Raw genomic sequence first — 72,089 nt, 5'->3', positions numbered from 1 at the left:
GTTCTGAAGCCACTCCTTTGTTATTTTAGCTTTGTGCTTAGGGTCATTGTCTTGTTGGAAGGTGAACCTTCAACCAAGTCTGAGGTCAAGAGCACTCTGGAAGAGGTTTTCTTCCAGGATATCTCTGTACTTGGCCACATTCATCTTTCCTTCAATTACAACCAGTCGTCCTGTCCCTGCAGCTGAAAAACATATAGCATGATGCTGCTACTACCATGTTTAACTGTTGGGATTGTATTGGGCATGAGCAGTGCCTGGTTTTCTCCACACATACCGCTTAGAATTATCACCAAAAAGATCTATTTTCGTATCCTCAGACCAGAGAATCTTATTTCTCATAGTCTGGGAGTCCTTCATGTGTTTTTTTTGCAAACTCTATTTGGCTTTCATATTTCTTGCACAGAGGAGAGGTTTCTGTTGGGCCACTCTTCCATAAAGGCCCAAGGTGGAGGTGGAGCGCTGCAGTGATAGTTGACTTTGGGGAACTTTCTCCCATCTCCCTACTGCATCTCTGGAACTCAGCCATGGTGATCTTGGGGTTCTTCTTTACCTCTCTCACCAAGGCTGGCCTTGCTCCCACGATTGCTCAGTTTGGCTGGACGGCCAGGTCTAGGAAGAGTTCTGTTGGTCCCAAACTTCTTCCCTTTAAGGATTATGGAGGCCACTGTGCTCAAAGGAACCTTGAGTACTGCAGAAATTCTTTTGTAACCTTGGCCAGATCTGTGTCTTGCCACAATTCTGTCTCTTGAGCTCCTGGGGCAGTTTTTTTTATTCTCATTTTGTCTGACATGCACTGTGAGCTGTGGGGTCTTATATAGACAGGTGTGTTCCTTTCGAAATCAAGTCCTATTAGTTTAATTAAACACAGCTGGACTCCAATGAAGGAGTAGAACCATCTGAAGGAGGATCACAAGGAAATGGACAGCCTGTGACTTAAATATGAGTGTCTGAGCAAAGGGTCTGAATACTTATGACCATGTGATATTTCAGGTTTTTTTGTTTAAAAAATTTGCAAACATTTCTGGGGGGGGGGTTCTGTCAAGATGAGGTGCAGAGTGTACATTAATGAGAAAAAAATATGAACTTTTTTTGAATGTACCAAATGTTTGAAATGAAACAGAGTGAAAAATGTAAAGGGGTGTGAATACTTTCCGTACGCGCACTGTATGTACAGACCTAATACCTTCTAACAAGTGTAGACTGTACAATTGTATCCAGCTTAATTATCCTCTGTAAGGTCCTACGTCTGACGGATATATTTTACCTGTTCACATTGTAACAAACCATCAGGACAAGAGAGGTTTGTGCTGCTACCCACACAGTTCTGTAACTACAAGTCCCAGCAGGCCTTTATTTCCTCTTATGATACAGTTTAATTAAGTTATGAAACTGAGCAGAATAGCATTCCCCATCGTAACAGCCGCCAATCCTGATACTTGGCCAACCCTGCACAGCCCTGAGCTCAGTATATGGAGCCAGAAGAGCAGTACATGGACAGACGATGACTACCCGGCCGGCTGTGGAGTGACCTGCAGCTGGCTCTATTCACCAGTCATAATACATTAATACGGGTGCGTCATTAGTTTTCTTAGATGGTGAAAGGGTCATTTGGATGAGATCCCTCATCTATAAAGTACAACCACCCAATCCTGGAAGTAGTCAGACCAAGTCTTCATTCATCTAATAAGACGCCAATTATTTGAGCGCTTCAGGCTGTAGTACCGGGGTAATGTACTTTACACACCTTATAAATACCGTACTGTAATATAACAACGTGAACACTGGAGTTCATTCCTCAGCTCAGTCTGAGGAGCCAACGAATATGTGTATTAAAATCATGGACGTGGTGAGGATGGATATGAGTTATGCTAACTGCACTTGGTGACACATATGTGACATCTCCAGGCACTGGACTTATAACTCCCCAAATGGTCCAATATGGCACGCCATGAGTAAAATGTATTCATATATACAAGCGGTGTATATGTGCAATGGTCATGAGAAGATATTAGGAGGAATGTCTAATATTGCGAAATAGCAACAGAAAGAGGAGATAAAAACTCCTCCAAAAATTTAATATACTCACAGCAAAAAAGAGGGCAACCAGTCCAGTTAGCCCAGGCCAACACATCTAATGCACCAACAGGATGCAGACAAACCTCTCAACATGATGGACACTTCACAGGTGCAAGGTAAATTGCACACTAGTGGCGCGCACAGGGCACTGTTCACACTCGTATGCGCATGGTATCCAGCCAGCAACCTATTATCACGCCCTTACTATTAGGTTAGGCGGGTTACCCGGACACTACTCACTGCAGCACACAAGGGACAGAGACTCCACTATGCACGGCCGTATTAAGAGTCTAATATTGCGCCTAATATTTTGCTGCGTGAGTCATTCTGGTGCAACTTTAGCTAAGACGAACATTATCAGGCAAGCCAGATATGAGCGCCAAGGTCACCATCAGAAAGCATAGACTGCCTGCTGATGACATAACCTGTATCTTAGTGATGTCATTAACTCATTTCAGCTCAGACATCAGAAATGCTATGGACATTTGCTCTGTACAACTTTTAAATGGACCCAAATAGAAGGTGGGTCATTATGCGTAAGTGCCATTTATAAGGCCACCAGAAGTCAGAGCTTGATGACACTTAAACCCCCTGCCAATCACATTACCAGAATCTTAAGGTGGTGTCACACACAGCGACGACGACAACGACGTCGCTGCTACGTCACCATTTTCTGTGACGTTGCAGCAACGTCCCGTCGCTGTGTGTGACATCCAGCAACGAGCTGGCCCCTGCTGTGAGGTCGTTGCTCGTTGCTGAATGTCCTGCTTCATTTTTTTGGTCGTCGCTCTCCCGCTGTGACGCACACATCGTTGTGTGTGACAGCAAGAGAGCGACGAAATGAAGCGAGCAGGGAGCAGGAGCCGGCATCTGACAGCTGCGGAAAGCTGTAACCACTGTAAACATCGGGTAACCAAGGGAAGACCTTTCCCTGGTTACCCGATATTTACCTTCGTTACCAGCCTCCGCCGCTCTAGCTGCCAGCGCCGGCTCCTGCTCTCTGCACATGTAGCTGCAGTACACATCAGGTAATTAACCCTATGTGTACTGTAGCTAGGAGAGCAAGGAGCCAGCGCTAAGCAGTGTGCGCGGCTCCCTGCTCTCTGCACTGTGACATGTAGCTGCAGTACACATCAGGTAATTAACCCGATGTGTACTGTAGCTAGGAGAGCAAGGAGCCAGCGCTAAGCAGTGTGCGCGGCTCCCTGCTCTCTGCACATGTAGCGACGTTATGATCGCTGCTGCGTCGCTGTGTTTGACAGCTAAGCAGCGATCATAACAGCGACTTACAAGGTCGCTGTTACGTCACAGAAAATGGTGACGTAACAGCGATGTCGTTGTCGCTGTCGCTATGTGTGAACCCAGCTTTAGAGATGTCATTACCTCCTTAATCAGCTTAGATATCAGATGTAGACATTTGTCCTTGACCATACATTTAGAAACATGAAGAGTCAAAGAGAAGATAGGTGGTGATCTTGAAGCACCAGTTATATTCCCACCATTAGTCAGGGCGGACTTTATGACACACTCCCTGCTGATAACATCACCTGCATCTTAAGGTGGTGTCACACACAGCGACGACAGCGACATCGCTGCTAAGTCGTCATTTTCTGTGACGTAGCAACGACCTCAACAGAGACGTCGCTGTGTGTGACACATAACAACGATCAGACCCCTGCTGCGAAATCGCTGCTCGCTCCTGAATATTCCAAGTCATTTTTTGATCGCTGCTATCCCGCTGCGCCATGATGATAAGCTCAGCATCCTTGTGTTTGACACCGCAGCAGCGACGGTCGCGACGACGCTGAAGGCAGTGACGTAGGACTGAAGGCAGGACAAGGGTGTGTTTTTACGGTGTATTTTGCAACGCCCCTACGACTCCGATTGGTGGTTACAACAGTATTCCGATTGGGTACCTTGCCGAAGGCGTTACAGTGATTTCATTCTTTAAGTTCCATTCTTTATTCCACGTAGTAGATTCTCTGTCTGGTGTCGCTAGTGTGACGTTCTTTGTGGATCTGAATGAAATGAAATAGAATGAATGAAAGCACTACTGCGTCTTCCTTTGTTTGGCACGGTCACCCAATCAGGCGCCACTGTAGTGATCAATCGGAATAGAGGGGCGTGAAAAAAAGGAACACACAGGCGCTGTAGCAATCACCAATCGGAACAGAGGGGCGTGAAAAGAGGCAACGCAAAACATGTCTAGGGGTAAACACCACGCCTCTATCAAGGTCTGAGTCGTCGCATAGCGGCGCGTGTGACACCGCACAACGACCGTCGAGGTTGCTATGATCGCTGCTCCGTCGCTGCTTAAAATTACATGTTTGACAGCTTACTAGCGATCATCTAAGGTCGCTGTTACGTCACAGGAAATGGTGACGTAACAGCGACATCATAGTCTTTGTGTGTGAACCCAGCTTTAGGCTAGCGCCACACATCCGTGCCTCCGGTACGTGTTTGGCATTTTTTACACGTACCGGCGGCACGGAGACACGTACAGCAATGCTACCCTATGGTAGCAGGCACACACACGTAAAACCACACGGAACGTGTGTCCGTGTGCGTTTGTACGTGTGTGCGTTTTTCAAAGCGCTGACATGTCCGTTTTTTCACCGGCAGCACGGGTGTCACACGGCCCGCACCCGTACCACACGGGTGTAGTGTGGATGCGGTCCCGTGTGACACGCGCCGGAGAAAACACACATGTCAGTGAAAAAAAACCAAAACATTAACTCACCTTCTCCAGCCCTCCTGTCTCTGCCGCTGCTGCCTCTTGCTGCCGACCGCCGCTCATTATTCTCATTGAATATTCCCTTCACTGCCTGGCAGCAGCGGGGAGACGGGAGGGCTGGAGACCGAGGATCAGCACCACGGACAGCAGCGCGGACAGCAGGAAGGACCAGGTGAGTATAATAATTACCGGTTCTACGTGTGCTATCGCGGATAGCACACGTAGAACACACGTGTCACGCACGTACCAGAGACACGTACTTATCTGCACGCAACACGCAGGGAAAATACGTGTCTCTCGGCACGTGCGTGAATTTCACGTGAGTGTGGCAGAAGCCTTAGTGATGTCTTCGACTTTTCTTCCAGATCAGATATGGCGTAAACATTTGTTCTTGACCTGAAATTCAAAAACCTGGAGACCCAAACAGAAGATAGTTTGTCTACTAGGAGCACCATTAATATGGTCACCTGGATTAAGAGAAGACTTGATCACACTTCAAAACAACCTCCACTTCAAAAATATTATGTATTGCAAAGTGTGCACAGTACCAACATTCCAAGCTGTACTATTGAAAAAATGAGATTTTTGGCAAAAAATTGCAATTTTTCGAGCCACCCCGCCAACGTCACGGCAAATCTCCTGGGGCAGTCCTAACACTAAAATATTTTTTATTTAAAGTGTGCCATGTGGCCTCACATATGCAAAATTAGGACTGCACAGCACGTACCTTGTGCTTTTCAGTCACCGTCTCCATGACTGATTCATGGTTGTGGGCGGGACAGGCCCGAGCACATGCTGCTTGGAATAAATAGCCAGTGGACGGGGTTGGATGGCCAGTGTGAACAGCCACCAACCGCCAAAAATCAGGACAGATGGAAAAATAAACATGAGGTGCACTGTAAGATGAGAATCAACTGGGACCCTATATAACAAGAAAAAACAGCATAAAAACAACCTCCACTTCAAAAATATTATGTATTGCAAAGTGTGCACAGTACCAACATTCCAAGCTGTACTATTGAAAAAATGAGATTTTTGGCAAAAAAATTGCAATTTTTCGAGCCACCCCGCCAACGTCACGGCAAATCTCCTGGGGCAGTCCTAACACTAAAATATTTTTATTTAAAGTGTGCCATGTGGCCTCACATATGCAAAATTAGGACTGCACAGCACGTACCTTGTGCTTTTCAGTCACCGTCTCCATGACTGATTCATGGTTGTGGGCGGGACAGGCCCGAGCACATGCTGCTTGGAATAAATAGCCAGTGGACGGGGTTGGATGGCCAGTGTGAACAGCCACCAACCGCCAAAAATCAGGACAGATGGAAAAATAAACATGAGGTGCACTGCAAGATGAGAATCAACTGGGACCCTATATAACAAGAAAAAACAGCATAAAAACAACCTCCACTTCAAAAATATTATGTATTGCAAAGTGTGCACAGTACCAACATTCCAAGCTGTACTATTGAAAAAATGAGATTTTTGGCAAAAAATTGCAATTTTTCGAGCCACCCCGCCAACGTCACGGCAAATCTCCTGGGGCAGTCCTAACACTAAAATATTTTTATTTAAAGTGTGCCATGTGGCCTCACATATGCAAAATTAGGACTGCACAGCACGTTTTTGCCAAAAATCTCATTTTTTCAATAGTACAGCTTGGAATGTTGGTACTGTGCACACTTTGCAATACATAATATTTTTGAAGTGGAGGTTGTTTTTATGCTGTTTTTTGATCACACTTCAACCTGTCTTCCAATAACATCTGTATCCTAGTAATTTCATTGACTCCTATTCCAACTCAGTTAGTAGATGTGGTGTGCACTTTTATCCTTAACCTCATAACGACGGCCGTACGACTTAAAGAGGCGGCAAAACAGGGTACTTATTCTGTTCCGCCGCTTTAAAGCGGCGGCCCGAAAAAACCCTGTAGCGCCCCCCAGCGACCGAAAATCTCGGGGGTTTCAGCTACCGGGGGTAGCTGAGACCCCCCAGATTATGAATCGGGGTGTTTTTTTTGGACCCCGATCATGTGATCGGCGGTATACACTGTATACCGACGAACACATGAAAAAAAATGAAATGGCCGGTAAAACTGATTTCTTTTTCATCTGACATGATCAAACATGTCAGATGAGAAAGAAATCTAAACCCCTAGTGCCCCCAAAGCCCCCGGTACCGGAGAGTCCCCCCACCACCCCTACCCCCCCTCCGGAACACTCAAAATGGCGCTGAAGCGCACAGAAAACTGCCGCCGGCGCCGGCTCTGCATTCATTTCCCTCCGATCTGAAATGATCAAACATTTCAGATCGGAGGGAAATGTCCTCCCCCTGACCCCTCCTCCGGTCCACCGGAGCCCTCTGGTCACCGGAGCCCCCTCCGGTTCTCCAGAGCCACCCCCCCTCCCCCCTCCGGAGCGTGGAAGATGGCGGCGCGCGGCCGCATTCATTCTGCTCTTTCTGCCGCATGTGACACGTCACATGCGACAGAAAGGTGTCCCCAGGTCCCGATAAGTCACCCCCCGTCACCCCCCCAGCCCCCGGTCATACGTTACCTGTCTGGTGATCCGTCCCGCGATCACGCCGCCTCCTTCTTGAATGCTGGCGGCGCATGCGCAGACAGCGGCTGTCAGCTGGATCCCTGGGACGCTGACGTCGCTGCTGCACAGGCTGCTCCACTGTGGACCGGGGGAGAGTGAGTGCAGTAATCAGCAGTCTCTCCATGTGAGGAGTGTGGTCCTCACATGGAGAGACTGCTGTTCCAGAAAATGGGGGGTACGTTCTGTGAGCGTGCCCCTCATATTCTGGAATGAGGTTACTGCAGGTCACTCTGCCCTAAGTTGGACCGGGGCAGTGTGAGTGCAGTAATTCTCAGATTACTGCACCCACACTGCTCATGGAGAGCTTGCTCTTCCAGAAAATGGGGGATACGTTCCCTGAACGTGCCCTCCATATTCTAGAAGATCCAGAGTCGGCGTGGGACCTCCAAAATGGATTACAGCGACCGGAATTTCTTTATTTTCAATAAATTGGGGAAAGAGGAATGTTTCGGGGAGTTTTTTTTCAAATAAATTTTTTTTTTGTCTTTATTTTTTTCTATTACTTACTGGGTTAGTGATGTCGGGTATCTGTTCAGATGCCGTGACATCACTAACCCCAGGGCTTGATGCCAGGTGACATTACAGCTGGTATCAACCCCATATATTACCCCGTCTGCCACCGCACCAGGGCGCGGGATGAGCTGGGGCGAAGCGCCAGGATTGGCGCATCTAATGGATGCGCCACTTCTGGGGCGGCTGCGGCCTGCTATTTTTAGGCTGGGAAGAGTCCAATAACCATGGCTCTTCCCACCCTGAGAATACCAGACCCCAGCTGTCCGCTTCACCTTGGCTGGTGATCTAATTTGGGGGGGACCCCACGTTTTTTTTTTTTTTAAAAAAAACGCCTGGGGAGCCCTCCAAATTGATCACCAGACAAGGTGAAGCTGTCAGCTGTGGTTTGCAGGCTACAGCTGTCTGCTTTACCCTAGCTGGCTATCAAAAATAGGGGGGACCCCACGTCGTTTATTTTAATTATTAATTTTTTGGGGGGCTAAATACAAGGCTAGGCACCCTTTAGTGCCACATGAAAGGCACTAAAGGGCGCCAGCTTAGAATATGCAGGGGGTGGGACGTTATATATGTTTGACATCTATCCATTCATCCATTGTAGCATTTTAGGCTGTGCGCCCATAATCGGGATTTGCAGCGTTTTGGGCGCAGAATGTGTCCATAGTGTGTCCCTGTGTCCATAGTGCTGCGTTGTGCAGTAGAAGCACAGTGGAAGGATTTTTAGAAATCCCATGCCCAATGTGCTTGCCCAATGTGCTTCTTTTCTCCACAGCATAAACTGACCTGTGGCGCAGCTTCCAGGAGCCTCAGCATGTCAATTTATGCTGCGGAGATGAGTGTTCTCTGCAGGTAGCATAGAGCTCCACAGCGGCCTGAACCCAAATCGTGGGCATGGGCAGCTGCGTTCTCCCGTGGACAACACTCACATCTCTGCAGGAGGCTGACACTGTGTACTAGACGCCGTGTCGCTGGATCATGGCCACATAGCCTAAAAGTGAGACATTTGTTGCTACAGCAACATTTTTGTGAAGTACCTGTGGATTCAAAATGCTTACTATATTCCTGAATAAAATCCAGTTTCCAAAATGGGGTCACTTGTGGGGGGTTTCTAATGTATAGGTACCCAAGGGGCCCTGCAAATGTGACATGGTGCCCGCAATTTATTTCAACTTTTCCAGAATTCAAATGGTGCTCCTTCCATTCCAAGCCCTCCCATTTATCCAAACAGAGGTTTTTGGCCACATGTGGGGTATCCCTGTGCTCATAAGACATTGGATAACAACCTGTTGGGTCCACGGTTTGTTGTTGTCTCTTGAAAAAGTGAGAAATTTGATGCTGAAGCAACATTTTTGTGAAAAAAATGAAAATTTTCAATATGGCAACCTAAGCTTATCAAATTCTGTGAAGTATTCGTGGATTCAAACTGCTCACTATACACCTAGATCAGGGGTCAGGAACCTTTTTGGCTAAGAGAGCCGTAAACGCCACATATTTTGAAATATAATTCCGCGAGAGCCGTACAATATGTTTAAAGGGCCATTGACAGATCAATCGCTCCAATGTTCACTTAGTACAGCAAGGAATGCTCCTCCCTGCTGTATAAAGCCACAACTGGACTGAAACAATGGTACTACACTCTGCTACAAACAGACACACACAACTCTGCTACAAACAGACAAACACACACAACTCTGCTACAAACAGACAAACACACACAACTCTGCTACAAACAGACAAACACACACAACTCTGCTACAAACAGACAAACACACACAACTCTGCTACATACAGACAAACACACACAACTCTGCTACATACAAACACACACAACTCTGCTACATACAGACAAACACACACAACTCTGCTACATACAGACAAACACACACAACTCTGCTACATACAAACACACACAACTCTGCTACATACAGACAAACACACACAACTCTGCTACATACAGACAAACACACACAACTCTGCTACATACAGACAAACACACACAACTCTGCTACAAACAGACAAACACACACAACTCTGCTACATACAGACAAACACACACAACTCTGCTACAAACAGACACACACAACTCTGCTACAATCAGACAAACACACACAACTCTGCTACAAACAGACAAACACACACAACTCTGCTACATACAGACAAACACACACAACTCTGCTACATACAAACACACACAACTCTGCTACATACAGACAAACACACACAACTCTGCTACATACAGACAAACACACACAACTCTGCTACATACAGACAAACACACACAACTCTGCTACAAACAGACAAACACACACAACTCTGCTACATACAGACAAACACACACAACTCTGCTACAAACAGACACACACAACTCTGCTACAATCAGACAAACACACACAACTCTGCTACAAACAGACAAACACACACAACTCTGCTACATACAGACAAACGCACACAACTCTGCTACATACAAACACACACAACTCTGCTACATACAGACAAACACACACAACTCTGCTACATACAGACAAACACACACAACTCTGCTACATACAGACAAACACATACAACTCTGCTACATACAGACAAACACATACAACTCTGCTACAATCAGACAAACACACACAACTCTGCTACAAACAGACAAACACACACAACTCTGCTACATACAGACAAACACACACAACTCTGCTACATACAAACACACACAACTCTGCTACATACAGACAAACACACACAACTCTGCTACATACAGACAAACACACACAACTCTGCTACATACAGACAAACACATACAACTCTGCTACATACAGACAAACACATACAACTCTGCTACATACAGACAAACACATACAACTCTGCTACATACAGACAAACACACACAACTCTGCTACATACAGACAAACACATACAACTCTGCTACATACAGACAAACACACACAACTCTGCTACATACAGACAAACACACACAACTCTGCTACATACAGACAAACACATACAACGCTGCTACATACAGACAAACACATACAACTCTGCTACATACAGACAAACACATACAACTCTGCTACATACAGACAAACACATACAACTCTGCTACATACAGACAAACACATACAACTCTGCTACATACAGACAAATACACACAACTCTGCTACATACAAACACACACAACTCTGCTACAAACAGTCAAACACACACAACTCTGCTACATACAGACAAACACACACAACTCTGCTATATACAGACAAACACACACAACTCTGCTACAAACAGACACACACAACTCTGCTACAAACAGACAAACACACACAACTCTGCTACAAACAGACAAACACACACAACTCTGCTAAATACAGACAAACACACACAACTCTGCTACAAACAGACACACACAACTCTGCTACAAACAGACAAACACACACAACTCTGCTACATACAGACAAACACACACAACTCTGCTACATACAGACAAACACAACTCTGCTACATACAGACAAACACATACAACTCTGCTACATACAGACAAACACATACAACTCTGCTACATACAGACAAACACAACTCTGCTACATACAGACAAATACACACAACTCTGCTGCTCTGTGGGGCCTGCACCCGCGGCTCGGTGGGTACAGCACCCGCGGCATCGGCGGGGCCAGCACCCGCGGCATCGGCGGGGCCAGCACCCGCGGCATCGGCGGGGCCAGCACCCACGGAATTGGTGGGGCCAGCACCCGCGGAATCGGCGGGGGGGGGATTGGCAGGGCATACATCTGGGGGGTTAGAAGCAGCTCACCGGGGCCCATAATGGGGAGGCGGGGAGGGCATTTACCCGATTAGGTCACGGTGGAGAGGGGGCCCACACAGCGCCGGACAGAAGCTCACCTCCTTCATCTGTGGGACTGAGAAGGCGGTAGCTCCGCCCACAGATGAAATTCAAAACAGGATGTCTGCGCGCCTTAAAGTGACGGCGCCGCAGATTGCTGCCGAGGACTGCGGTCCCCGGAACTCGGCCGGGGGCAGCAGAACTATAAAGGCGAGTGGGCCCCGGCCAAGGGACAGGAGAACTGACGAGGCCGAGTGGGCCCCCCCGGCTCTCCAGGGCCCCGGCATTTGGCAGGTGCTGACGCCGGCCCTGGACGCAGGTGCGTGCTTGCAGACGGCGCGGCTATGCAGGGAGTTATGGGAAATGTAGTCCATGCTCCCTGCCGCTCACCACTGCCGCCAATGCTTATCAGGCCATCAAAGAACTACCAATATCAGCGTGCACCGCGGCCTGATGGAGCGCGGTGCATGCATCCTTCCCATAGACAGGTAGGAGCCCTGTCTGCGAGCCAGATACGGCCATCAAAAGAGCCATATCTGGCTCGCGAGCCATAGGTTCCCGACCCCTGACCTAGATAAAAGCCTTGAGGTGTCTTGTTTCCAGAATGGAGTCACTTGTGGGGGACCGCCACTGTTTAGGCACCTCAGGGGCTCTCCAAATGCAACCTGGCGTCCGCTATTGATTCCAGCCAATTTTGCAGTCAAATGGCACTCCTTCCCTTCCGAGCCCTGCCATGCACCCAAACAGTTGATTTCCACCACATATAAGGTATCGCCAAACTCAGGAGAAATTGCACAATAAATGTTATGCTGAATTTTTTCCTTTTACTCTTGTAAAAAAAAAAGCTACCTGGTTGAAATAACAATTTTGTGGTAAAATTTTATTTTTTTTTTTTCATGGCTCAACGTTATAAAATTCTGTGAAGCACCTGGGGGTTCAGGGTACTCACCAAACATCTAGATAAATTCCTTGAGGGGCCTAGTTTCCAAAATGGGGTCACTTGTGCGGGGTTTCTGCTGTTTAGGTACCTTAGGGGTACTCCAAATGTGACATGGTGCCCGCAATCTTTTTCAGCCAAATTTCCTTTCCAAAATTCAAATATTGCTCCTTTTGTTCCAAGCCCTCCCATTTGTCCAAACAAAGGTTTCAGACCACATGTGAGGTATCACCGCGCTCATAAAAAAGTGGTTAACAAACTTTGAGGTCAAATTTTTGGAATTACCTCTTGAAAAAGTGAGAAAATTGATGCTAAAGCAACATTTTTGAGAAAATTATTAAAATTTTCAATATGACAACGTAACGTTAACAAAATCTGTGAAGTACCTGTGGATCTAAAATGCTCACTATACCCCTAGATAGAAGCCTTGAGGGGTCTAGTTTCCAAAATGGTGCCACTTGTGAGGGGTTTCTTCTGTTTAGGTACCTTAGCGGATCTGTAAATGCAACATGGTGCCCGCAATCCATTTCAGCCAAATTTGCTTTCCAAAATTCAAATATTGCTCCTTCTGTTCCGAGCCCTCCCATTTGTCCAAACAGAGGTTTCTGACCACATGTGGGGTATCGGCGCACTCATAAGAAAGTGGGGAACAAGTTTTGGGGTCCATTTTGTTGTGCTATTTCTTCTAAAAGTGAATAAATTTGGGTTAGAGCAACATTTTTAGGTAAAATTTAATTTTTGCTTTTTTTCATTCCACATTGCTTTTGTTCATGTGAAGCACCTGAAGGGTTAATAAACCTCTTGGATGTGGTTTTGAGTACTTTGGGGGGTTCAGTTTTTAGAATGGTGTCACTTTTGGGTATTTTCTGTCATCTAGGCCTATTGAAGTCAAAATGTGATGTGGTCCCTAAAAAAATGATTTTGTAAATTTTGATGTAAAAATGAGAAATCGCTGATAAACTTTGAACCCCTCTAACTTCCTAACAAAAAAAAATTTTGTTTCCAAAATTGTGCTGATGTAAAGTAGACATGTGGGAAATGTTATTTATTAACTATTTTGTGTCACAGAAATCTCTGGTTTAACGATATAAAAATTCATATGTTGAAAATTGCTACATTTTCAAAATTTTTGCCAATATTCAATTTTTTTCATAAATAAATGCAAAAAATATTGTCCTAAATTTGGTACTAACATGAAGTCCAATATGTGACGAAAAAACAATCTCAGAATCACCGGGATCCGTTGAAGCGTTCCAGAGTTATAACCTCATGAAGTGACACTGGTCAGAATTGCAAAATTTGGTCTGGTCATTAAGGTGAAAATTAGCTCCGTCACTAAAGGGTTAAACAAACCTTTACAGGTTGTCCTCTACAAACACCATTTATACCATCTCCAGGAGTTCAGAAAGCTTGATGACATTTCACGGCCTGCCAATGACACCACCTTTATGCTAGTGATGTCATCGACTCCTAATCCTTGCTTAAGATGGCAGACGTGGTGTGGACTTTTGTTATGGTTTATGGCTTTTGATCAGTAATTTACAACCCAGGAGACCAAAAAAGAAGATAGATCGACCTCTGGCAGCATCTTTTATATGACCACCAGGAGTCAGAGTGGACTTGCATCTTAGTGATGTCTTTGACTTTTCTTCTAGATCAGATATAGTGTGAATATTTGTTCCTCACCTGAAATTTAGAAATCTGAAGACCCAAACAGAGGATGGTTTGTCTACCTCGAGCGCCATTTATATGGTCACCAGGATTCAGAGAGGACTTGATGACACTTTAATCTGTCTTCCACTAACATCAATATCTTGGTCTTGGACTTTTGTTGTAGTTTACGGCTTTTGACTAGTCATTTAGAAACCAGGAGACCAAAAAAGAAGATATATCGTCCTCTGGAAGCATCATTTATATGGCCACCAGGAGTTGACACATACTTGATGACACTTCATTGTAATAATCAGGCTTCCTTTGATATTACACCAGATGATTGTTGCTCTCTACATAGATGAACTTGGATTTTTTTGCCATGTTGGATGGTTAAACGCTTACCATAATCTGGAAATACACCATCCTCTTTAGATACTTCACATCACGTACATAAACTATGTTCCTGTACACATACTATGGATCTCCACTAGTCCTAGAATGCAGGTTGGCTTGACCCTATTGTCCCATCTATTACACATTAGCGCGTCCCGCCTCTCGTTTATAGAGCTCTCATCACGGGTTATGTTAACACATCTGCTGACACCAAGCTGAACTCGGTCAGTTCAACTGCCAGGTCGCCCCTCGTCCTCCTTGACCTGCCATATAAGACACAAAGGACTGTCCATTGTAATGTTAATGGCTTGGTGTGGAGACAAGACTCAAACAGATGTGACATGGCTGCTGACGGATGGAGTTCATGTGTTCAGCATACGCCAGGCTCAGCTTGGGGAGGGGTATATAGAGTATCACATCTGTATTATATCCGCGCCCTATGGGTCAGTAATCAAAGAATAACACATCATTAGCTGCATCATTACAGGTGATTAGTGTATTTCACCACTGGGAGAACACGGGTCTTCTAGAAACCAACAGCATGCATATGATATTTGGGCTTGTGCCTTGCAGCCAATGAAAAGTACAAAAAAGTTATTGCAATGTTAATTTAAAAAAAAAGAGCCCATGAGCCATAAAGGAAAGGTCCGGCAGCTGCTGCGGCAATAAGAAACAATGAAGGGGGTGGACTAACTCAATGGTCATGCTTCCCTATGCATCTACCCGAAATTGGAAAGCCCTAGGACAGGGTGTTTGATTATAAGCTGTTCAGCATCTTTTTTTTTCTTGCTGGACCACCAGAGATTGATGTGGCACCTGTGGCTCATCAAATAAAAATGGTGAAGACTGGAACTCAGAATAGAGATCAGAAATGTCCAGATTGTGATATATGAATTTTCTTTGTCCCATTACTGATATAAGAGATGAATTTTTAAAAAAATCTGAACAGGAAAAGTTCTGATTCCAGTCAAGAATTGGTGGCGTAGAGGAAGAACTTGGAGAAAATTATGGAAAACAAGAAAATTTAAAAAGGATTTTCGGGATTTCCTAGAGAAATGCTGGAGTTCCCCATTGACTTTTCAATATATTTGGGTACTCAAGTTGCGTCCATTCGAGTGTCCAACTGGCTCTCTAAGGGTACCAAATACGTGAGCATGGTAGTCCTCGCTCATCACTACTCGTTTCGAGTACCGAGCATGGTACTGATTGGTCATCATTGCTCGTTATGAGTACTGAGCACCCAAGCATGGTAATGCTCTCTCATCACTAGTCAGAACCCCACGAATCTGATAGTAAGGGCCATCAATATCAAAGCCCTGGAAAATGCCTTTACAACAGAAATTATTGCAAAGTGAGAGAAAACCATGATTAAGTGCTAAAACGCGTAGGTACAGCCGAGGTTCAGTGGTATACCTGTGCTATCATCTTTCTAATAAACAGTTTTTTATTCACAATCTTCCTTGCTGGAGATTCCTTCTTTTGCTTCATAGTGGAGCATTGCATTAGACAATCTTCAGGACCTCCATCCAACTTAGATTAATGTCGGCTAAGCCCATCGATATCAACGGGCTTGGTCAAAAGTTTAATGTGTATGAGTATGTATCCCCCTTCGACAGATGAGGAGATAAGGAACTACCATGTCCTCAGTTAGATAAGTCACCACCTGAGGAGTCTGGCGGCAGTTCTGTCATAGAGAATACAGGAGCACTCAGAAAAAAAGAGTTCTGTGTATGGAGGAATTGGAAGAGATGGATGCCAGCCAAACTATCGTTCAGCTGACAGCTATTTCCTACGTATGAGGTCCATAGAGGTCCCCTGATGATAATGGGGTGACCTAATTCATCTGTACTATACTAGATTGTCTAGGAACTTATACCACAAAGTCTCCAGAGGTCAGACCCAACTTGATTCCACTTATATCTTTAGATTTCTCTGGATGTATTATGGATGAAAAAGTTGATGAACTGCAAAGAAATTGCTACAGGAATCATGAACAAATCAAGAAGTAGGAAGACCTACAGGAGATATTGAAGAGAAATGTAGACTCCAAGGTATCCAGGAGTCAGACTCGACTTGGCGCCACTTTTATGATATCTTAAGATCCTTCTGGTTTTGTGGAAAGTATCACTTAATCTTCAGAAGACGTTCCCCTCCATCGTAAGGTGATTTCAATTATAATCTTTGTCCGGATGAAGTTCAGCCGAGGTTAGAAATTCTGCAGCGGGTACAGACGTCTGGGTGGCCTCAGTGATTGTTATCGAATATCGACGCACAGACTCGGTATTTCTATCGTATTTGCTCCTTGTACCCTCCGTGGTGCATTTTTACCTTTCATTGAACTCTACAGGTAGAGGATAACGGTCCACCAGGTGCTTCCAAGTAGATGTTTATAAAATCTCTGCAAAAAATTCTACTTATCCTCATTTGGCTGGCAGGAGAGAGGTTAATAGGAGCCTGCCGTGTCTGTAATTTCTGGAATAGTCCATTATATACAGCACCTTTTTCCAACAGCTGTTTCAAGTGTAGAACTTGGCAGATTGGTGAATGCGTAAATTAAAAACAGAGATTTCCTTCTGGAACGACGGGACGGAAAGTCGCAAGAAAAAAGGAACATACGGAAAGAGAAGAATGTGGGATGGCAAATGCATCTGATGATCAAGAAACTTGATCCTGAGTAGAGAAATCATCTCAATCAGTAGATTATTGTGGAATCTATGGATGGACGAGAATGAGAGCGTCTTAGAGACTGAGTCATCTACATCTTATTTTACTCGCTTATACAGCGCTATTAATTCCTCAGTGCTTTACAAACCTCATCATCACTGTCCCCATTGGGGCTCACAAGCTAAGTTCCCTATCATTATGTCTTTGGTGTGTGGGAAGAAAGCAAAGATAACACTGGGAGAACGTACAAACTCCTTGCAGATGTAGTCCTTGGTGGGACTTGAACCCAGGACCTCAGGGATCCAAAGCTACAATGCTAACCACAGATCTTCTAACATATTTATCAACAGGTTTGTCCGCCGGTTTAATGTGTATGACAGCGCCATCCAACTGATGGTCAGCAAAGATGTTGATGGCATTGTGCTCCCTGAGTTGTGACCAGCCAATATACCGGTCATAGAGAACACAGGAGCGCTCGGGTCAAGCGAGCAGCCCTGTGTATAGTTTGGACTGAGCGAGTGCTACTTCATACAGTTAGGTCCAGAAATATTTGGACAGTGACACAAGTTTTGTTATTTTAGCTGTTTACAAAAACATGTTCAGAAATACAACTATATATATAATATGGGCTGAAAGTGCACACTCCCAGCTGCAATATGAGAGTTTTCACATCCAAATCGGAGAAAGGGTTTAGGAATCATAGCTCTGTAATGCATAGCCTCCTCTTTTTCAAGGGACCAAAAGTATTTGGACAAGGGACTCTAAGGGCTGCAATTAACTCTGAAGGCGTCTCCCTCGTTAACCTGTAATCAATGAAGTAGTTAAAAGGTCTGGGGTTGATTACAGGTGTGTGGTTTTGCATTTGGAAGCTGTTGCTGTGACCAGACAACATGCGGTCTTAGGAACTCTCAATTGAGGTGAAGCAGAACATCCTGAGGCTGAAAAAAAAGAAAAAATCCATCAGAGAGATAGCAGACATGCTTGGAGTAGCAAAATCAACAGTCGCGTACATTCTGAGAAAAAAGGAATTGACTGGTGAGCTTGGGAACTCAAAAAGGCCTGGGCGTCCACGGATGACAACAGTGGTGGATGATCGCCGCATACTTTCTTTGGTGAAGAAGAACTCGTTCACAACATCAACTGAAGTCCAGAACACTCTCAGTGAAGTAGGTGTATCTGTCTCTAAGTCAACAGTAAAGAGAAGACTCCATGAAAGTAAATACAAAGGGTTCACATCTAGATGCAAACCATTCATCAATTCCAAAAATAGACAGGCCAGAGTTAAATTTGCTGAAAAACACCTCATGAAGCCAGCTCAGTTCTGGAAAAGTATTCTATGGACAGATGAGACAAAGATCAACCTGTACCAGAATGATGGGAAGAAAAAAATTTGGAGAAGAAAGGGAACGGCACATGATCCAAGGCACACCACATCCTCTGTAAAACATGGTGGAGGCAACGTGATGGCATGGGCATGCATGGCTTTCAATGGCACTGGGTCACTTGTGTTTATTGATGACATAACAGCAGACAAGAGTAGCCGGATGAATTCTGCAGTGTACCGGGATATACTTTCAGCCCAGATTCAGCAAAATGCCGCAAAGTTGATCGGACGGCGCTTCATAGTACAGATGGACAATGACCCCAAGCATACAGCCAAAGCTACCCAGGAGTTCATGAGTGCAAAAAAGTGGAACATTCTGCAATGGCCAAGTCAATCACCAGATCTTAACCCAATTGAGCATGCATTTCACTTGCTCAAATCCAGACTTAAGACGGAAAGACCCACAAACAAGCAAGACCTGAAGGCTGCGGCTGTAAAGGCCTGGCAAAGCATTAAGAAGGAGGAAACCCAGCGTTTGGTGATGTCCATGGGTTCCAGACTTAAGGCAGTGATTGCCTCCAAAGGATTCGCAACAAAATATTGAAAATAAAAATATTTTGTTTGGGTTTGGTTTATTTGTCCAATTACTTTTGACCTCCTAAAATGTGGAGTGTTTGTAAAGAAATGTGTACAATTCCTACAATTTCTATCAGATATTTTTGTTCAAACCTTCAAATTAAACGTTACAATCTGCACTTGAATTCTGTTGTAGAGGTTTCATTTCAAATCCAATGTGGTGGCATGCAGAACCCAACTCGCGAAAATTGTGTCATTGTCCAAATATTTCTGGACCTAACTGTATAATTCGAATGGGGCGAGCACTCCTGTGTATAGTTTGGCCCGAGCAAACTCTCCTGTATATAACTCGGACCGAGCAAGTGCTCCTGTGTATAGCTCCTGCCGAGCGAGCGTCCCTGCATATAGCTTAGATGCTCCTATGTATGACTCGGGCCGAGCGAGCGCCTTTGTATAGCTTAAATGCTCCTGTGTATAGCATGGCCTGACCGAGCACTCCTGTGTATAGCTCAGGTGCTCCTGTGTATATCTCGGGCCAAGGGAGCGCACCAATGTAAAGCTGGGGCCAAGTGAGTGCTAATGTGTATAGCTCTGTCCAAGCGAGCTCTCCTGTGTGTAGTTCAGGCTGAGCAAGCTCTCCTGTGTAGTTTGGGCTGATCAAGCGCTCCTTTATGTAGTTCGGACCGAGCAAGCGATCTTGTGTATAGCTGAGGCCGAGAAAGCGCTCCTGTACATAGCTCGGGCTGAGCAAGTGCTCCTGTGAGTAGCTCGGGCTGAGCAAGTGCTCCTGTGAGTAGCTCGGGCTGAGCAAGTGCTCTTGTGTATAGCTCGGGTTTAGCGAGCGATCCTGTACATAGCTGAGGCCGAGCAAGCGCTCCTGTGTATAGTTTGGGCTGATCAAGCGCTCCTTTATGTAGTTCGGACCGAGCGAGTGATCCTGTGTATAGCTGAGGCCGAGAAAGAGCTCCGGTACATAGCTCGGGCCGAGCGAGCACTCCTGTGTGAAGCTTGAGCTGAGCAAGTGCTCTTGTGTATAGCTTGGGCTTAGCGAGCGATCCTGTATATAGCTGAGGCCGAGAGAGCATATCTCTACATAGCTTGGGCCAAGCGAGCGCTCTTGTGTGTAGCCCAGGCTGAGCAAGCAATCCTGTGTATAGCTGAAGCCAAGAGAGCGCTCTTGTACATACCAGTAGCTTGGGCTGAGCCAGTGCTCTTGTGTATAGCTCAGGCCGAGCGAGCGATCCTGTATATAGCCGAGGCCGAGAAAGTGCTCCTGTACATAGCTTGGGCCGAACAAGCAATCCTGTGTATAGCTGAGGCCGAGAGAGCGCTCCTGTGTGTAGCTCTGACTGAGCGAGTGCTCTTGTGTATAGTTTGGGTCGAGCGAGCACTCCTGTATATGTGAGCCATGGCTGTCGGACGATCAGCCAAATCATTGTTTGCCTGTCACCATCTAATGTGTATGGCCGGTTTTACACACACCTCACCAGGGAGTGGCCATGTGTTTGTGTAATCCCAGTAACAATCTGTGTACATAACACTTCACAAACAGCAACAAACAGCATGGAAGCCTAGAAGTGTTGGGGCCTAAAAACAAACAGAAGACAAGGAAGCAACAATAGGAAACAAGAGGATAAAGAAAATAAAGAGGATTGTTGTAAGGAGGTGAGAAAACCAAAAAGGACTTCACAGGCAGTACAATATAAAAACCCACTGACAGTGTAAAGTTCCTGTGGCCAGGCAGACCCTCGCCCAATGGTGGCCAAACACATTAGATAAAAGTAATGGTCAACTGACTGATGAATTCAGATGAAGGTCTTCCTTGGTCTCATCTGACTGACATCTATGTCGGCCTAAATCAGTGGGTGTCTATGTTGGTCTTATCTAGTGGACATCTACATTTATCTGATTTGATTGACATCTAGTGTATATTGGTGAGATCTGCTGGACGTCTACAATTATCCAATCCACTCTGTATTGGTCCGATCTCCTGGACATCCACCATGATTTGACCTGGTCTACATTTAGCTATGGCCGATTGGAGTGAAGGACTGACAGAGCTCTGCCTACTGCCCCCAATCTATGTATAAAAGTAAGAGTGGCTGTATTGTTTGCTGGGGCTGGGGGAAGCAGTGGACAATTCAGCCCCTTGAAGTCCAGAGAGCATCATGTGGAGAGCAGCCTGAGGATGTGACAATTAGTGACATAATATGGCCTTTTAATTGTCCTAATGGCTCTTTGTGTAGGGTTTACAGCTGCCATAACCCCTCCTATATTGAAGAAGCCCTCCCGTTTTACTGCTGTATTGTCCCTGGAATTGATGTGTGAAAGGTATATAAGTGTGTATGTGTGAGGGGTTTATGGGCTGGATTGTATCAATACCAAGTCCCTTGAGGTGGATAGCGGTAGCTATTGACATTGGGGTTCCATAGGATTTCTTGGCCGATTCCCGAACATATGTGGATTTTAATTAAAAGTAAAGAAGGTTTGGCAGGCTCCTCTGACTTTGCTTATCTATGGGAGTATAAAGTCCATCTTATTGAATTCTTGGTTCTCTTCCTGGCGGTCGACCTCATCCAAGGGTCAGCCTGCCCCATACACAGGTGATCGTGGATGGATGCTACTGATAAAAGTCATCTCATCCGCCAGTATGAGCATCAACCCTCCATATGTATTCACCTTCGGACTCTGTGTCTCTGCCTACCAGTTCAGGGTCGCTCCTCGATGTCTTCTCCCTACCAGCTCCCATAGACCGACAGGTGTCTGTGGGTTTGGGCCTCCTCGGACTATTCATTTGAGATACATAGACCCCAGACGGCTTCTCAAAGTAGGTTTTCTCTGTAATGCCGCAGCGATTCATAGTGAAACATTCAGCATGAAGCGGCTAACGGGTTCCCATTACACGACTGCATGATGGAAAATATCAAAGTCACAGAAACCAACCGCACTCTGAGCTTAAGAGAAAAGCGAAAAACAGCATAGAAAAATAAAAAGATTGGAAAGAAGGAAAGTTACATATCCACAGACTTTTCATTTATTTGTGATGAACTTTAGGACTCCAAGAAAAAGTTAGATGTAAAGATATAAAATAGATAGAAATAAGGTAGATAAATAGATGGATAGATAGAGAGATAGAGGGATAGATAGATAGATAGATAGATAGAGGGATAGATAGATGGATAGAGAGATAGATGGACAGATGGATGGATAGATTGATAATAGATAGATGAAAGATCGCTAGAGGGATAGATAGATAGATAGAGGGATAGATAGATGATATATCTATAGATAAATACTGTAGATGGATAGATAGAGGGATAGACAAATAGATAGATAACAGATACATGATAGCTAGAGGGATAGATATGAAGATAGATAAATATATGTAAAAGGATAGCTAGATAGATAGATAGATAGATAGATAGACGGATAGAGAGAGATAAATAGATAGGGATATAGAGAGATAGACAGAGGGATAGAGAGATGGATAGATAGATAGATAGATAGATAGAGGGATAGATAGATAGATAGCTAGAGGGATAGATAGATAGATAGCTAGAGGGATAGATAGATAGATAGATAGATAGATAGATAGATAGATAGATAGATAGATAGATAGAGGGATAGATAGATAGATAGATAGATAGATAGAGGGATAGATAGATAGATAGCTAGAGGGATAGATAGATAGATAGAGGGATAGATAGAGGGATAGATAGATAGATAGATAGATAGATAGATAGAGGGATAGATAGATAGATAGATAGATAGATAGATAGATAGATAGATAGATAGATAGAGGGATAGATAGAGGGATAGATAGATAGATAGATAGAGGGATAGATGGATAGATAGATAGATAGATAGATAGATAGATAGATAGATAGATAGATAGATAGAGGGATAGATAGAGGGATAGATAGATAGAGGGATAGATAGAGGGATAGATAGATAGATAGATAGATAGATAGATAGATAGATAGATAGATAGAGGGATAGATAGAGGGATAGATAGATAGAGGGATAGATAGAGGGATAGATAGATAGATAGATAGATAGATAGATAGATAGATAGATAGATAGATAGATAGATAGATAGATAGATAGATAGATAGATAGATAATTTGATAGATAGACAGATATAGACTATAGAGGGCTAGATACATAATAGATAAATAAGATAATAGATAAATATGTGATAGATAATAAATAGATGTATAATAGATATATTATAGATATGAGATGATAGTTGATATATAGCTACCTTGCTTGAAATGGTGGGGTCCAGAGACCCATTTTTCAGGATCAGTTGGGACCCAATGATAGGAAATCCCTTTTACAGTATTTGTACTTTTGCATGTGTCTAATTATTTACAAAGCCATCCAAGTAATACAGAAGTCCAAAAAAGTTGCCTCATGTGCATCATCACCTGCATCTTTTCCTTCTCCGATCGCTGATCCCTGATTTACCCTGACATCAGATTCATCATTAGCAGCATTAATGAGTGTGGGGAGATGTAATGATGGGATGTCAGTGTGGATGGAGCGGCAGTGTGGAGGCTTTCGCTTCACGTTCACATTCTGGATATTACCTGTGTGTTCTAGTGCAGACGCGTTTCGCGGCAGACTGCGCCCGTGTAGAAATGCTTAGGAAAACAGCGGCTTTGTGGTTATTTTATGTGTATTTTCCTTCTGTCTACAAAGTGGTGTCAGGTTTAAAATACTATAAAATGTGCTGAAGTTTATGGACTGGAATAAAAAAGGAAGTCACTTCCTCCAGTGAAACACTAGAAGTTTCCGCGCTCGGAGGACATGTTTATATTTTCACGGGATTGTGTGAACATTTCATTTGCGGTTTCCAGTGAGGTGAATTATACAGGATTAATATGCTGTGGAAAACAATATTGTTCTTTACAAAATGTATGGAAAATGTGGAATAGAGAAATAGATCGGTGGATGGATAATTTACCCCCCGAAAGAAAGAAGAGGAGCAGCTTCCAAATAATTCTTCCGGGACAGAAAAAGTGGATTATTTATTCACCAACTGTACAACAATGAGAAAGAATGGATCAGACACTAAGGGGTACTTTGCACGTTGCGACATCGCTACTGCGATATCGTCGGGGTCAAATCGAAAGTGACGCACACCCGGCGCCGGTAACAACGTCGCAACATGTAAAGCCTAGATGCAACGATAAACGATCGCAAAAGCGTCGTAAATCGGGGATCTGTGTAGCGTCGGACATTTTCATAATGTCGCACCAATAGGAGATACGATGTTGTTCCTCGTTCCTGCGGTAGCACACATCGCTGTGTGTGAAGCCACAAGAGCGAGGAACATCTCCTTACCTGCCTCCACTGGCTATGCGGAAGAAAGGAGGTGGGCAGGATGTTTACGTCCCGCTCATCTCTGCCCCTCCGCTTCTATTGGCCGCCTGCTGTGTGACGTCGCTGTGACACCGCACGACCCGCTCCCTTAGGAAGGAGGCGGGTCGCTGGCCAGAGCGACATCGCAGGGCAGGTAAGTCCGTGTGAAGCTGCCGTAGCGATAATGTTCGCTACGGCAGCTATCACAAGATATCGCATCTGCGAAGGGGGCGGGTACTATCGCGCTTGGCATCGCTAGCATCGGCTAGCGATGTCGCAGCGTGCAAAGTACCCCTAACATCACCGCCCAAACTGAGAGAAGCAGAAGATCAGTATATACAGATAGCTGGAAAAGTGGAAATTATTTTGAGGAAACCCCCCAAAATCCCTCACCCTATGAGCTGGTGCTGCTTTCATGATAGATAGATAGATGGATGGATAGATGGATAGATGGATAGATGGATAGATGGATGGATAGATGGATAGATGGATAGATGGATGGATAGATGGATAGATGGATAGATGGATGGATAGATGGATAGATGGATAGATGGATGGATAGATGGATAGATGGATGGATAGATGGATAGATAGATAGAGGGATAGATAGAGGGATAGATAGATAGAGGGAGAGATAGATAGATAGAGGGAGAGATAGATAGATAGATAGATTAGATTAGATTACATTAGATAGATACAGTTATGCAGATTTTTTCTTTCTTGGCCTTTTTTCAGAGAATATCAATGATAACACACAATCTTTTTTCCGCTCATGGCTAGTGGTTGGGTGAAGCCATTTATTGTCTACTACTGTGTTTTCTCTTTTTAAATCATAATGATAACCAAAAACATCCAAATGACCCTGATCAAAAGTTCACACACCCCAGCTCCTAATACAGTGTATTGCCCCCTCTAACATCAATGACAGCTTGAAGTCTTTTGTGGTAGTTGTGGATGAAGCTTTTTATTTTCTCTCTATGGTAAAGCTGCCCATTCTTCTTGGCAAAAAGCCTCCAGTTCCTTTAAATTCCTGGGCTTTCTTGTGTGGCGCCCTGTGCCTTGTCACCACAGATAATAATTACATCTATATTTCCATCTGTATAACATGTACTGTTTACCTTAATGAGAATTTGGTTTTCACTGCTGCTCACTACAAAACACACAATTTTATACACTCCTTTACTGGGGTTATTCTCTTGAGCAAAACCCAATGCTTGAGAGAGAGCCCTAAAAGGAGAAGGAGAGGAGCTTAGCTGTGAGGTAAATTTCAGTTGGTGGTAGTTGGTTGGTGTGTGAGGTGAAGTGAGGAGCATACTGAGGAGAGGTCCTGTCCTGAGGTGATTTCTGAAAAACCTCTGGAGGGGCCAGCTACACTTGTCAGGGTATCAGTCCCTAAGTCATCGGTGCCTTCAAGGTGCATGACAAAACTGAGAGACTGCAGCTTTTTTACAAGGGGCAGTGAAATTTCTAGGAGCACAGTGGCACGTGTAAGTCTGGAAGCTTCTAGAAGAAGTAGAGAGTCTTCCTTCAGGACTCCAGTCACCTGCTCGCCAGAAGGGATAATCAGCCCAGATTGTTCTTGTCTTGGGACTCCCAGGTTACCATGATAACTATTTCCAGGTAGGGAAATAGTGGCAGAGGAAGAGTACACCATCACTATACAGCAGAGGAACCAACTCTCATCAGGGCAGGAAGTACTCCCATCATTGTATGCTGCGATAACACCCTGCAGAGCTTCAGTAAAAGGTAAAAGCTCCCTGTCCTGTCTCTGGCTGAATTATTCCCTGCTGCGCCATCCCTACCTCAACACATTCCCCATGAACCATCCCTAGTTGAGGGGGGCAAGAGTACAACCCTCTGGCACTGCGCATCACCACCTAACTCCTGGGGCCCACCAGCAGTGCCCGGCCATACCACAGCCGAACATCCCAGCTGGTGTCACAAACTATTTATTTTATTTTCTTTCTCCCATTTTTAAATATATTTTTTTCTCCGGTATGGCCACCTCGCCCCTCAAGCCACCACTGTGACATCAGAGGCCTCTGGGGGCGGCACACTTGCATGAACTGCACGCTTGAGTTCTCCTCAGAGTGGCTCAATGATATCGAGGTCAGGAGACTGAGATGGCCACTCCAAAATCTTCACTTTGTTCTGCTGTAACCAATGACAGGTCATTTGGCCTTGTGTTTTGGATCGTCATGTTGGAACGTCCAAGTACATCCCATGCGCAGCTTGCGGGCTGATGAGTGCAAATTTTCCTCAAGTGTTTGCTGATAACGTGCTGCGTTCATCTTTCCTTCAACTTTGACCAAGGTTCCTATGCTTTTGTAGCTCACATATCCCCACATCATCAGCGATCCACCTCTGTGCTTTACAGTAGGAATGGTGTTCCTTTCATCATAGGCCTTATTGACATATCTCCAAATGTAACGTTTATAGTTGTAGCCAAAATTTTTCATTTTGGACTTATCACTCCAGATTACCTTGTTCCAGATGTTTGGAGGCTTGTCTATGTGCTGTTGTGGCAATTGTGCAGTAATGGCTTTCTTCTGGCGACTTGACCATGCAGCCCATTTTTCTTCAAGTGCCACCTTATTGTGCATCTTGAAACAGCCACACCACTAGTTTTCATTGAGTCCTGTATTTCAGCTGATGTTATTTGTGGGGTTTTCTTTGCATCCCAAACAATTTTCCTGGAAGTTGTGGGCGAAATTTTTATTAGTCTACCTTATTTATGGTTTGGTTTTTACAGAGCTCCTGATTTTCAATTTGCTAATCACAGTTTGAAACCTGCTGACTGGCATTATCAATTCCTTAGATATCTTTTTGTATCCCTTTCCTGTTTAATACAGTTCAACTATCTTTTCCCATAGATCCGTTGACAATTCTTTTGCTTTCCCCATGACTCACAATCCAGAATAGTGGCTGGATGAAAGATGCAAGAGTCTGTCTGGATCCCAGAAACTCACTCAGCTTTTATGCACACACTGATTACAAGCAAACAGGTCACAGGTGAGGATGTTACCTTTATTAGCCATTCAAACCCATTCGTGTCAACTTTTGTGCATGTTATTAGGCCAAAATCACCATGGTATATGAACTTTTGATCATGGTCATTTAGATGTTTTTGGTTGTCATTATGATTTACAAAGAGAAAACACAGTAGTTTGACAATAAATGCCTTCACCCGACCACTAACCATGAGTGGAAAAAAAGATTTTGTGCTATCTAGATAGGTAGATCGATAGATCGACAGATAGGGAAACTATACCATTACACCTACCGGTCCTGGAAATTCACGAGTCAGGGAGCTTCAAACAAGCCATAGAGACCCTGAAAAACCTTCTCTGCCAACTGAACGAAACTCTATCATCTGAAGATACCAGTAAGGGTCTGGTTATAAATTTACTATGCCATCATCGCCCCAATCCTCCTGTACGGCAGCGACGTCTGGGGCCCTCACACATACCCAGATTGGTCAGGGTGGGATTCTAGCCCAACAGAAATATTCCACCTGGACTTCTGTAAGAACATTCTCTAGGTCCATCAGACACCCCCAATGGTGCCTGTCAGGCTGAACTGGGCATATTTCCTCCACACCTAGCAGTTCTGAAGAGGACACTGTCATTTCAGGCTCACCTACAGAGTAGCAATCCTAGCTCTCATCACCATAAAGCAATGATACATGTAGAGGGTCCACACAAACCAGGACCCCCACCCCCCAGAACAGCCCACCCAAACGCAACCGGAGCAAAGCAACCACAGCAGCCTGACAAGAACGAGAATCAGGATTATGGTAGACGAGGCCAGGCGAGGCACATCAGTGAATGGAGGACCGACATCAACAACTCACAGAAACTGACCACATACCAGAGTTTACAGAAAGACTACAGCCGGCCCCATATCTGGAGAAACTCCCAGACCCCTGAGATCGCAGGACCCCGAGCCGATATAGACTCAGTGCCCACAGTCTAGCCATCGAATCTGACCGACACAGGCACAGCTACAAGCCCAGGGAGGACAGACTGTGCCAACACTGTGACCTGGAGGCCCTGGAGGATGAAACACACTTCCTGCTACACTGCACCAAGTACTCAGCAGTGAGGGACACTCACTTCAGGAGACTCTCCCATCTCTTCCCGGATTTCAGCTCCATGAAGGAGGAAGAGAAAATATATATCCTGCTGGGGGAAGAAGAGAGCGCAGTGGAGATAGATGGATAGATATGAGGATAGATAGATAGATAGATAGATAGATAGATAGATAGATAGAGGGATAGATAGATAGATAGATAGATAGATAGATAGATAGATAGAGGGATACATAGATAGATAGATAGATAGATAGATAGATAGATAGATAGATAGATAGATAGATAGATAGAGGGATAGATAGATAGATAGATAGAGAGAGAGAGATAGCAAGATAGATAGCAGGATAGATAGATGGATAGATAGATAGATAGATAGAGGGATAGATAGATAGATAGATAGATAGATAGATAGATAGATAGATAGATAGAGGGATAGATAGATAGATAGATACAGTTAGGTCCAGAAATATTTGGACAGTGACACAATTTTCGCGAGTTGGGCTCTGCATGCCACCACATTGGATTTGAAATGAAACCTCTACAACAGAATTCAAGTGCAGATTGTAACGTTTAATTTGAAGGTTTGAACAAAAATATCTGATAGAAATTGTAGGAATTGTACACATTTCTTTACAAACACTCCACATTTTAGGAGGTCAAAAGTAATTGGACAAATAAACCAAACCCAAACAAAATATTTTTATTTTCAATATTTTGTTGCGAATCCTTTGGAGGCAATCACTGCCTTAAGTCTGGAACCCATGGACATCACCAAACGCTGGGTTTCCTGCTTCTTAATGCTTTGCCAGGCATTTACAGCCGCAGCCTTCAGGTCTTGCTTGTTTGTGGGTCTTTCCGTCTTAAGTCTGGATTTGAGCAAGTGAAATGCATGCTCAATTGGGTTAAGATCTGGTGATTGACTTGGCCATTGCAGAATGTTCCACTTTTTTGCACTCATGAACTCCTGGGTAGCTTTGGCTGTATGCTTGGGGTCATTGTCCATCTGTACTATGAAGCGCCGTCCAATCAACTTTGCTTCATTTGGCTGAATCTGGGCTGAAAGTATATCCCGGTACACTTCAGAATTCATCCGGCTACTCTTGTCTGCTGTTATGTCATCAATAAACACAAGTGACCCAGTGCCATTGAAAGCCATGCATGCCCATGCCATCACGTTGCCTCCACCATGTTTTACAGAGGATGTGGTGTGCCTTGGATCATGTGCCGTTCCCTTTCTTCTCCAAACTTTTTTCTTCCCATCATTCTGGTACAGGTTGATCTTTGTCTCATCTGTCCATAGAATACTTTTCCAGAACTGAGCTGGCTTCATGAGGTGTTTTTCAGCAAATTTAACTCTGGCCTGTCTATTTTTGGAATTGATGAATGGTTTGCATCTAGATGTGAACCCTTTGTATTTACTTTCATGGAGTCTTCTCTTTACTGTTGACTTAGAGACAGATACACCTACTTCACTGAGAGTGTTCTGGACTTCAGTTGATGTTGTGAATGGGTTCTTCTTCACCAAAGAAAGTATGCGGCGATCATCCACCACCGTTGTCATCCGTGGATGCCCAGGCCTTTTTGAGTTCCCAAGCTCACCAGTCAATTCCTTTTTTCTCAGAATGTACCCGACTGTTGATTTTGCTACTCCAAGCATGTCTGCTATCTGTCTGATGGATTTTTTCTTTTTTTTCAGCCTCAGGATGTTCTGCTTCACCTCAATTGAGAGTTCCTTAGACCGTATGTTGTCTGGTCACAAAAACAGCTTCCAAATGCAAAACCACACACCTGTAATCAACCCCAGACCTTTTAACTACTTCATTGATTACAGGTTAACGAGGGAGACGCCTTCAGAGTTAATTGCAGCCCTTAGAGTCCCTTGTCCAATTACTTTTGGTCCCTTGAAAAAGAGGAGGCTATGCATTACAGAGCTATGATTCCTAAACCTTTTCTCCGATTTGGATGTGAAAACTCTCATATTGCAGCTGGGAGTGTGCACTTTCAGCCCATATTATATATATAATTGTATTTCTGAACATGTTTTTCTAAACAGCTAAAATAACAAAACTTGTGTCACTGTCCAAATATTTCTGGACCTAACTGTAGATAGATAGATAGATAGATAGATAGATAGATAGAGGGATAGATAGATAGATAGAGAGAGATAGCAAGATAGATAGCGGGATAGATAGATGGATGGATAGATAGATAGAGGGATGGATAGATAGATAGATATAGATAGAGAGAGATAGCGAGATAGATAGCAAGATAGGTAGAGAGATAGATAGATAGATAGATAGATAATGGATAGATAGATACATCATTTTTCTCTGCTGTATTGTTCACACAGGAAGCTATAAAGAACACAACCTCTTTGAATCCCCCTTTGCTAATTCTTCTTTTCTTCCGTCTCTTGCCTGCAGACCCCCCCTTCCCTCTTTGTATTTAATCATCCGTCTCCTGTTCCCAAAGATGAAACAAATCATTATAACTCAAGGAACTCGTAATATTGAACAAACAAGGAGCAGCCCAGGACCCAGGCCACCCCCACCCGACTGCGGCCCCCTGGATGCCCAATATCATGGCTAACACTAGAGCTATGAGCTCCGGTCAGGAGCACTACACGGTGCAGCATGTGCTGTGCACATGGGGCAGGGAGGACGTGATAGCGGAGCGCAATGTCTCTGTGCAGTGATATCTGGGCGGGAGGTGTTGGGGCAGACACTTGTGATGATATTATTGCCCTCCCTGTATCGCCCCCTCCTGACACTGAGCGCTCACTGTTTGCCCCGGCCTTTTCCATGCAGCATATTGAACTTGTCACAACTGAATGGACATTTAGGATAAATAATTCCACATTTGTAAAGTGATCGATCTTCAGTGCCGGCAGCTGCTCTCCGCCAGCCCCTGAGCCCTTCAAAGAGACAAGAACAACAAGGCCCCGGCATATTGATCCCGGCCTGAGCCCCCTCTACACACAAGACCCTGCAGTCAATTATTACACTGAGTCCTTCATCCCCACTGTACATACAAATGGCCAAGATATAAAGGAGAACAGACCGTGGCACTGTACACATGGGGGGCTCCACAGCAACTAACCGCACAGACCCTGCACTGTACACATGGGGGGCTCCACAGCAACTAACCGCACAGACCGTGCACTGTACACATGGGGGGCTCCACAGCAACTAACCGCACAGACCATGCACTGTACACATGGGGGGCTCCACTGCAACTAACCGCACAGACCGTGCACTGTACACATGGGGGGCTCCACAGCAACTAACCGCACAGACCGTGCACTGTACACATGGGGTGCTCCACAGCAACTAACCGCACAGACTGTGCACTGTACACATGGGGGGCTCCACTGCAACTAACTGCACAGACCGTGCACTGTACACATGGGGGGCTCCACAGCAACTAACCGCACAGACCCTGCACTGTACACATGGGGGGCTCCACTGCAACTAACCACACAAACCGTGCACTGTACACATGGGGGGCTCCACTGCAACTAACCATACAAACCATGCACTGTACACATGGGGGGCTCCACAGCAACTAACCGGACAGACCGTGCACTGTACACATGGGGGGCTCCACTGCAACTAACCACACAAACCGTGCACTGTACACATGGGGGGCTCCACTGCAACTAACCATACAAACCATGCACTGTACACATGGGGGGCTCCACTGCAACTAACCACACAAACCGTGCACTGTACACATGGGGGGCTCCACTGCAACTAACCACACAAACCATGCACTGTACACATGGGGGGCTCCACAGCAGCTAACCGCACAGACCATGCACTGTACACATGGGGGGCTCCACAGCAGCTAACCGCACAGACCATGCACTGTACACATGGGGGGCTCCACAGCAACTAACCGCACAGACCATGCACTGTACACATGGGGGGCTCCACAGCAACTAACTGGACAGACCGTGGCACTGTACACATGGGGGGCTCCACAGCAGCTAACCACACAAACCGTGCACTGTACACATGGGGTGCTCCACAGCAACTAACCGCACAAACCGTGCACTGTACACATGGGGGGCTCCACAGCAACTAACTGGACAGACCGGGCACTGTACACATGGGGGGCTCCACAGCAACTAACCACACAAACCGTGCACTGTACACATGGGGGGCTCCACAGCAACTAACTGGACAGACCGTGGCACTGTACACATGGGCGGCTCCACTGCAACTAACCAGACAAACCGTGCACTGTACACATGGGGGGCTCCACAGCAACTAACCGCACAGACCGTGCACTGTACACATGGGGGGCTCCACAGCAGCTAACCGTACAGACCACATATGGGGGGCTCCACATGGGGGGGCTACAGACTACACATGAGGGGCTCCACAGCAACTAACCGGACAGACCGTGCACTGTACACATGGGGGGCTCCACAGCAACTAACCGGACAGACCATGCACTGTACACATGGGGGGCTCCACTGCATCATCTAGCCAGCATTAGGCTTCTTTGATTTCCCAGCCCCATGTGTTTTCAAATTAAAAAATAAAACTTTATAATGGAAAAAAAAAATAATTCAAATTTAATTACCACCTTTTCTGTTTTGGAACAATTAGGCTATAATTATACAGCCAAGTTTATATCATTTCTGTGTCTTGAAACAACACAAAAAAATGAGAAAAAAAGCCAAAATGGACATAATTTTCCACAAAAATCCAAAACTAGACCTTATAAAATTCTTGGCTCCTTTCCAAAATTGTGGGTAAACAACTTTATTTCAAGCATGTGAGGCTCGTTCAAACTCACCTGAGGCAAGTAACAGATGTGGGCAATATGAAAATCACATATGAAACCAGATAGAAAGGGGAGAAGTTGTCAATCTGCATTGTTTGTTTGTGTGTGCCACACTAAGCATGGAGAAAAGAGAAAAGAACTGTCTGAGGACATGAGAACCAAAATTGTTGAAATATATCAACAATCTCAAGGTGACAACTTCATCCCCAGAGATCTTGATGTTCCTTTGTCCACAGTGCACAACATAATCAAGAAGTTTAGAACTCATGGCCTGTGGCAGGATAGTCCGAGTTGAGTTTGTGTGCTAGGTCATGGAACTTCCAGCAGGACAATGACCCCAACCAAATATCTAGAAGCCCCCAGAAATGGATGGAAACAAAGCGCTGGAGAGTTCTGAAGAGGCAGCAATGAGTCCGGATCTAAACCGCATTGACCACATGTGGAGAGATCTTAAAATTGCTCTTGAGAGAAGATACCTCCACATATGAGAGACCTGGAGGAGTTTACAAAAGAAGAGTCCAAAATTCCAGGTGAGAGGAGTAAGAAGCTTGTATATGGTTATAGGAAGAGATTGATTGCTGTTATTTATTAGATGGGGGTGCAACCAAATATTAAGTTGAGGGGGACAACAATTCTGTCTGGACCATGTTTGGAGTTTTGTGTGAAATTCTGTCCAATTTGCCTTTTTTTCCTCAGTTTTTTTGTATTCCAATACACGCAAAGGAAATAATCATGTAATTGTAATAACTTTCTGGGGGAAATGCTTCATTTTCTGGAACAATTTCAAGGTGCCAACACTTTCAGCCATGACTGTATATAGTGATTACGCTATCCAAAAGTCTGATAATATGATGTCAGTGTACTAAGAGCACAGTGAGAAATTAGTGATGACCAGTAGAAATAAATTACATATATATTGATATTGTGCATCTATGTATAATGCAGCACACGTGCTGCTCTATTGCACAGCCCCTCAGCCCCTTCCCTCTATCTTTCCCCCCTCCACCCTGCCCTCCATCCTTCTCTGCATCTACCACCCTTACATCCCTTCCTCTAACCCTTTTCGCCATCTTTCCTCCATTCTTACCTTTCCTCCATCCTTTTATTCCTCCATCCCTTTTCTCCATCTTTCTTCCCTTTCCTCCATCCTTCTATTTTTTCATCCCTTTCCTCCATTTTTTCCCTCCATCCCTTTCCTCTGTCCTTCCATCCCCCTCTTCCATCCATCCCTCCCTCCCTTTCCTTCATCCCTTCCATTTTTTCCCTCCATCCCTTTCCTCTGTCCTTCCATCCATCCATCCATCCCTTTCCTCCATCCCTTCCATTCCTTCCCTTCCCTCCATCCCTTTCCTCTATCCTGCCATTCCTCCATCCCATCCCTTTCCTCCATCCTTCTATTTTTCCATCCCTTTCCTCCATTCTTTCCCTCCTTCCCTTTCCGCTGTCCTTCCATCCCTCCATCCCTCTTTTCCATCCATCCCTTCCTCCCTCCCTTTCCTTCATCCCTTCCATTATTTCCCGCCATCCCTTTCCTCTGTCCTTCCATCCCTCTCTTCCATCCATCCCTTCCTCCTTCCTTCCCTTTCCCCCTTTCCTTCATCCCTCCATCCTCCTCTGCCGTGACTGATCGCGGGAACCCTCCTCAGGCTCTATATACATTCGGCCGCCAAGCCCCCTGCTGACAGTCGCCTCCTATTGGCTGTCCTTTATCAACAAATGGCTAATTAGCATAGCATGCCGGCGTGTGATTGGTCGGGCCGCCTGCCTATCCGGGCGGCGCCCTCCTCCCCGGCCATGGAGCGCAGGCAGCGGGCTGGTGCTGGCAGTCGGGAGCAGTCGCTGCCGGGAGGAGGTGGCGGAGCGGACGCGCTGTATCGGGTGGTTCGGGTCTATGGGGCTCGGCTGATCTGCTGGACGCCGCCGGCCCCGCGGGGCAGGGGATGCGCGGCCGCTGGACTGTGCCGGGAGCAGAGGGCAGGATGCCACCGAGGATGGAGTGAGCCGCCCGCCCGGGGCTGCTGAATGATGTCCCCATGGACGCCGGCCCCGCGCCCCAGCTGAGAAGACGCCTCCTGCTGCCCGTGTGCACCATGCTCTTCCTCTGCCTCTACATGTTCTACTCCTGCGCCGGCTCCTGCGCCTCCAGCGCCCCGGCCCCCGGAGTCCTGAGCCAGCTGCTCCTCCGCCCGGAGCCCCGGCCAGCCGACACCGGCTCCATCAGCAGCTTCTACAGCGGCTCCGGGGGCAAGAAGCTGCCCCAAGCCATCATCATCGGGGTGAAGAAGGGGGGCACCCGGGCCCTGCTGGAGTTCCTGAGGGTCCACCCTGACATCAGGGCTGTGGGGGCTGAGCCCCACTTCTTCGATAGGAACTATGAGAAGGGACTGGACTGGTACAGGTGAGCCCCCAACACTCCGGGGAGACCCCCCAACACACCGGGGAGACCCCCAACACTCTAGGGAGACCCCCCCCACCCTAGGAAGTGTAGCGCTGACGCGTTTTAATCCAATACATATATATGCTGCTCAAAAAATTAAAGGGAACACTAAATTACCAATTTGTTGTTTAAGTGCTCCCCCTATTTGTTTATTTGTTTGAGCAATATATATATATATATATATATATATAAAGATTTCCGTATGGATATATATATGTAACGCGTTTGTGTGTATATATATATATATATCTCTATCCATACGTAAATCTTATTTATTTATATATATATATATATATATATATATATATATATACATACACACACACACCTATGGACAGCCCCTTGAAGCCATACACTGGGCAATGTCCCTTTACAAAGAAATAATTAGAAGATGTCCCTATAGACCTTGATTATTTGACCTTTTTTTAAAAAATCCCCAAATTTTAATAGAATTTCTATTGGGAATAATGACGCTTCTGTTAATGAATCAGCACCTTGGAGGAGCCCCCATGTAAAGCTCTGATCCATCCCGGTGAGACCCTCTTCTCCAGGACCTTTTCTAGGGGTCTGATTCCTAATGTCTCCGGTCTCCGCCGTGCGGCTCATATAGGGGGGTGACCTATTGATTTGGGCTTCACTTGCGGTTATAACGTCTGTAGCTGATCCCAAAAAATCACCGAGTGCCTCCATTATCCTGGAGATGAAACGCGTGTGTAACCCCAATTACAAGCATTACATATCGGATCTATAGAGGTGGGTGGGGGATATTCTGGAGGGTCCGGCATGAAGCCACAATAAACTATTGATTTTTCTTTCCTCCTCTTCTCTGTGGCCTCGCTCCTCCATTTGTTCGTTTCTACATACATTATATATGTAGAATATCGAGCCAACCCCATCTAAGAGATAGCCCAGCTCAAAAATTGACTAATATTTACACAAAAAAATCAGATCTGTAAAATATATATTTGTAAATAGAAGATATTCTTGTATTATGTTACTTTTGTATTCTGTTTTATTGATGGTTTACATGACGTTACTGATGGTTTTGGCCATTTTTTGGTCGGTTATCCGGTGGGGCAAGGTCTATATAACTGTCTTTTTGGGTTCACCTGACTGAGCGGCACATTGGTCTGCAGCGCAGAACGGTGGGATGAGCGGAGCTGTACTGATCCCTGCTGAGGGCTGGAGGGTATTACACGTCCCCGGGGCTGGCGGATGGTTAGTCTCAGGATGCACAGCCTTTGTGGCTCCTTAGAACACCAGTGAAGCCGAATAAGCACTGGCCCCTGCCCCAAAACAGAAAGAGATGGAGGTGTGTGTGTGTATATATTAATCCTAATATATCATTTTATGCATATAAATTATATTCATTTTTTACTTCTTATTCCAGATACTTTGCCTATCTTCCTTTACGATTACTTCTATTGATCCTGATACTTTGCCTATCTTCTTTTTCGATTGCTACTATTGATCCTGATACTTTGCCTATCTTCCTTAACGATTATTTCCATTGATCCTGATACTTTGCCTATCTTCCTTAACGATTACTTCTGTTGATCCTGATACTTTGCCTATCTTCCTTTACGATTACTATTATTGATCCTGATACTTTGCCTATCTTCCTTTAGGATTACTATTATTGATCCTGATACTTTGCCTATCTTCCTTAACGATTACTTCTGTTGATCCTGATACTTTGCCTATCTTCCTTAACGATTACTTCTGTTGATCCTGATACTTTGCCTATCTTCCTTAACGATTACTTCTGTTGATCCTGATACTTTGCCTATCTTCCTTAACGATTACTTCTGTTGATCCTGATACTTTGCCTATCTTCCTTTTCAATTATTTCCATTGATCCTGATACTTTGTCTATCTTCCTTCTCTATTGATCCTGATACTTTGTCTATCTTCCTTCTCTATTGATCCTGATACTTTGCCTATCTTCCTTTTTAACTCTTCCTTTTAATGTTCACCCATATGAAGCTTTTTTTTTTATCATATAGACAAAAGGCTTTTTTCACAAGAAAAATGTCCCCCCAACCCCTTCCCAATAATGAGCCTTCACGATGTGCAAACATCCTAATATTCCCCACAACAGACGCTTTTGAACTTCTCCTCCTGACAGAGATCGAGTTGATACGATGAAGTATCTTCTCTAATATGTAAAGTAGGACATAAATATTTATCTGTTTTTTGTTTCTTTTTTTTTTATTTTTTTTTTTTTATTAGAGTGAATACTATTGCGGTAAGGGTTTTTTATTTTTTTTCCTACCAGTTTCTCTTCTTTAATCTGTCTTCAAAAGAAAGAGGAAGAAAAAAAGATACAGACTTGTTACGACACGGATGTGAACATTCATTACCACACACAAAAAAAATGCCTTGGGAAGATTCTTTGTCATAATAATGTTTTTGTTCTGCCCTTTGCACTCGAAATCTTTGTACTCAATTCATTGAAAAACTTTTTTGCCTACTCCCTTTATGGGAAAAAAAGACAATCTGAAACTCTAAACCCTTTCATGTAAATGACAAAACACTGCTCGGACGGAGCGATCGTTAGGAGTCAAAATTGACATAATAAAATATAAATAAATTTAAAAAAATTGACATAAAATATAAATAAATTAAAAAAAAAATAAAAAAAAAAATAAATATATATATATATATATATATGTTATTTTCTGTTTCCGCGGAATTCTGCCCTATATAGAGAACACTAAAGTCCTAGATAAAAATATTTCATAATTCCCTGGGGTCAGTGCCGGTATGTAAGGATGTTCTCCGGTGCGTTACAAGCCGAACTGTCTCCACTTTCTCACGGCAGTATATCACTCGGTGGAGGAACCTAAAATAAAGAAAAGTGTATAAAACAAAGATTTGCGCCTCTCCTGTGTATTTTGGCTGATACAAAAATCAACCAGAATACAGCCGCATAAAAGCGTCCTTGGGCTGAAATCACACACAGTTTTTAGTTCTCTTTTATGCCAGGAGTGGTGCACAAGTAAAGGGCGAACAGTCTGCTCTTTACTGTTCTTTCTGTGTATCTATGCTTGACTTTGGCTGATAAAAAGGCATCAAAAACTCATATGTCAATAGCAAAAAATAAAGTAATAATAATAAAAAAATAATTAAACACCACCCCCCATCTAGACAGACTTGTACACTTTAATGGTAATAAAATAAGAATATTGATATTTATTGTATTCATTTTCTGTATTCCATCTCTTAGAATAAAGTAAAAATAAAAAAAAGATGAACATTTTATATATATTATATATATATATATATATATATATATATTATATATATATATATAATTTTTTATTTTTATTTTATTGTTTTAGTCTAAGAGATGGAGTACAGAAAAAAAGAAGAAAATCAATAAAATAATATTTATAATTTAATTTTTTTTCTATTCTATCCTTTAGAAGTAAACATTACATATATATATATATATATATATATATATATATATATATATATATATATATATATATATATATATATATATATATATATATATATATATATATATATATATCTATATTTACTTCAAAGAGATGGTATACAAACAGAAGATTAAAAAAATAATACAAATATTACTATTTATTTTCTTTTTTTTTTCTTTTTATTTATTTTTTGTATTCCATCTCTTAGAATGGAGTAAAAAAATCATATATGCTCTATTCTAAGAGATGGAATAGAAAAAAAATAATATTTTTATTTTCTTCATCTATTTTTGTGTTCCATCTCTTAGAATAGAGTAAAAATAAATACAATTAAAAATATATATATTTTATTTATTTTTTAACTAATTCTAAGAGATGGAATACAAAAAAGATGAAGAAAATAAATAAAAATAATTTTATTTTATTTTAATATTTTTTTTTGTATTCCACCTAGAATTGAATGCACAAGTTTGTCTAGGTGAGTGGTGTCTATTTTTATTTATTTTAATTTTATACTTTATTTTTTTTTCTATTCATATAACAGTTTTTGATGCCTTTTATCAGCCAAAGTTTCTATTTATTTATTATATTATGTATTCCATGTCTTAAAATAGGTGCACGTCTGTTTAGATAGGTAGGGTTGTGGATGAGTTGCTTTTTCGTATATAGCCTCTTTAGATTGATTGATTGACTTTGTATTGATAGATCTTGACACTTTTGTAATGTGAAATGTGTATTTTATGCTTTTATTGTGTTTGTGTATATGCATGTATGTATGTACAGGAGAGATTATGAAAGTATTGCGTTGTAAAGGGATTCTTGCACTTTTCCCATGGCTGGGGGTCTTGATAAATCATGCAGGCAGGGAATACAGCATATTAACCCCTGTGCTGCCAGCGGCGGCCGAGCAGTCATCCGTAACATTAAAGGAACTGTGTAAGGAGCTGTATAATCTCCAGGCTCAGGTGACGGGGGCTGACAGCTGCTCGTCCTCCTATCACAGCACAGCAGGGAGATCATTAATGACGGATCCTGTTCTAGGTGTTTGTCACACGGATCCATATGGATGGGGAGGGTTGTGCTCTTGTCTGCAGTGGATACAGTAACGGAGCGGTTTCCTCCTGCTTTAGGGCACAGAGGAATCCCTGCTGGCTTTAGACACCACGATTTTGGAAAATATGAAATGTATTGTTACGTGGGGACAAAAGCATGGAAATTTGTCATGTTCGATAGCAGGAGCGAAGGGATGACAAGGAACCATGACATACTCTGGCTGTGTTGTTGTTGTTGTTGCTGTGTTTTGTTTTTCCTTTTGGATGGATATGTAATTCATTGTCTACAATTCCAAAGTCTGCTTGCCGAAAGTCCTGGGTCCATTATTAGTTCTAGCAGATCCGTTTGGGCATTGGGAAGTGTGGATGTTCTCCCCGATGTTAGTGTTCTGCCCTTGTTTGCGTAGGTTTCCTCCAGGTTCTCCACTTTCCTCCCACACTCCAAAGACTGAAGAAGAATATAGATTGGGAGACCCAATGGGGACATTGGTGATCACGCCTGTAAAGCGCTGTGGAATTAATAGTGCCATAAAAGTGAGCAAAATAAATAAAATGTTGAGTAGCGAGTCGAATGATGTAAGCTATTCAGTTTTGGGAACCTACAGTATAGTATATGGATATTGAAAGGTCACGGTGAAATACCACCCAGAAAAGTTCAAGAAGTTCCATTAATGGGCAAATTATTTCATATTATTGACTGTGTAGTAAATTCTGGTATAAAGTTACTAAGTCATCCGCTCTCGTCACTAAGAAAACTTAGGAAAAGTATCGTATGTGCAGCGTTAAACCGTTAACTCAGGTTTAAGGTTACGGGATAAGTATCATGGTGTTACCAATCCTTAACAGAAAAAAAATATTCTTGGAATAAATTTTATCCAAGCCAGACTCTTCTGAGAGCGGCCTCCCCATAATTGCCCCATTACACCGTGTGAGTGTAGATTTAGATCAAGAACAAGGCTGTAAAACGAATTGATCAAATTTTCATAGGTCAGAACCAATTACTTGTACGTGTTGGAGGAAAGCTAAAGCCAGGCAAATAATTTGGCCGAAATGATTGTTAAGAATGACCAGTTTCCAAAAAAAAGTTAACATGTCTTTGGAGACTAAGAAAAGCTGTTCCAATGGTAGAAAAATGTACAAAACGAGCTTAAAAAAATATTCTTGGCCATCGGTCACTGGCAGAAGTAGGAGAATTAGAGGTCAACCAGTGTTTGAGGACATCATCTGTGGAGAAGGCGAATGTCCAACCTGAGGTCCTGCGGGACGGGGATTCAGATATCTGTATGTTGGGAAGATGTGGTAAAAGTTTTTGTGCAATGTGATCATTTTCTCGTGAATTTTTGGGTTGTTACTGCCTCTGATTGGGGACAGCACCCAGAATGACAGATAAAGGACTATAAATATACCCAGAGGACATGTTTAGCACTTATAACTACCATGCTTGGGTGCTCGGTACTACTGATGAGCGAGCACTACCATTTTCGGGTGCTCAGTAGTTGTAACGAGCAGTTGGATGTTCAGATGAGCGCGACTTGAGTATAGAAGTATGAAGGAAGTCAATGGGGAACTCAATCATTTTCTCTGACAATTCTTCTGGAAAAATGCTTGAGTACCCCATTAGTCACACCCATCCTAGCATCCAACTGCTCTTAAGAAGTACTGAGCATGTTAGTGTTCGCTCATCACTACTCGTTACGAGTACCGAGCAGCCAAGCATGGTAGTGCACACTCATCATTACCCGTTTCATATACCGAGCATGGTTGTGCTCGCTCATCACTACTGGCTATGAGTACAGAGTACTAGAGTATAGTAGTGCTCGCTCATCATTACTCGTTTCGCATTCCGAGCATGGTAGTGCTCGCTCATGAGTAATCGTTACAAGTGCCATGCACGGTAGTGCTCACTTATCACTACTCATTACGAGTACTGAGCACCCGAAGATGGTAGTGCTCACTCATCATTACTCATTTCACGTACCAAGCATGGTAGTGCTCGCTCATCATTACTCGTTTTGCGTGACGAGCATGGTAGTGCTCGCTCATTACTAATTATTACGCTATGCAATCCATCCGAAGTCTTTCAGCACTCTTGTGCCGTAAATCCACATGACTGCTGCAGACAATCATTGGTTTCAGCTTTGATGCCTGTGGGAGCAGCATGACTCCACTAAGGCTGATGATTAGCTGCAGCAGATATACAGTACATCAAATGATCACTGCAAAAACTGGTGGGGTCTAGTTAGTATATTGAGGTTCAACAGGGTTTTTTTTTATTTTTCATATTTTATCATATTACAGGCTCTTATACGTTTCTCTTGTGACACCCTGAAAAAAAATCAGAATGAGCCCCTCTCTGCCCGTTTTATTTACTTGCTCGTAATGGGATAGACCATAGATGTTAAAGCCAAAAGATTTTTAGGCCAATGGCTTTTGTCATGCATGTGTATCTTGGCTATATGTAGATGTCCCTGCTAGTGATGAGCGAGCACTACCATACTCAGGTGCTCGGTACTCGTAACGACTAGTGTTGAGTGAGCCCTACCATGCTTGGTTCTCGTAACGAGCAGTTGGATGCTCGGATGGGTGTGACTCGAGTACCAAGTATAATGGAAGTCAATGGGGAACTTGAGCATTTTTCTGTAAAATCTGCTAGAAATATGCTCAAGTTCTCCATTGATTTCCATTATACTCGGTACTCGAGTCACGCCTATCCGAGTATCCGACTGCTCGTTACAAGTACAGAGCACCCGAGCATGGTAGTGCTCACTCATCACTAGTTCCTTATGGAGAGCAGGTGAGTGGTTGCTCGATACCTCTCGTGCCAATGAGATTCCATCAAATACAGCGAAACGTCTTCGAGATGACTGTCCAAAATTAAGTTTTCATTTTGTCTTCTCATAGTTGATGGCCTTTGTGTATAGTATGTGATGGAAACGGAAATGTGGCTCAGAAGATCTGTTCTCGATAAGGATTTGGCCTTGTCAAAGAGGTGATCGTTTGGATAAATGTATGGTATGTAATGCCTATGGGCAGTTTGGATAACGAAGAGAACCTCCTTTTCGTAGGTGTGATCTTGGTGGAGTCATCAATTTAGGAATTGGGTTCATATTTTTATTTTTTTTTTCTCACTGGGTCGCCCTACAATCTGGCTGTCCTTCAAGTTTTGTTCATAATTGAACCCTTGATTTTTCGCTCCCTACTTTACTTTTTCTTAATGTCGGGAAACTTCTAACTCCTTAAAGTACATCCATTCATGATACAAAGTGGATGAGGCCAGACTCTAAGCACTTATATAGGAAAACATGGCTGCCATCTTCACTAACTATCAACCCACCCACCCTCCACATACTACCTGTATATGAAATTACAATTCTGCCTAATTCGCAGAGTTAACTTATGGCGCGGTGTTGGAAGAAAGCGGTCAGGTTTTTCTAATCTTAGGTGGCTCCTTGAAGTAATCAGTACAGGTCATTAGTTACCAATACCTTTAAGGCAACAGTAACACAATCAATTGAGACTTAAGGTACCGTCACACATAACGAGATCGCTAGCGAGATCGCTGCTGAGTCACGGTTTCCCGTTAGCGATCTCGTTATGTGTGACACCTACCAGCGATCGGGCCCCTGCTATGAGGTCGCTAGTCGTTGCCGAATGGTCCAGGCCATTTTCTTCAAAGGCGATGTCCTGCTGGGCAGGACACATCGCTGTGTTTGACACTGTGTGACAGGGTCACAGTGACTGCTGAGGTCGTTATACAGGTCGCTACTGCGACCTGTATCGTTGGTAAGGTCTGACTGTGTGACATCTCACCAGCGACCTCCCAGCGACTTACCAGCGATCCCTATCAGGTCGCATCGTTTTTGGGATCGCTGGTAAGTCGTTGTGTGTGAGTGGGCCTTTACATTTCCACCTCGTTGGGCAACAGGATCTATTATATATTGGTAAAATGAATGGATACCGTATATATATATATATATATTATATTATATTATATTATATTATATTTTTTGCTCTTTCAACGTCTCTACTATTTATTTTGGATGTAGTCTTTCTTCGGTTGCCAAAAAATTCTTGATTCTCATTAAACAAATGACCAAAATTGAGGTTTACCAAAAGAAAAACAGACAAAAAAAAGAATCCACTGCTAGATTTCCATCAATTTAAATAAATTCCACATTTTAATCTTTAGAGTTTTTTGGGGGTTTTTTTACTAAGAATTTTTTATTTTCTTAAAACCAATTTTCCCCAAAAAGTTTTACAAACTTTATCTTATTAATCTTTCCCCGCTACACCAGAAAAAAAATCAACATTGTCTTAAAATAATAATAGAAAGGAGTCTTTAGGGGAGAGAAAGGGAAATACTAAATCCACGAGGATTTTATGCTCCATTTTTCATTACGTGTCAACTTGCCAAAATAATTATTTTTACATCCCGGTAGCGCTAGCTGGTTAAATGTATAAAGAATATGACAGATTGCTCTTCTCAGAATATATCAGTCTGTTTGTGACACCGCGGATCGCAGTCACTAAATACATTAATATTTCATTTTTGTTTCTGTAACTCTTTATAATTTAATATTTGTCCTAAATTTCTCTATTTCTAAACTGTTTTTTTTTTGTTTGTTTTTTTCTGAAATAGAAATGATATATATATTTATACTGTGTGTGTGTGTGTGTGTGTGTGTGTGTGTGTGTGTATATATATACTATTGTGTGTGTGTATATATGTGTATATGTGTGTGTGCTCCTCTGTTTCTCTGTCGGTCTCTGTTTCTCTGTCGGTCGGTCTCTGTCGGTCGGTCTCTGTCGGTCGGTCTCTGTCGGTCGGTCTCTGTCGGTCGGTCTCTGTCGGTCGGTCTCTGTCGGTCGGTCTCTGTCGGTCGGTCTCTGTCGGTCGGTCTCTGTCGGTCGGTCTCTGTCGGTCGGTCTCTGTCGGTCGGTCTCTGTCGGTCGGTCTCTGTCGGTCGGTCTCTGTCGGTCGGTCTCTGTCTGTCGCTATCTGTCTGTCGCTATCTGTCTGTCGCGGTCTCTGTCTCTGTCTGTCGCGGTCTCTGTCTCTGTCTGTCGCGGTCTCTGTCTCTGTCTGTCGCGGTCTCTGTCTCTGTCTGTCGCGGTCTCTGTCTCTGTCTGTCGCGGTCTCTGTCTGTCGCGGTCTCTGTCTGTCGCGGTCTCTGTCTGTCGCGGTCTCTGTCTGTCGCGGTCTCTGTCTGTCGCGGTCTCTGTCTGTCGCGGTCTCTGTCTGTCGCGGTCTCTGTCTGTCGCGGTCTCTGTCTGTCGCGGTCTCTGTCTGTCGCGGTCTCTGTCTGTCGCGGTCTCTGTCTGTCGCGGTCTCTGTCTGTCGCGGTCTCTGTCTGTCGCGGTCTCTGTCTCTGTCTGTCGCGGTCTCTTTGTATTTATCTGTCTGTCGCGGTCTCTATACCTCTAACCATTGATAACTTTTTGTCCCGTTTAACACTATTGACCCAAGTAGGGCCATATTCACACGTTGCATTAATTCTGTAACTTTTTCTGCAGCCAAAACCTGTCTTCTATACAGATAGTAAGGTGCGTCTTTTGCTGCTTTTTTTGGTGCAGATTATGTAACTTGTCTACAGCATATGGCTTTTGCTGTGTGTGTGTGTGTATGCATGTATGTGTATATGTGTGTGTGTGTATATGTATGTATATATGTGTGTATATATATATATATATATATATATATATATATATATATATATATATATATATATATATATATAATATATATAATATATTATATTTAATTTGCAGAAAAAACTGTAACGTTACGTGTGAACATAGCCTTATAAAATGTGTACGTATGAATGTAAAAATCTCCTTTCTCGGAGTCCATCAACCTTTTTTCTTCTAACAGCTCTAACTTTTTCAGATGAAATTTGCCATGACGGAACAAAAGCAGACATATAGTAAGACTTGAGCTATAATACTGCAAGACTCGGCAAACTTTTCAGAAAGTTTGCATACTTTTTTTTTTTCTTCAGATGTTCTGGTTTTATTTTTAGTTATTAGTTATTTCGTTTTTTTTTATTACTTGGTCAAAATATGTATTACCTTTTATATTTAAAATATTATATATTATTAGTTGTTATTAGATTCTTTTTTGTTAGTAAAAAATAAAATATATATTTATTACTACAATATAATTATTTTTTGTTAGTAAAAGTAAAAAATACATAAAACACATTAATATAATACTTATTTTAGTAAAATAAATAAATATTGCTATAATAAATTTTATTGTTAGTAAAATATATATATATATATATATATATATATATATATATATATATATATATATATATATATATATATATATATATATATAATATGAATGATGATATTTTTTTGTAAGTAAAATATATTAATATATTTTTTTTAAATAAAATAAATAAATCACATATATTTATTATAATTATTTTTTTGGTTAGTAAAAAAGTAAATCAAATTAAAAAAACATTAGAATTCTTTTTTGTTAGTAAAAAGTAAAAAAAAATATAGTGTTATAATACTTTTTTATTAACAAAAAAATAGAATATATATTCTAATATAAATATATTATATAAAATTATTATAGAACTATTTATATATTTTTTTTACTTTTTTTAAAAAATATATAATATTTTTTTGTGACTATAAAAGTAAAATATAATGTGTAGTTTTTTTTATTTTACTTTTATGTTAACCAAAAATTATATAGAGAATATATAAATAATATATTTTCATATAAAAGGTAAAATATATTTTGACCAAGTAATGATAAAATAAATTGCAACTATCTAAAATTATCAATGGTAATCATATGGGCAGATACCTCCATTTTTTAATATAATCTTATTTATTTTTTCCCACTACATCTATGTTAGCAATGTCTTCATAGAAATAGAGAAATCCTCTATGGCCTTTTCGTACTGATTTACCAGTTGAGATCCATTATATCGATGACCTCACAGGCAATGACGGCTTTTGCTTATACGACTCTTTGGTTACACAGTGGCTTTAAATAATATGAAAGTATTTTTTCCCCCTTTTAAATACTTAAGAAGACAGCTAAATTAAAACAAATGTCAAACTGTCAGGCGGCTGCCACTTTAATTACCAGTCACTTGTTTGCCTTTCAAATAATCTAATCTGATAATCTCCAGAGAATAGAACTTTTTTTTTTAGGTAATAACACTAACAGATTCCAGTTTCGTGGGTAGTTTTGTAGAAGGAGCTATTTGTAAGATGTCGTGGACATTTCCAAACAAAGTCTTTTAAGCTGTTAACTAGTTGTGTATTTTTTTTTTTAAATTTTATGAATATATTTTTTATTTATTTGCGTCAACACTAGAAATTAAAATTCTCAAATTTTCTTAATTTTAATTTTCTTTTTCTTGAGGTGGTGTAAGTTTGATAGCAAACATAAGCTCAGTCCACAGAGGGGGCTGAGATTTCCGCACAGATGGCGTATATAATCCATGTTTCATAGGATAGTGGGGAGGGAATTTGGTTGGGGGGGCTTCTAAGAAAAGGCCTTTTGCCCCATTGACTACTATATAAAAAGAGGGAGCATATTGTCTGCCCAGCTCAGATTTCTGGACACCGCCTTCCTCGTCCCCTCACCTGTTGTGTCGTTGAACTGTCCATAACGGCTGGAACATTTTTGTGACTGGTGCTCGGAAGGTGGCTTTGATATTTCAACGCTCGTGACCAAGATTCCCACATTGGGATCAGGCGAAGATCATGCCCATCGTAAAAATGTTTCATTCATTCAGTCATCGAATAATGTCCCACAGTCCAAGCTGGGGAGGCCAATCGTTGCTCGGAAACATTTGCTGTGGGAGTCATGCTCACCATGAGGTCTTCATATGACACTCAATCCTAGGCTTCTACTGTTTATACTTCTGTATCATAACATACCCTTCCGTATATTTTACTTTTCTGGAGGGCTGCTACAATTGTCGGGCTCTTCTCTCAAATGCACAACAGGTTGGTTCTCTTCTATTTTGGTTCTTTCCTAATGACTTCCATTACAACTCCCACGGGGGCTGTCACCTAGCTTTCCTACACTTCTGACTGGACTTTCCATCCATCCTTAGTACCGGTAACCCTAGGAGGAGTTGTTTTTTAGCTTTGTTCTATTTGTACAACCTAATCATTACAACTCCCACAAGAGCCATCGCCTTGCTTTCCTTCACTTCTTCTGAATGGACTCTCCATCCTTAGGAGGAGTTGTTTTTTAGCTTTGTTCTATTTGTACAACCTAATCATTACAACTCCCACAAGAGCCATCGTCTTGCTTTCCTTCACTTCTTCTGAATGGACTCTCCATCCTTAGTACCGGTATCCCCACTTGTAGGTTTGTTACTTATGGGACATCTTGACAACACTCAATATGGGACCTGTAATGGCAGCCTGGTGGGTTGTCGCCAATCAGTCCTAGGAGGAGGAGTTGGTTTTTAGCTTTGCTCTATATGTACAATCTAACCATTACAACTCCCATGGTAACTGTTGCCTAGCTTTCCTACAGTTTTGAATGGAATTTCCATCCTTTGTACGGGTATCCCTACCTATAGGTTTATCACTTTTGGGACGTCTTTGCAACACTCGATGTGGGAACTGTAATGGCAACCTAGTGGGTTGTCGCCAACCAGTCCTAGGAAGAGTTGGTTTTTAGCTTTGCTCTATTTGTACAATCTAACCATTACAACTCCAACGGGGCCTATTTCCTAGCTTTCCTACACTTCTGAATGGACTTTCCATCAATCCTTAGTACCGTTATCTCTACTTTACAGGTTTATCACTTATGGGACATCTTTGCAACGCTCAATGTTGAAACTGTAATAGCAACCTGGTGGGTTATCGCAAACCAATCCTAGGAGGAGTTGTTTTTTAGCTTTGCTCTATGTACAACCTAACCTTTGCTATCATTAGGCTTGCACTACCCGGGTTTGGGTTAATATATCATTGGTTGTTGGCTGCTGTTTAGGTTGGCGTCTATACAGTTTAATCATAGAAACCCGAATGCGTTAGCCAGTGATGCAGTGGAGGTTAATGGAAATGGTGACCTGTATGCGTCTATATTTTCCTTACAGTGACCACTGTTGGTCCAACCTAACCTCCTGAGCCAAGCGAATGTTAAACAAATTACAGGTCCTATTATTTCAGACCTTTATAATTAAAGGGTTGTGCCTGGTACCCGGAGCAGGAGCGGATAACAATCTGTACCGTGATTAGAGGGCAAAGGCTACACCAGAGGACATAATTACATGGACTTTGAAGGATTACTCCAAAAGGTGTATAGTGGCATTATCCTAATGGAGTACAGATCACTTTGCAGTGCAAACCAAATAGCTTCAGGCCATTACTACTGGCTGATCTGATATTTTAAGCTTTTGGTCACTCTTGAGAATTTGAAGAATTCCCCATTGACGCTGTAGAACGGATACTGGGGATACATTGATGATCATCGTATCACTATCTAGTCCATATCGCATATTAAAATGTTACGAGTACTGGTTTGCGATTTACCAGTTGTTAAATTGGGGTGGGGGGGGGTTGATTTGAACGATTCTTCACGAATATAACAATATGTTTTTGCCGTAAGAACTTTTGAAGTCTGTTTCCTAAAATTGTAAAATTTGCATTGATATCGTTTCACGTGACTAAATCGAAAAACTACCAAAATCCAACTCTATAAACTTTAGATTATTTCCTCCATGATTCGGTAAAAGAAGAAACTTATCACAATAGTTCTGTGACCGGATGTGCATTCCTTTCCTATACCTTTTTTAAGTGTTTCCTCCCTCTTTCAAAAAAACAATTGTAGTTTATAGTCCTGAGAAAAAAAATGTGTTTTTTTGAGAACTTTTTTTTTCCATTTTTTTTTTTCAGGGCCTTGTTGATTACATTTACAGTATGTGCATCCCCCTTGTGTCCGTAAAACAGCTGGTTAGCAATGATATAACATGTCTGCGAAAGCCAACTACGTATCAAATGCTTGGTCTTGTCATAAATCGGGGGGTGGGAGGGTTAGAAATTCTCTTGTCACCCAGTGCGGATCATAAGATCCGGCAATAATGTCTACTTGCCAAATTAAAAAAAAAAATAACGTGAACGAAAGTGCTTGCGCTCCCTAACGGCCATCGTAGAGCCTGCGTGCAGCGAGTTGCTGACACGTACACACAGAAAATAAAAATAAACAAAATGATTAGCTAAACTGCCTGTGATTCAGGGACGCCCGCCCCATCCAAACAAAATCAGAGGGGAGTTGCTTGACAAGTCAGTATTTTGTGTCTGAAGCTTGTTCTCTATAAGAAAGTGGGAAACGCACACAGAGCCTCTTATTATATACCAGACTTGTAATTAGCCAGGATCGTTACCCATGGAGCCTGGCACCAGCCCCCTTCCCTCTAACTAAAAAACATGTATGAGCATTTCGGGAAGCACGGACATTGTTGCCTATTTTCAAAAAGTTTCTTAAAATCCATACAAAAAGTTTGGATTTCAAGTTTGAACATTTTTGGCTGTTCACTTTTGCATTCATTTTCTTGTGCTCTCATCTGTATGTCGTTTTTACTCGCTTAGGGACTAATTAGTTATTGATTATTGTATCCTTAGGCTTTTTAGTCTTTCCATGTTCTTGCAAATTGCTACTTAAGAGAGGAAGCGGACTTGAACTTTAGTACCACCTACTTTAAGTAGCAACCCTAAAAGTCAGTATCGACCCTTTAACAAGCCTTGCAACATGACTTAGAGATTCTGGTTTGGCTTTTAATCTGTTTGCAGACACGGGTTTCGGGGTGTCGACTCTCCTCAGTGCAAAGCATCAGATCTGATTTGGCTGTGAGAGGCCTGTTTGGGATCTAAAGGGTAACCTCTCTCCTTGTGGAGATTGACATGTCTGGCTGAGATCTCTCATATAGCCAAATCACATCTCTTGCTTTCCACTGCATTGAAGAGGGGCAGCTATAAAGTTTCTGGTTTGGCAATCCTATAAGTGAATATCGACCCTTTAACGAGCCTTGCAACATGACTTATGATAAACGCCAACTAGAATCTCTGTTTGCAGACACTTGTTTCGGGGTGTTGCCACGTCTCAGTGCAAAGTATGAAAATCTGATCTGGCTGAGTGAGGCCTCTGACTGAGGTTTAAGAGAACAGTTCTCTTTGTGAAGATTGGTGTGGCTGACAGTCTTCTCATAGAGCCAAATCAGATGTCTTGCTTTGCACTGCACTGAAGAGGGGCAACACCATGAAACACGTGTCTTCAAATTAAAATTCTAGTTTGGCTTTTATCCTAAGTGATGTGCTCTTAAAGAGGAGGTCTGATACGGTCTGGTCTGATGGGCGTCACTGCTCTCGGGTCTGTCGCCGTTTTGGGCCCTGTGATCGTCATTTAATGCTCCTCTTGGAAATTAAATATGCAAATAGAGTCGTCAGAGAGGAGGAGGACTTGAACTCCTTGGATTGTTACTTTGAATAGGTAGCACCAAAGTCAATATTAACTCTTTTAAAAGGAAACCTGTCACCGACTCACCTGCAGGGAGGTCCCATACTGTCCGGTTGGCGTTGCTGCTCTTGGGTCCGGTGCCTCCTCTATCCCTGCAATCGCCAACCTCCTTGCTTTGTGTGGATGATGCGTCCTACATCATCCACACAGTAAGAGGACAGAGCAAAGTACTGAAATGCACAGGTGCGGGTGTTCTTTGACCTTTTCCCACCCATTACAGTACTTTGCTCTGCCCTTAGCAGGGAAGAGCAAAGTGTATGTGTGCAGGAGCACAATGGAGGACTGTGTTGATGACGTAGGATGCGTCATCCACACGAAGCAAGGAGGATGGCGATTGCACGGATAGAGGAGGCACCGGACCCAAGAGCAGCAACGCCAACTGGACTGTATGAGACCTCCCTGCAGGTGAGTCGGTGACAGGTTCCCTTTCAAAAGGGTCGATATTGACTTTAGTGCTACCTATTCAAAGTAGCAATCCAAGGAGTTCAAGTCCTCCTCCTCTCTGACTCAGTTTGCATATTTAATTTCCCAGAGGAGCATTGTATGGCCTATAAGTCTCCACAAGGAGATAGACTCCATGTTCTTGGTCATGTATGTTTTTACTTCACATTTTCTAAGTGCAAAGATCTTGTCTCTTGCATAGAAGAATTTGTCCACAATGTAATTCTTTTCTCAAAAACTACTAAAACCCAGAACACAGTACCCAATACTTCACCGCAATTCCCCAATTTTTCTTTACATCTGTGATCAAACCAGCTTGAACTTGAAGACTATGTAATGATGGACAGCTGGAACCGCTCCGAGACCACACATTTTGCAATATTGTTTTGATGGCTTTATTTCTGTTTGAGTATCGTTAGTGAATTAACGTCCAGAAGATTTTATGAGCATGATGAATGTGCAATCAATTTCTCTAATGGTTTAACATTTGTATCTAATTGGGCAGTTATTGTTCTGACTGCTCGTTATGGTTTGATGGTAGTCGCTCTACGTGGTTGTTGGAAAGAACACAGCTCTTCTCCAGTCTGAAGAGCAGAAATCCCTTCTCCGGGAAACTAAAAGATGCATTTGTCAGCATGTAGTGTCCGCAGAAAACTGAAATGAACAGTAGGGGGTGACTGCATGGTTTGGGATTATCCAATCCTGTTCTGGCTCCTTGGAAGGACACAATGGCTCCAAGAGTCATCAGATGGGGGGTAGAGGCAGTGACTGCCATAGTAAAAAGGAAAAGAATGGAAGGACGAATGGTTTTCAATGAAAGTTGCAAAGGTTAATTGTGTATGGGAGCAAGCAGCGTAGAAAACTGAAGGCAAATGGGGGGCCGCCTCCTAACACAGTCTGGATAAGTAGTAGAGGTGAATAGGGAGGTGGGGAACGATTGGTTATACCCTGTGTGAATACAACTAGCAACAGTTGGAAAAACATATCTGTGGGGGACAGGAATCTCCCGCTGCCCTGCAGAATAAAACGTGCTTCGTGCCCACTGGATCTGACATGTCGGCCTTTTATGTCTTCTAAAAGCCTCTGCGTAGATGGACGGTTGGGCTTTATTGTTCCGTGCTGCTCATGCTGCTTTCCCCGAGGATTGCACATTTCTGTAAAAGCCAAGGACTGACCCATATATATCAATGAAGAGAAGCCAGCAAATTACAGTTTACCCAAACAGAATGGTTAAATACTGGAGCGCTCTGTTGGGCTCTTGCTAATGCAGCCGTAACGTCCCTGCATATGATGGCACCTTTCAAGTTGTCGATGATGTATTCGGACTCACTCATGGAAAGAGTGGACATATAAAACAGTACTTAGAGCGTTTCACTGTAAAATCAAAATATCTTTAACTCAAAGGTCTTGGGTAGAGATGAGCAACCTAAGGTTCAGTGTTCGTACCAAACACGGGCATTACAAAAAACAGAGGTCGGGTGCTTTACGTATGCAAACCACTCGCGCGAGCATCGGTATGCTTGGGTACACTCAGTGCTTAGCCCAGTGCAAGCCGCTTGCAGTGTATGAACGGCTTGCACTGGGGGTAATAACAGTGATCGGATGTAATGTGCACCCCCCCCAAAAAATGAAATAAACTCCTGCCCACCTGCAATGGAAGTGTTCTGTTTATGGCTAGCTACATGTGGATGGAGACCCAAACTGCTCAGTTAGTGACTTCCCTTGGGGTTCAGTTCATATCCGGGTCTGAACTTTATATACAGTCCGGCTGAACCCGCCGAACCAAACTTTCATGGGTTCGCTCATTTCTTCTCCTGGGCCCATTGAGAAATCTAATGTGCCATTACATCTAGTCCTGAACTGCAGATTCTACGCCCACTACCTCTAAGTTCTTGTTTCATCCACAGTGGCAAATCGGGAGCAAAATCCTTCCATATAAGAAGTGGATTCACTGCGAGGTTCACTTTGTTATATTAAAAATAGAGAAATCCATGGTTAATATTTCACAACAGAAATTGATGTGCCGTGGGTATTAAAATCTGCACCCAAGGTACGTTTTCACGTGAAAAAAAAAAAGAAAAAATTCCACAGTATATTGATCATGTTTGTGAAGTCCCATCTACATGTCCGGAGCTCAAAATTGCTACGGAATTTCCATGCCCAAATCTGGATGGAAAACTTGTAGCATTTCCATCCTGAGTGGGCGCACCCTAAATCTAGGATGACATAACCGTATTTTCTCCAGCCCAGAACTGTCTGATTATGCTAGTCAGACGCTGATCCATCCGTGTTTGATCAGATTTGGATCCATTGTTCTCATATGTGGAGAAGATTTAAAAAAAAAAGTGAGAATCGAACCACACTTGGATGTCACCGTAGAATTAAAGAAAAGAAAATATGAATCGGCTCACCATGTCCACCGGGTGTATCCTGGTCTTCTTGTCCGCACGGAAAGAACCTTGGTGGGGTATTGCAATCACAAAAGATGGTAGAATCAAGCGATAGAAGACCATCCCGCGATAGAAAATCGTTCTAAGAAAACTTCATTTATTTTGTAAATAAAAAAAGATGTTGCAAGCCATCAGAAAAGAATATCAAATGACACCATGAGGATAAAAGGAAACCTGACGCGTTTCAATTATGTCTTTGTGATTTATATGAACCGACGCGTTTTGGCTTTGCCTTAATCATGGTTTCTATGAACCAACGCGTTTTGCCTATGCCTTAATCATGATTTCTATGAACTGACGCATTTTGGCTATGCCTTAATCATGGTTTCTATAAACCAACGTATTATGGTAATGCCTTAATCATGGTTTCTATGAACTGACGTGTTTCGGCTATGCCTTAATCATGGTTTCTATGAACCGACACTTTTTGGCTATGCCTTTATCATGGTTTTTATGAACTGACGCATTTGGCTATGTCTTAATCATGGTTTCTATGAACGCGTCAAATTTCTTTTTATCCTCAGTGTCATTTGATACTCTTGTCTGACGGCTTGCAACTTTTTTATGAACTAAATGTGAAGTTTTATTATAATTATTTCTATCGTAGGACGACCTTCTATCTCTAGATTTTTCTTTTTACACTTGGAAGTGCAGTCCGATTTTTCTTTCATGAACATAAATGTCAGAGTGCGACCTGGTTTACAGAGGCAATTCATGAATGCTGCAATTTTTTTTATTGTATTTTTTTTGTCCTCCTCAATTTTTTTTTTCTATATAGATTGAATAATGTTGGTCCAAATGTGATCCAACGTTTTGTGCAAAAATACGGTTGTCTGTACAATCCCTAAATCTACATTCACGCGTCCAACAATCTGACTGCATCACATTGCTCTGGTTCCTAGCCTCACCACGCAGCCATATATTTACAAACATGATTTATCAATGTCAGCAGAATTTGTCACGAATGGGGTCATTTTGGGGTCACATGAACGGATATCGGGTCAAATGACCAAGTGACCAAAGGTAGAAATCAAAAAATCAATAGGCGATCAGAGAATATAAAAAGAGAAGTTGCTGAATGGTTGACGAGTGTGGATTCATATCTGCTCCTCTGGAAGGGTCAATACATTGTCGGAATCGGAGAAAGGTGATTCACACTTTGCTTTGTTCTCCGCTATTGTCTATTGGCTTTGTTATCTTGCAGGAGGGAAGGGCCGATAGTGTTTTTGTCTTCGCTATATCCCCTACTTTTGGTTATCAAGTGTCAGGCACATTATGATTGAGCAGGCTCTCTGGGTGAATTAGTGCGGTAATACAAACACAGCGGGACATCTGGGGTAATTGGGCTGATGGATGATGAGAAGATCTTCAAGGGTTTGCACACAATTCTTTTTTTTTTTTTCTATTGTTTTCCTTGCTTAGATTTTCTATTATGCTAAAACTCCTTCCTCCTGCCTACATAATGGTAACGGGAGTTAAATAATGAAACCTATGTGAAGAGTGTCATGTATGGAGATCAAGACTTAAAAACAAACATAACATTCGTAAGGTTAAATTTAATTTTAAATTATTGAGATGGCAGCGGCAGCCCTGTCACACGATGGACACCGGTAGCGGCCTACAGACCCCATCAACTAATAGTGTTTGTGTGGTTTTGCACACTACACCATTGATATCCATAGGATTGGATCTAATCAATCTAATGTGTATATGGGGGGATGAAAGATGATTGTCGAGAGAGATAATGATCCGGTATGTCCCCTTTCGGACTCCCAGTCCTCTTGTTCTTTAGAGGTAAGCCACCACTAGAGCAGCCTGACCCTGTCTCATAGAGAACACTGGAGCACTCACTTTGCCCCATGTATAGGAGAGTTGAGATCGATATTTGTTGGCCAAAATATGGTTTGGCCGATCCTTGAGTTATCTAAATTCTATGGTAGGCTTTATTCTTTTGGTAAAAAATTAAAAAAGTATCTATTATGAAAGCCTCTGACACCGGTATAAACATTGTTTAATACTATTTTTTTTTTCTTGGTGAATAGCCCCAAAAGTATTGTAGGTGGCTATTGTCACGATTCTCTGTGCAGAGCATCTCACAGACTTAGAGATGCTCTGTGGCATATAATGAGCTGGCAGCTTGGTTACTACACAGGAGTCCAGGTTGGTTCTGGGAGGTGCTGCTTACTTAGCTGTTCTATCTTCTGGGTAACTGCTCAGACTTCTTTACTGAGCATGGTCCCCCAGAACTCCCCAAGTTGTATTCTCTGGCTCTGCTGTGTTGCCATAGTTTGTATGTCTGCTTGTGTTTTGATCTTGGTATTCTGAGCCTGGCCTGTTATTGGACTTCTCTCTGCCCATTCCCTATTCCTGTCATGTTTTCCTGCCTGAAACCCAAACTGTTACTTGACCACATATCTACTTCCTCCCTTCATCTACTACGTGCTCTCCTGGTATTTTGACCCTTGGATTGTGACCTGACTACGCCTCTGATTACACCTTATGATTATACGTGACTTCCTGTTACCTGACCCCGGCTTTCCTGACTACCCTTCCGCCGATGCGACCCTGTAAGGTAGTAACTAGCGTTACAGCTATAGTGTTCAGTGAGGGTCTGTTGACAGTCATGGAGAGCATCTATTGACATGAATTTCTTCAGATTTACATCTGAAGGTCTTAAGCCTGCTTTACATGTTACGATTAAGCATACGATATGGTATGCGATCGTAACCGCCCCCATCGTAAGTGCGGCACGTTCAATTTACTTACCCTTCCATACGACCTCGATGTGGGCGGCGAACATCCACTTCCTGGAGTGGGAGGGACGTTCGACGTCACATCGACGTCACGCAGCAGCCGGCCAATAGAAGCGGAGGGGCGGAGATGAGCGGGACATAAACATCCCGCCCACCTCCTTCCTTCCGCATTGCCGGCGGGAGTCGCAGGACACAGGTAAGATCTGTTCATCGTTCCTGGGGTGTCACACACTGCGATGTGTGCTACCTCGGGAACATTGAACAACCTCATGTTCAATTTTTAGCAATTAAACGACGTGCATGCGATGAACGTTTTAACGTTCAATCGCAATCGAACGTAGCTGTCAAACGCTACAATATAACTTACGATGCCGGATGTGCGTCACTTACGACATGACCCCGCCGACACATCGTAAGATATATTGTAGTGTGTAAAGCCCACTGAAGACTAGAGGGTTGTTGAGCGACCAAAGCAACGTCTTCCCCATTTTGCCTCTCCTTTAATGCAACGTTGGCCACTGTTTTGACAATAAGACAACTTACGATGTAAAGCATTTGGTAGATAAAGCAGACCCCCACCTCATACACATTAGACTCGTGTTGGCCAAACCCGACAGTATTGACCAGTTCGGCAGACAGTCTTATGCATATGAGGGACCCGGCCAACTGATTGACTTTGGAGATGTTGATAGGACATGTCCAATTTCGGACTGGTGATCACTTTCTTTTCCTAAAAATAAGCCGTTATAAGAAATGGCTTTCTCATAGATGACACAGAAGTTCTCCACCAAACGAGCACTTGTGTATGGGAGAGACGGCCAAAACAGCTGTCAGCCAAAGATCCGCCAAAGTATGTGTATGGCCGGCTTAAGATTCAGCGTGGCATGAATTAAGAACGTCGCTTATCTCGTAAAGAACCAGAGGCATCACTAGAAGGAAAACTCATTAATCTCTCCTAGTCTCGATCTGTCCCCGTGTTTTTAATACTCATCATGAATACAGAAAGTGGATTGTAAAGGGCTCAACGCTTTCCTCTCTCCAATGAAATTTCGTAGTCCTTTTACAATCCCATCATATCGTCTCATAATTTCAGTGCCGGGTGGCGCGGGTTAATGTCTGCGTTTGCAAACAAATTATATGGAGGCCCAACAATCTGCTGAGAGTTTACAGTAATTTGAAGTAATTTAGCAATCTGCTCTATGTGGCGTTGACGGCCGTTATCCAAAGTAAGACGTGTAAAAAGAAAAAAAAGAACAGGATGTAATTGGACAAAGAAATGGCTTATGGAGGAGATTGAGGAACATTTAGCCTGCCGGGGTTGTCATTGTTCAGCTTTTATTACAGCACTGAAAGACTCCGTTTTATTTAATAGCTCTGGTAATGTAATATACAATACATAAAGTGGAGCTGGTGTTACTTCGGGTCGATAGAGCGGCAGATTAGATTAAAAAAACAAGGAAACCTTTCAGATTTTTTTATATTTTTATATATTAAATCTGATTAGAGGGAACCTATAACAGTACCCTGATCATGAGGGGCCTTTTTATGTATGGCTACTATACATGCATAGTCATCCATTATGTACTTGTCATCCATTTGACTAATATAACGTGATAGTATCAGTGACACGATACCTGTGACATGAAATTTGATGCAGATTCTAATCCAAAATCTGTGGACGAGGCATAGAAGGAAAAATAAGTAGGCCACAGGCAAAAAAGTATCATCATATTTATGGCTAACATGAAGGCTAATCCTTGTCTGGATCTGCCTCACACCCAGCACAACATCGGTGGCAGAAATTTGAGTGTTACTTTTGGAAATTCATGTCATCATACCCATTATTACTGCAAAAAGTGGAGAATCCAGAAAGATTTGACAACTGGAAACCATTGTTGGTAGCCATCAGATGAGATTGATAAGGAAGATTCCCCAGTGAGAGTCTGCTGAAGGTCAAATCAAAAGTTACCGAGTACTAGCAGGAGGAATTCAGACCACACGAAGAATACTGGTATGAATTCCTCACTCAGTAGAGAGGAGGAGTCACAAATTTGTGCATGCTACACAATGATAAGCACTAAGGCACGAGGAACATTAAAGATATTGTTGAATACGTTAACATTGATGGCCTATACTTAAGATGGGTCATCAGTGTCTGTTCGGCAGTAGACCGATACCCGGCACCCGCACCAATCTGCTGCTCAGTGCCGGCAGTGGCAGCAGACAGCTGGAAATGCTCAGTTCTGGAGCTGACCCATCAACAGAAGCGGCCGGGAAGGGCACATCCGCCTCCCAGTCAAATCAATAGAAGGTGGATGTTCAGCCACTGTCAAAAGACAGACACTCCAGAACTGAGTATATCCTGCTGCCATCGGCTTGGAGAATAGCTGATTGGTGGGGATTCAGGGTGTTTAGATCCTGGTTGATCAGACATTGATGGGCAATCGATGTAAAAGTGGCCAACCTCTTTCAGCCTCATGATTGATGGAGATATCTACTGGATTTTGGGATTGTTCCAGGCCGAAAAAGTCTGGTCCGCTGATATACCACCAGCTAAGATCCTAATGAGACAGCGATAATGTGCATCCAGGTTTTCATCATTTTCGTTTTCCCTCTTTCCGATCCCCTTACTTATTTAGGAAACAGCCACAAACCATTTTCCCCCACCTTGCAGCGGTTAATTAGCAAAGTGGGTCAATCCATCTTGAAGGCACACAAATAACTCAGCCTGGTGTTAGCTCAAGATGCCTAACGAGATGCCATTTGTCAAAGAGTTGTGGCTTGCAGAAGGCATTAACCCTTCCAATGAATTCTGGATTACACCAAGGCAAACATCTTTACAAACTAAAATCACTATACTCTTCACCGACTCTAGAGAAGCAATTAGATCCAAGCAATGTCTATTTGAATACCGTAAAGCATATGTACTGTAAATATAACATAAGGATTTCTTATTATCTTGATTTTTTTTATTTGTGATGCTAATGGTTTCTCTCTTTTTTATGTAGAGAATTGATGCCGAGGACGTTAGACGGTCAGATCACCATGGAGAAGACCCCCAGTTACTTTGTGACCAAGGAGGCTCCAGCTCGGCTCTCTGCCATGTCGAAGGATGCTAAGCTAATTGTGGTGGTGAGGGACCCGGTAACTCGCGTCATATCGGATTATACCCAGACGTTGTCCAAGAGGCCGGACATCCCCACATTTGAGAGTTTGACCTTTAAAAACAGGACTACGGGTCTTATCGACATCTCATGGAGTGCCATCCAGATCGGCATCTACGCCAAGCACTTGGAGAACTGGCTCCAGTATTTCCCTATGAGCCAGATCCTCTTTGTGAGCGGGGAGAGACTGATCACGGATCCTGCTGGAGAACTGGGACGTGTCCAGGATTTCCTGGGACTTAAGCGAATCATTACAGACAAACATTTTTATTTTAACAAGACTAAGGGTTTTCCATGTCTCAAAAAGGCGGAGGGGAGCAGCAAACCCCACTGTCTGGGCAAAACCAAGGGCAGGACTCACCCGAATATAAACCCAGAAATCGTCCAGAGATTGCGCGAGTTCTACCGGCCGTTCAATATGAAGTTCTACCAAATGACCGGCCAGGATTTTGGCTGGGACTGAACAAGACAAAAACATTCGATCACAGTCCTAGACTTATGTGAAGTAAACACGTACGTTTGTATGTGTTTGTATAAATGTACAGAGATCTATTTTATTATAATTTATTTGTAATTCCTAAGCAATTAATTCACTAAGCTGCCTAACCACGCGGTTCCTTGATTGCCCATAGTATTAACATTCCATCACACCATAACCCTCGAGAGACAGAAAATCAGTCTTGTCTTCTTTTGCACAGATGACCTGCAGGCAAAATTTTTAGGTCTCGAAAAAAGAGGGGTTTTCCATCTCCATCTTGCATATCCTTTAATGGTTCTCCATATGCAGTCATATATATATATATATATATATATATATATATATATATATATATATATATATATTGAGAAAAAACGAAAGCACAATAACGTTACCTTGGTGTTTTATGTTTACGGGTATTGAAATCCTCCTAAATCCACAATCTTGCTGGGTTCTTGGGTTTTCATTACGCTTCCCGATACTTGGGCATTGATTGTTACTGAATTCAAGGGTAGAGCATACGTCCAGGGGGTTTGTGGTAGAACAGGAAAGTGAATTACCTTTATTTGGAAGTGCCATATCCAATCTAATCACTTTGGGAAAAATATAATCAGACTCCTAACTGCAGTAACACAGTCTAGTCCACCAGGTTAGCACCATTCATGCAATTTGTGGGACGTTTCAAGTGAGAATCTAATTCTTCCCACCGTGGGGTTGGATTGGGCTTTGACTTTCATGTTCATTATTTGGTATATCAAGGACCCATCACAGATCCCAAAGTATTTTGGAAGAGTGTCGCATTGTCAATCATTCTAATAGAGTGGGTAATCTAGCCGATGATAGCCTTTACGCCCCATGTCTTCCATAATTTCTATGCATGATACATTTTATTATTTTTTGTTTTTATTAGTAAGATTTAGTTTATTTTCAGTCAAAAAGCCAACATCTTGGTAGTAGGAATGTGATAAAACCCATGAAAGATTCAAAGTCTTCTTTGCACTGCACTATTAGGCCATGATCCCATTAATGTAAACACTGCAGGATTTATTTTAATTTTTATATTTCTTCTCAGTTCAAGCAAAGAGGATGTGATTTCATGAAAACTTATCCAAATGGTGTGTTGAACTGTTCCTTTTCTTTTAGGGGCATTTTTTTTTCCTAGACTTTGGTTGGACATTTTCAGGGAAAAAAGCAGTGTTTTCGAAGGTGGGAACATGGCCTAACGATACTATTTTTACCATACTAAAGGGGTATATATTGCAGAACTTTGTTACCCTTCCGAACTTTGACCACACAGCTTCATCAATCTTCCACTTTTTCCCCACCAATCGGAATATCCATTTTTCAAAGTTGCATTTCACAAATCAATTTTGACCAGGAAAGGCAAATGTAATTTACTTTCACGATTGTTTTCTTGACCATTGATTGTCTACATTCTTTGGTGTGAATAGTTGGTGGCCAACAACCTGTCAAAATATTATGTAGAATGGAAATTGTTTATTACCTGAAGCTTATGGTATGATTGAATGATTCCTTAGGGCAGTAGTCCCCCAACCTTTGACCTTGAGAGCCACATTTAGATCTCAAAGAGGGTCGCGAGCCACATCCAGCTCCTGCTCCACTCACAGTAGTGACACCCAGAGCCCCTATTATCAGTATACTGACAGCCAACATTTTTCCACAGTAATCACACTGAGACTGTATACTAAGTTCCAGGGGTTCCTACCATACCCCCCTTTCCAATCTCCTCTTCTACTTAAGGCTACTCAAAGTCCCCATCTGGAGACCTGCTCTCCATAGCAGTTTGCTAGACCTGGTACTAATGCACCAAACTGAAAGACAGCTGTGATCCACACATCTTTGGATTGCAAGCCATATGTGGCTCCCGAGCTACAGGTTGGGAACCCCTCCCTTAGGGTTTTTCTTTTACCCATTCAACTGTAGTTAGTGGGTTGTTTTGGACTGTAATCTTCAAGGTTCCCATATACAAAATATGTCAGCCCTAAGCTTGTTCGGCCGGCAGATATTTCTCCTGATTTTCCTCATACACACACTCATTCAGCCTTCGGCAATCTCTCCCAATACACATAAAGGCTTTGTTTGGCTAACAAATATCTCCCCCGACACCCCAATACACAAGTGCTCATGTGGCTGTTGGCCATCTTTCCTGTCCTTACGCTACTGAAATGCTCGGCTTAGCCAACAGCTTTCTCTCTCGACTCTCCCATACACAGGAATTCTCTGCTCTGCTCGTCTTCTCAATTCTGAGGGCATAAAGGTGCTGCCAGACCCCTAAAACTGAAAAGAGCTACGTAACTTTGTGGTGTGCACTCCTTCTCTCGCCCGACATGAGCCGACAGGGTGGAGTCAGGCGGCCTTCCAGCACATCGGTGGGTTCAGCCAACTTTCATCCAATGTGTTTCAAGCTCATGTACGACAAGGTTTAGAGATGGGGCACCTTCCATCTCACTAAATGTTCAAGAAAAGCATCGTTGTAATGTGAGAAACCCCGTTAAGCCATATTTCATATGGCTATTCAACCCAATGATCATAAAGTTACCCTTTAGATTAGGGCAACACGGTGACATGTCACAACCCTGAAATTGCGGGAACATATTGGATGTAGGGATTTACTATAGGATTGCGGTGCGACAGAGTCACAAAGGTTTCCAAACGTGTTGGACCTTTCTTTTCGCATGTGCTCTGGAATCCGACATGCGACTTACTGTTTTACTCACAGCTCAAAAATGGTCAGATGATATTAAGTTGGACAATTGTTTTTGTCTCGCGACTTTTCATAGCGTTACCGTTGCGTGCCGTGTAGCCCCCAACCTTATCGGTACCTGCTGCTGCTTCCCCTCGAATACCTTGCACATGACTTTGTTGGGGTCGGTTAGCTTTTTCCATCTCATTTTAATTTTCTTTTCACATACCAGGAACCCCCCCAAAAGTAACCAAGAGTAATTAATTTTTATTTTAACATCTAAAAGTGGTAATTTTTACACTGCTGCTAAGAAACTATAAAATTGAATGGCTATGCAGAAATCTGTAGAAGTATTTAAGAGAAAAGTGTAATACTATGTTATTTTGTTGCTCTTTCGGATGCAGCCATCCAACGTGAGGTCTACTCGACACATTCGAGCCTTGTGTTGTAAATGCCTTGGTCACCATGGAGCCGAGGTACGTAAAGTACTGCAACCCTCCTGCATCCGGAACGAGGGCTCCGTGGTTAGAATTCGCACATATGACGTAGTGGTTGAGTTTTATTCAGCCGCATCTATTTTATTATTTTGTTTTAATTCTTTTTTTTTTTTCTCTCTGTAACCGGTTACTTTAGAAATAGCAAATTTATATAAATATATATAAGTAAATATATATGAAAGGAATACAAAGGACATTGCGGAATGGGGTGGAAAAAAAAGTACATTGTAAATCAAGTATTTTGTGGTATGTACAATACAAAAAAATAATTTTACACGAACGAAAAAAATGTTTTTAAGAAAAAAGAAAAAAAAGAATATTGCATTCTGAAAATTCATACTATGTCTTTGTATGAGCAAATAAAACTATATTTTACCAAGATAAACCATTGTATTATGTGGTAATTTTATATATGAGTTTAGGATATGATGTGCGGCATCATGAAATCCTCACAACTTTTATAGTGTAAACTGCAAAAATAATTCTAAGTCTGGCAAAGTATGTTGCTAAAGGCGCCCATACACTCCAGAAAAAATGTGGCCCTGCCAAGCGTGCATGTGTTTCCAGTGGGCAAAAGGTAGTAAGCCAATGACAGACCCTTCTCTCTCGGGGGCTGGTGTCAGCACCCGGCACACCCAGGCAAGTGCTGGGGCCCTGGACAGAGGGAGGGCTCACTCATTGACAGAGGCGGTGATGTAATCTGTGGTCCCCGGGACCGCAGTGCTTCGTTCGGCAGCCGCACTTTCCTTGTTGTCAGCCCTTTACATCCACACTTGCACGCAGCGTTCACTGCTGAACGCTGCGTGCAAGATCATTGAAGTTCATCTGTGGGCGGAACTAGTGCACCGTGTGCTCCAGTTCCACAGATGAAGAGAGAAGGGAGATGCAGTGCCAGCGTCCTGTCGAGCTGTGTACTGCCCCACCCCAGTGCTATATTCTTCCCCTCAGAGGCTTTATGTCCCCCACCCTAGTGCTGTATACCCCCCAGAGACTGTATGTCCCCCCACACCCCAGTGCTATATACCCCCCCAGAGGCTGTATGCCACCCCACCCCAGTGCTGTATACACCTAGAGCTGACCCTGCTTCTCTCCCCAAGAACTACATCCGAAAAATCAGAACATCTCCATTCACACTTGTTGGTCAGATGGTCTCATCGGTTCTGCTGACATCTTTTGTTAATGGGGGTACTAATGGCCCCCATACACATTAAACTGAATGTGGCTGAATCCCCAAGTTTGGTCGATCGTCTAATGTGTATGGGGACCTGGCCAACTGCTGGTCGGGAGAGATGTTCTCTCATGTCCGATTTCGGACTGACTATTGTTCTCCCCGAGATAAGCCACATGAGTTGAAAGCTTTCTCATAAGGAACACAGGAGCGGTTGGCCGAAAGTTAGCTGAGCAATGGGCCAAAGCATAGACTACCGTGATTTTCTTCGAGGGCAGCATACAATCTAAATACATTTCATTTTAAAATACAGCAGTATTTCATGAACAATATAGCCTGAAAAATGAGTTTAGCAATGGTAGAAGAATCCTCTGGACTACTCAGTCTGGCTTTTTTTCTTGCTCAGCTCAGCTTGTTTAACGTGTCCCCAGTAGTCCTTAACGAGAAGGAAAAAAATCAGTTCCCTCTGTCTACCTGCACCATTTTATGTGATGAAGAAATAGAGGATTGTACGCATTTGGTGAAAGCCACCCTCGTTTTTTCCTTCTTGTTATGGACTACTGCATACACTATACAGGGGGTTGAGCACCACCGCACTGTGAAATACGGTGAGTACACCACCAACCTTCAAGATTGGAAGCAGTCGCATTGATCTTTGGTGTGGATCCACTCTCGTCTTTTGATTTGTGTCTCCATGTACACCAAAATGGAGAGATCTGTCAATTAAACCCAAGTTGAGTGGGGAGAAGCTGGAGGGTAATGCCCACTGGACTCCTCAATTTGTGCTTGACTCATATTAAAGATTATGTAATGGGGGAGCCTATTTTGGATTTCTTTTTAAGGCGGAATTAACACGTTTGCTTTATGTGGTTGGCGATGGGCTGCAGTTACCAACTCAACTGTGTTTTGAGCGAATGGCCTCATTTGGGTCAAGAGACCTGCAGTGAGCTGGGAATTTCAGCTATATACGATACGATACGATACACGTTATTGTTCCCGTAGGAAATTATGGTATCACAGCAGCACATCTTAAATAATCACATGAATATAATATGGGCACCTGAATGAGGTCGTAGGATGAATGAACTGACATCAACCCGAGAACTGAAGAATCGAGATTTGATCAATATTGTGGCCAAATTTCTGCTCTAGTAATCAGATATTTTGTAAAATAGATTTAGGTGGAGAACTTCTTGTTTTTTATTTGTTTTCTTCCAAATGCAGTTTTGCTTGTTTGATGTCACACATCATAACTCTAAAACTACCCTTGATGGTGTTTAATACATGCAGTAGAGCGATTTCCATGTCGGCTTCTCCGCCCGTGAAATTGGATTACACCGTCAAGGTGTGTGGGATCATGGTGGCATGCCCTGAACTCTCTCCAGACTGAGACAATAAATATTTTGTCTGGTGTTCATGTCATTAAATAATCAGCTTTACGAAGCAGTCATGAGAAAAATACAGACAAGTCATATCATGTCATAAAAGCTTTCCGTCCTTTTTGTAGCGCATTTGGAAAACTGTTAATACGATGATTATTTTCAAGAAAATGTAATCGACTTTTGCTAATGTGAAGTCCGTCCATTTTTGAGCCTCCGGAGCTCAGTGAAGAGGTGTCAATTCTCACCACAAATGGTCACATTCATGGTGATTACACCACACCTTACTTACTTTGGTCCACCCAAAAAAGACCCTACTCTACAAAACTCAACACGGGAACCTAACAGAGTTAAAGGGAACCTCATGCTGTCCAATCTATAGACACCATGGTGTAAAGAAGGGGAAACAGCAGAATTATATGTAGGTTTGTTGGAAAAGATTTAGTATCATTTGTATTTTGTTCATAGAAATCCCTGGCATTTGCCTATGAGTCCAGTGGGCAGTCTTACTCAGTGACACAAGACTGTCAAGCACTAAAACTACCCATTGGACTCCAATCAAGGCATACAACAACCATTGTTGATTAAAATGAATAAAATATAAGTTTTACTGAAACTTATCCAACAAAAATATATATCAATCTGTTCAGCGTCTCCAGCTTTATCACATTCTGCAGATGACATAATTGAAAAAAAATTCCCGCTTTTTTCAAGAAATTGCGTCACTCTTAATAATGGTCCTTAATATTGCAATAATGAAGTTATTTAAGCTGGTAATTTTAGCCTTAAAGGAGTCAAACACATTTATCATCTATCCACTGGGTAGGAATGGCTAGACCGGTGGGGTTCAGAGATGTTTCGGTCAATTCATGATGTAGTAGGACACATATTCAGCTGCCGCTCCATTAGGAAGCAGCGTTTGGACCCCCTTACATAATGGATAAGTAGTAAATTAGCAAGAATACACCTTCAAAAGCTGGACTCCCGGATTGAGGTTTGTAGTTCCTTGAAGCAAGTGTTGTCGAAGGGACACTGGAAGGAAATGGAAGCACTGGGTTTACATATTCACGCAAAAATATCTTAATACGAGTTTTTCACAACTTTTATTTTATGAGGTGTCCTCTAGAGATTTATGTAGGAGGAATACTTGAAGAATGTGCAAGTTACACAAAACATCGAAACTGATTGTCTTCATACTTAGATTTTTCTTCACATCTGGTCAAGTGTCATCTCCTGAAACCAGAGCTCACAAGTCAGGACAGAGTTTTATTTCCAGAAAGAAGACTTTAAGACCTGGCTGTCCTATGTCTGCACAATGTCTGTAAGCCTCTAATAAGCTCATTGACTTTCTTTGTTTTCAAAATTTTAGAAACGTCTGTGATCACTAGGATAAGAAAAAAGTACTTGAATCACACAAACAAGAAAAAAAATACTAGAATTTGCCAATTATTTGTCTGATCAAAGACTGCACTGGACTTTACAATTTACTTACCGATGTTTCACAATTCTCTTTAACATGAAAAGGTTATTTTCGCCTGCCCTAATGATACGATGGGGAAGGTTGGCACAAACCTGTTTCGTCAACACTTCCTCTCATCCGTGGTCTCGTTACCAGACTTCTCTGGTCTGTCATTACACCCGGGGCCTGGGGCCGTTGTTACAAACCTAATTGTTGTTTGGGATGAGGTGACTGAGGCCTGTGGAGTTCACACTGGGCAGATATTCAACCTTCTGCCCGACGTGCTGCTCGGAGTTCATAATTACATATTAAAGAAGGTGTGAATTTTGCAGGAACCAGAGCTGGCAGGGGGTTCACTTACTTTTTGACTTGTATATTTAAGTCAAGAAAACCCTTACTAAACTCTAAATTCACAGACCGTTCGTCTCACTTGATTTTATTTCCTATGGTATTATCGATGTGTATAAGAAAACCTTTGTCCAACCTTTCCGTTCTGTTGCAGAAATGGGAGGATGTGGGACCACTCGTGACTTGATGGACATTTGAGCTGTGACCTGATTGAGTGCTATAGGAAAGAACATAAGGCTGAGTCTTCATTGTGCGGCTCCCTCATGCTTGCCCGTATGCAACGGCTACAGGATGCACAGATGTTTAGGTAGCTAGTGGTATTAGCTTTACATTTATATGGCCAGATGCAAATTTATTTTCAGCTGCAAGATTAGTGTCTATGCGGACAACTCAACTCTCTGTATGAAGTCCATGCGGCCGCGCACAGAGGATATACAGCTTCATAGTAAAGACGCACCTTGCCTCTGTGCACTTGTGTCCGTCTATATAGAAGTCAATCCCTAGACACAATATGCTCTTATACCCTCATACACACAGGGTCAGATGTCTCATGCCGCAGTGTTTATTCTATCGGAGACTTAAACAGGTAAAGTAGAGACACGATGTACAGTACAAGAAGCCATTATTTATTTTTGCACTTGGTATAAATTTTTCGCAGTGTTACATGGATGAATAATACATTTCCAACTTTCCTCTCTCGGCCTCGATGTTTTGTCAGCTTTCACTGTGTAGCAAACAGCAGGCAGGTGCCTTATGGTCAATTAGCTGATTATCTAGCCCGGGGCACTATCACAAGAGACAGAGCTGCCGTGTGTATCTAGAGCAACAACAATTGTCCCACATACAGCTGCTAAATGTAACACGGAAACGGTTACCTGAGGCCTAATGTACATGGCAATATTACGGCTATGTACAACCTTACATGGTGTGGCATTACGGAGGTTAGGTTTGTTGTAAACCCATCAGGAAAACCTCCTGGCACGTTTCCTCAGACCCATGATTCCTGGTGAGAATATCTCTATGGATACAGAAGATCATGCAGTGGTAGGGAAGCATATAGCCTCTGTCAGCATGGCTGTGTCATGCCCATAAGGATGGCCAGGGACATTAGATACCAGTTGGCTGACCAATCCATTAGCTATCCCTCCTTCCTTCCACACACATGGAGATCTTAAGGGAGAAGGAAGATAAGGAGCCCATAAACCTGAGACAACATCTATCTCCCAACTCCATCATACCCAGAAATACATGGCTTGCTTGACCGGCTGAGTCTTCATGTGCTCTCTATGGTCACAGGTGTCATATGGCAGTAGCGAATCTGCATCAAGTACAAAAGGTTGGGCCAAATAAAATCAACCGATCTTCGCCTACTCTGACATCACTTTTCAGGAGAGTCAACAGGCCCTTATAAGCATTAGATAGTTGGCCAATCCTGCCAAAATCAATGGGTTTCATCAACCCGTGTCTCTAGACAGACTCTATTGGTATCAGCTTATCTTCCCAAGGAAATAAAGGATTTCTATATGTTGATCCGACTGCCCCATTTGGCTGATTTCACGAGAAGAGTCAGGAGGTCTGTCCCATCAAAATTTGAGGGTTTATTTGACATTATTATAATTTGTATGGCCATCAAATAAATCATATAACATGGGAATAATAATAAAGGGGAATGGCTAACTTACTCTGCTGTTGCCCATGAAGTATTTGCCCCCTTGAATATGGAGACACAGAAAGGAGTAGAGAAAGGGTAAAGTTTAGCCTGGCTGCGAGGGTGTGTGGTGGCCATTTTGTATTCTCTGTAAATAGGCAGCTATAAATATAAAGTCTTTGCATCTGATGCCTATTTCCTAATTCCAGGCACTCCTTGCCCGTGGCTATCACAGAGCAGTAAGTGTTTTCAGTACCGGGGAACTGACTGCATGAAGGTAGAGGTGCCTAAAGCCTGACATGTTAACCATTTCATAATTAACAACATGTGTACGCAGGAAGCAGCCGGATCAAGGATCTGTCCAATTACAGGAACGCTGCACCAGACAACATAATCTCCTACCAAGATCTGAGGGGAACAGCACGAGAATGTATTTTTAGCTATATACCTATTTGTGAGAGTTGATCTGTTCCAAATTTACCTTTTGTTCGTTCTACATCACATACGCAGAACAATCCTGTACCGCCACATTCTAATATTCTGCTGAATCCGATTTCTTCTCCTTCTCTGAATTTGTTGTATAGTTCTTATCATGAAATCAATTTTGTACATATGAACTAAATTAGAAAATTGATTCTGTCACACAGCATGCATTCTGTGATAAAAAAAATAGGTTTCCTAAGGGTAAGGCCCACGGTGAGGCTGAAAACTACACTAGCAAGTGGGGGCAAATGAGGGCACAAATAGAGTATGCGAGTAATTAAGTTAGGACTCATTTGCCCCCGCAGGAGGCATTGTGGAACCTACATATACAAAGGGATTTCCAAACCATTGAAATTTACTTTTAAATGGGTACAAGTTAAAAATAATACCAGAAATGGTGGTCACCTTTACCGATCCCCATACGCTGCTTCCCCCAGATCTGTGGTTCCTGGTCCAATCTACAACCCATAGGAAATTGAGGGAAATGTTTCTTAATCAAATCAATGGGTTGAAAAAAGGAGCTAGGGCCATCAAGTTCAACCTTTCTCCACCAGTTATACATTCCCAATTGTTAGATTATTTATAACCCACAATGCCATTTTTGTGAGAAAAGCATCAGCGCTTTTTTGAAATTGGACATTTCCAACTATTTCCGGTGTGTCTAGGAGAAGAGCGGAAAGCACAGATCGGTGAAGACCCAATAACTGCGAGATCAGGACTGGATATCACGTCTTTTCACAACCTCAAATCCCAGGTCTCCAAAGCAGTGTCTGTGTGTGCGCATTCCACTGCAGGTCCTCGCATTCCACCGCAGGTGCTTGATTCATTCCACCGCAGGTCCTCGCATTCCACAGCGTCCCATTTTGGGTCTGGTGAGTATGATTGCAGGGTCTTCTGTCTTCTCTCTTTTGGGGGTGTCTGCTTTCTTTAATGGAGTGTCTTGCGGTATTCTTTAAAATGTTTTAGCTGAATGGACACTTCATTATTGAACCGCAACTAGGGCTTATTTTGTGGATAGGGGTTATATTTAAGCCTTACTCTGAAAAGGACGAAAATTCCTGTAAGGGCATATTTTTGGGGTAGGGCTTATTTTCGGGGACACACGATATCTATGGACGCATTCACTTGT

At 42.8% G+C, this 72,089-nt stretch overlaps 1 protein-coding gene across 1 annotated transcript; it reads left to right on the top strand.

The window, feature by feature from the left end:
• The first annotated feature begins 35,377 nt into the window (after positions 1-35,377).
• LOC142311917 (heparan sulfate glucosamine 3-O-sulfotransferase 3B1-like) lies at positions 35,378-64,849 on the top strand. Its single transcript, XM_075350777.1, has 2 exons — positions 35,378-35,939; positions 60,641-64,849. The coding sequence occupies exons 1-2, from the start codon at positions 35,575-35,577 to the stop codon at positions 61,257-61,259; spliced, it is 984 nt and encodes a 327-aa protein (XP_075206892.1). The 5' UTR covers positions 35,378-35,574; the 3' UTR covers positions 61,260-64,849.
• The last annotated feature ends 7,240 nt before the right edge of the window (positions 64,850-72,089 follow it).

The sequence above is a fragment of the Anomaloglossus baeobatrachus genome, chromosome 5 (genome assembly GCF_048569485.1).
Source record: "Anomaloglossus baeobatrachus isolate aAnoBae1 chromosome 5, aAnoBae1.hap1, whole genome shotgun sequence".
Classification (NCBI taxonomy): Eukaryota; Metazoa; Chordata; class Amphibia; order Anura; family Aromobatidae; genus Anomaloglossus; species Anomaloglossus baeobatrachus.
Note: the sequence above shows the minus strand (reverse complement) of the source record. Positions and strands in the feature narration are given on the sequence as shown.

Coding starts and splice junctions, on each gene's coding strand:
- LOC142311917 (XM_075350777.1), top strand. CDS start 35,575: ATGGACGCCGGCCCCGCGCCCCAGCTGAGAAGACGCCTCCTGCTGCCC. Junction 35,940..60,640: donor AAGGGACTGGACTGGTACAG/GTGAGCCCCCAA, acceptor TTTTTTATGTAG/AGAATTGATGCCGAGGACGT.